Below are 72,089 nucleotides of genomic sequence, written 5' to 3' on the forward strand. Positions count from 1 at the left end.
AATCCCATGGACAGAGGAGCCTGGTGGGCTGCAGTCCATGGGGTCGAGAAGAGTCAGACACGACTGAGCGACTTCACTTTCACTTTTCACTTTCATGCACTGGAGAAGGAAATGGCAATCCACTCCAGTGTTCTTGCCTGGAGAATCCCAGGGACAGGGGAGCCTGGTGGGCTGCCGTCTATGGGGTCGCACAGAGTCAGACATGACTGCAGCAACTTAGCAGCAGCAGCAGCAGTCAAGGCTATGGTTTTTCCAGTGGTCATGTATGGATGTGAGAGTTGGACTGTGAAGAAGGCTGAGCACTGAAGAATTGATGCTTTTGAACTGTGGTGTTGGAGAAGACTCTTGAGGGTCTCTTGGACTGCAAGGAGATCCAACCAGTCCATTCTGAAGGAGATCAGCCCTGGGATTTCTTTGGAAGGAATGATGCTAAAGCTGAAACTCCAGTACTTTGGCCACCTCATGTGAAGAGTTGACTCATTGGAAAAGACTCTGATGCTGGGAGGGATTGGGGGCAGGAGGAGAAGGGGATGACAGAGGATAAGATGGCTGGATGGCATCACTGACTTGATGGACATGAGTCTGAGCGAACTCCGGGAGTTGGTGATAGACAGGGAGGCCTGGCGTGCTGCAATTCACTGGGTCGCAAAGAGTCGGACACGACTGAGCGACTGAACTGAACTGCTCCTTGGAAGGAAAGTTATGACCAACCTAGATAGCATATTCAAAAGCAGAGACATTATTTTGCCAACAAAGGTCCATCTAGTTAAGGTTATGGTTTTTCCAGTGGTCATATATGGATGTGAGGTTTGGACTATTAAAGAAAGCTGAGTGCCAAAGAATTTATGCTTTTGAACTGTGGTGTTGGAGAAGACTCTTGAGAGTCGCTTGGACTCCAGGGAGATTCAACCAGTCCATCCTAAAGGAGATCAGCCCTGGGTGTTCATTGGTAGGACTGATGTTGAAGCTGCAACTCCAATACTTTGCCCAGGTGATGTGAAGAACTGACTCATTGGAAAAGACCCTGATACTGGGAAGATTGAGAGTAGGAGGAGAAGGGGATGACAGAGGATGAGATGGTTGGATGGCATCACTGACTCAATGGACATGGGTTTGGGTGGACAGGGATAGGTGATGGATAGGGAGGCCTGGCATGCTGCAGTTCATGGGGTTGCAAAGAGTTGGACATGACTGAGTGACTGAACTGACCTGAACTGAGTAATAGTTCATTTGTTTTTATTTGTGAGAAGTATTCCAGTGTATAGATATACTAATTTGTTTATTTCTTCATCTGCTGATGGATATCTGTTTTGTTTCCAGTTTGGTGCCATTACAAATAAAGCTGCTATAAGTAAGTCTTTTTTTTAAAAATTGAGATATAATTGACATTCAACATTATACTAATATTAGGCACACAATATGATTCAGTGTTTGCACATATTGTCAAATGATCACCACATTAAGTCCATGCATAGCTGCAGGTCTTTTTTTCTTGTGATGAAAACTTTTAAGACATACCCTTAGCAACTTTCAAATATACGATATCATTTGCTGTAGTCACCATGCTGTACATTACAAACCCATGGTTTATTTTATAACTGTGTAAGTTTGCATCTTTTGATTCTCTTCAACCATTTCTCCCACTCCTCAAACCAAGAACCCATTACTATGAGTTTGAGTTTTTTGTTTTCTTCTTAGATTTCACATATAAGTAAGCACATCTGATATCTGTCTTTCTCCATTTGACTCAGCAGACAGGGTCCACCCAAGTTGTCATAAATGGCAAGCTTTCTTTCTTTTTAATGGCTGAATCATATTCCATTGTCTATATGCATACACACATGTACATATATACACATATATGCATTTTCTTCATCCAGTCTTTCATTAAAAGACACTTATGTTGCTTCAATGTCTTGGCTATAATAAATAATGCTGCAACGAACATGGGGGTGAGTATATTTTTTTCCAGCTAGCATTTTCACTTCCTTCAGATAAACATCCAGAAATAGAACTTCTGGATCATATGGTAGGCCTATTTTTTTAAAAAGGTATATACACTTCAAGAGTATAGCATTATACTTCAACATCTGTATAACTACAAAGTGAGCACCACCACAAATTTCGTTACCATTCATCACCATACAGTTGGCCTCCTTTCCCTCTGGTAACCACTAATCTGATCTCTGTATCTAGGAGTTTGTTTTTACTTTTTAAGATTCCACATACTAGTGAAATCATAAGCATTTTGCCTTTCTCCAACTTACTTAACATAATACCTTCAAGGTCCATCCACGTTGTTGCAAATAGCAGGATTTCATTCTTTTGTATATGTAAGTCACATCTTTATCCATTCACCCACTGATACACACACACACACACACACATGCTGTTTCAATATCTTGACTATTATAATGGTACAATAAACACAGGGGTGAATGTATCTTTTCAAATTAGTGTTTCCATGTTCTTCAGATAAATACCCAGAAATGTAGCAGTTGGGCCATACAGGCGTACTAATTTTTTGAGAAGCCTCCATACTGTCTTCCATAGTGGCTGCACCAAGTTACGTTCCCACTAACAGCGCACAGGAGCGCCCTTTTCTCCACACCCTTGCCACGTACTTGCTATTTCTTATCTTTTTGTTAACAGCTATTCTAACAGGTGTGAGATGATAGTTCACTGTGGTTTTGGTTTGCATCACCCTGATGATTAGTGATATGGGATATCTTTTCAGAAATTCCCTCGTGGTCCAGTGGTTAGGAGTCCATACTTTCACTGCTGAGAGCCTAGGTTCAATCCTGGTTGGGGAATGAAGATCCCTCAAGCCACATAGCTCGGCAAAAAAAAAACAAAAAAAACCCCCAAAATCATCTTTTCATGTACCTGTTATCCATCTGAATGTCTTCTTTGGAAAAACATCCATTCAGATCCACTGCCCATTTTAAAATTACTTTTTTTTTTGCTATTTGGTTGTATGAGTTCTTTATATTATAACCTCTTATCAATATATTATTTGTAAACATTTTCCTCATTATGGAAGTTGCCTTTTTATTTAGTTGATGGTTTCCTTTGCAGTGTAATATAAACATTTAAATCTTCATGCTTTCACTTCTCTTAGGTAAGTATCTAGGAGTGAGAGGTTTCAGTCATAAAGGAAGTGAACATTAAACTTTGTAAGAAATGGCTGAATATTTTTCCAAAGTTGTTCTGCCACTTTATATTTCTCCCAGTAATGTATGAAGATTCTGGTTCTTTTACATCTTTGCGAAGACTTGGTATGTTCAGTCATTCTAATTTTAGCTCTTCTAATAAGTACGTAGTAGTATCTCATTATGATTTTAATTTGTAATGACAAATGATGTTGAGATCTTTTTATGTGCTTTCCATTTATATATTTTCTGATGAAGCATCTACTTAAATATTTATCTATTTAAATTTTTTTATTATCTTATGATTAAAAGTTCTTTATATTTTCTGGATAAAAGTTTTATTAGTTTATGATTTGTAAATATTTTCTCCCAGTCTGTGGCTTTTCCTCTCATTCTCTTAACAGTTATCTTTTACAGAGCAAAGTTTTTTTTAATTTTGACAAAATCCAATTCATTTTTATGTATTGTGCTTTCGGTGTCATAGCTCAGAAATCTTGGCCTAAACAAAGTCACAAAGATTTTCTCCTGTTAATTCAGTAAGTTTTACAGTTTTAAATTTTATATTTAGATCTATGATTGATTTTGAGATTATTTTGTATATGGTGCCAAGCATGGACCAGAGCTCCACTTTTTTGAATATGCAGTCCCACTTTTACTCTTTTGTCACAGCTGATTTAGCTGATTAAGAACCTTTATTATTCATCATAAAGTTGAGTAAATTTACCAGTTCTTTACAAAAATGCTACTACAATTTTAACTGTGACTACAATAAGTTTAGAGACCTGGGAATAATGAACAAGAGTATGTTTCTCCAATTATTTCACTGATACTATCCTGCTGAAGTCACCCAAGTCAGCTCCATGTTGGTTTTTCTAATGGAATTTTAATCATGATCACAATGCAGTCACTCCCTCTCAATGAAACACTGTTTTGACTTGACTTCCAAGATTCTATACACCAGAGGCCAACAAACTTTTTCTGTAAGGGAGCCAGATAGCAATTTTGGGCTTTGGGGATCATAGTTTCTGTTGAAATGACTCAACTATGCCACTGTAGTATGAAAACAGCCAAAGAGAAGATGTAAATGAGTTAAGTTTGGTAGTATTCCAATAAAAGTTTATTTACAAAAAAAGACAGGGGGTCAGATCTGGCCCCTGTGAGCCATAGTTTGATAACTTTTGCTCTACATTCTCTTTGTTTTCATCCTACCTTATTGGAAACTTCTTTGTCTCTTATGCTTGTTGTTTCTTATCTCTTTAACTTTTAACATCCGAGTGCCCCAAAAGACTCAATCATTGACTTTTCTTCTCCTATACATGCGTGCTCAGTTGCTCAGTCAGGTCTGACTCTTTGCAACCCCACGGACTATAGCCTGCCAGGCTCCTCTGTCCGCAAGATTTCCCAGGCAAGAATACTCGAGTGAGTAGCCATTTCCTTCTCCATTTCTTCTTCTATATATATAATCAATTTCTTGGTGATTTTATCCAATATCATGATTATAAATATTTTATCTATATTAATGGCTCCCAAATTTGTATCTCCAGCCCAGACCACTTTCTGAACTACAGATCTTAATCCAAGTCTTATTAACATCTACACTTGGATCATCTTTCAGCTATTTCAATGAACAATGATATGTACGTGCTCAGTAGTGTCGGACACTGCAATCCCATGGACTGTGGCCCACCAGGCTCCTCTGTCCATGGAATTTTCCAGGCAAGAATACTGGAGTGGGTTGCCATTTCTTACTTCAGACCTTCCTGACCCAGTTAACGCATGCCCAAAACGAAACACGTCATCTTTTTTTTCACAAATCTTGTTTTTTTTCAACATTACAATTGATGGCAACAATATCCTTTCACCTGCTCAGGCCAAAACCCTTGGGATTCATGCCTGACTCCTTTCTTTCGCCTCATTTCAATCCATCAGTAAATCTAAGAGCTCTATTAAAATATACCCAGAATTCTGCCACTTCTCACCACCATTACCACTGCTACTCTGGTATAAGCCACTATCATCTCTTACCCAGAATAATATGCGAGAAACTTTTAGCTGGAATCCCTGCATTCATCTTTGCCACCATCATCTATTCTCAGCACAACAGCCAGAATGATGTCTTTAAAACTTAAAATCAGATCATATCGCTCCTCTTCCCAAAACCATCTAATGGCTCTGCATTTTATTCAGAGCAAAAACCAGTCCTTAAAAACGGCCTATATAATCTGGCATCTACACTCCTCTGCCGTATCATTTCTATGACTTTGTCTCCTACTACTCCCCACTTATAATCACTTTGCTCCTGGCTCCTAAAACACAGCAGATGAGAACCTGTCTCAGCAACATTGTATTAGCAGTTTCCTCTGCTTGGAAAGCTCGTCCCTTAGATATCTGCAGGGCTCGATTCTCAGATCTTTCATCTTGGTTCAACTATCACTTCCTTAGTTGGACTTTCCCTGATCTCAGGACTTAAAATTGCAACACTGTTCTTCTAGCTTTCCTCTCTCCCTTTTCTGCCTTATCTTTCTCCATGTTACTTATCACCTTCTAATTTATTTTAAAATTGTGTTTATTATATGTCTCTCACCTACAGAAAGTTAAGTTCTCCCAGGAAGTGAATTAGTGACAGTCTCAAAAGGAAATAATGATGTACTTTTATATATGTTTGTGGAAGATTTATTCATAAAGGGACTGTTAACAAAACTGTATGTGTAAAGGAACTCATATGCATAGTAGCAGATACGATGTTGCTACCCCAGATCTGAAGATGAGAGGGAAGCTCTTATCCAAACAGGAAGGAAAGAACTGTACAGAGGTCGGCCTGAGGGACACGCCGTGAGGCAATCTCTCAGGGACAGAGCCAGGCAAAGAAATACCTGCCGTTGCTCTCTTCCCTCCTCCTGATTTCTGGTCAGGGTCCCCCACTGGCTGAACCAACCATAGGTCAGAGGATACAGGAGCCATTTCAGGTGGTTCATACAGGTTATTCTTCCCAGAGAAGGCTGAAAGCAGCATCAAGAAGGGCTGAGTGTATGTAAAATTATAAACAGATGACGAGGTAGGTATTTTTTTTTTTTTTTTGCTTTGGTTCATGGCTGTATCCTACTTGTGGTTAAGTCTACAATAAATGTGTGTCTAGGTCTTTGCTCAAGAGAGAGGGAATGATCAATTAATGTCAGTTGCTGATGATAGAATGAATAAAACAAGAATTGAGAAGTGACCTTTAGACTTTCCAAGCAGAGGTCAACAGTAACTGGGACAAGAAGGGTTTTAGTGGAGTGGTTGGGATTAAATTCTGACTGAGGTCTGATAAGAGAGAATGGGTATGGCGAAGAGACAGTAAAGATAGAAACTTCTTAGGACAAGGAAGAGCAGAATAGTGGTACTGAAGCTTGAGGGTGGGGTTCAAGAAAACAATTTTTTAAGATGGGAAATATTTTATAATGTTGAATGCTGTTGAGAACAATCCAGTGGACAGAGGGGAAAAAATATTTGGCAAAGGACAGAGGAGAATTGTAGGAGCAAAGTCCCTGAATAGCTAAGAGTGTTAGACTGAGTCCAATAGTAACTTGGGATATGATCAAAGTAGTTTTACATGGTAACAGAAAAAAAAAGGGGCTATTCAATAAATGATGGTGAAGCAAACTGTCACATTAAAAAAAAATATATATATATATATCCTGCTCATATCATAAACAAAAATAAATTCTAGATGGAAGAAAGGCCCAAACATAAAAAGCAAAACATCAGTATTCAGAGGAAAGTGTATACTAGAACATTTTTATGACTTTGGAGTAGAAAAGAATTTCTTAAAAAGCTATAAATGCAAAATTAATAAAGGAAAAGATTTATTTAAAGGAATACACTAAAAATAAAACCCCAAACTACAGGCTTATCATAGAATTCAAATACAAATTACATACTGGAAAAAGGCAGTTGCATCACAGATAACCAACACAGGAAAATAGCAAGAGTATTTAAGGAAGCAGTAAAAAAAGCCAGGTAGCCCAACAGAGCAAGGTGAGCAAAGGATACGAGTTCACATTCATAATGGAAAACTGTAATGACCATAAACATGGCAGGACAATCCACCTCATCAGTAATCCAGAAATGCAAATTAAAACAATGTGATACCTTTTCATATTCATCAGTTTGGCAAAAGTGAGAAAAGTCATACATAACAACAGTGGGGATATGGAGAAAAGGAATCTTACACATGTTATTGGAGTATCAATTGGTAAAGTTACTAAATTCCTAGAAGACTAAAATATGTACATACACTATGCCTAACCGTTCTGCTTCTTGGTATATATTCAGATAAAGTTTTACATTGGTGCAAGAATCCATGTGCCAGCATTTTCAGCAAATTTGTTTGCAATATCAAAAAAAAATGAAACAATGCTATTGCTTATCAAGAGACATGGATAAATAAACTAGCTTATTGTTACAACAGAATAAGACATAAAACTGAAATACCTAGATACTTATCCAACAATATAGATAAATCTCAAAACTTAATGTGTGGTAAAAAGTAAGCTGCAGAATATATGAGGCATAACACTATTCATTTGCATTTTAAAGCCACAGAACAAAAATCCATATTGTTCTGAATACACACACATTTAATAAAAGTATAAAATAAGTATGGGAATGATATCCACCAACTATAAATTATCCCATCTAGGAATACAGAGTTTGTCTTTCATTTTTTAGTTCTATATATATTTTTAAATTTGCTTTTTTTTTTTTAAATTTTATTTTATTTTTAAACTTTACATAATTGTATTAGTTTTGCCAAATTTCAAAATGAATCTGCCACAGGTATACATGTGTTCACCACCCTGAACCCTCCTCCCTCCTCCCTCCCCATACCATCCCTCTAGGTCGTCCCAGTGCACCAGCCCCAAGCATCTAGTATCATGCATCAAACCTGGACTGGCAACTCGTTTCATACATGATATTTTACATGTTTCAATGCCATTCTCCCAAATCTTCCCACCCTCTCCCTCTCCCACAGAGTCCATAAGACTGTTCTATACATCAGTGTCTCTTTTCCTGTCTCGTACACAGGGTTATTGTTACCATCTTTCTAAATTCCATATATATGCGTTAGTATACTGTATTGGTGTTTTTCTTTCTGGCTTACTTCACTGTTTGCTATTATAAACAGGATCTTTTTTCCATTTCACTTCTCATAGGTTACTCCTGATATATAGTAAAGTTAAATTAATTTTGTATTTATCTACTTTCACTTTAGAAAATTCTGCTTAAGAATTGGAATTTTCATTTCTTTGTTGACCTATGGCTTTGTGCTTACAGGGAAATGATTGCTATTCTACCTATTCTTATTACTTTGCATTTTTTTGGACATTGTACTAATGTTAAAATGTGCAACTGCAGGCAAAACGAGGACCAAGTTAAACACAATTAGACTCAAGTCTTTATTTCAATGTTCTGAACCAAATGTTATGCAAGCTCTCTCTCGTATTTCCCTTAGCTTCAAATCTTTAGTGAAGGATTCTTCCTCACACATGCCTGCCAAATCTGATTCTCCTGCCATACACCCTTTCTAACTTCTGCCAAAAGATTGTTTTACAAAGTCCTGCTGGGCCTCTGAGCCTAGATATCTGCAATTAAGAGTTTGTACCATCTTCTTTCAATAGGTTTCAACAGTCAAAGTGAAATGTTAGATGTGGGTAATTCCCTTTGGAAACACAGGAAGTTTTTTTTAACCTAACTAAAAGAGATTTAATTCAATTTGACATCGTACCTGAGAAGTGAGGCACTAAGATATTCATCATTCTCAAAATTTACTCTCTAGAGTACTGAAAATCTTTGTTTCACAATAGGCCAAAATCTCATAAATTGTTTTAACTGATCTAATAAAACTATTAAATAATGTTAAAATTCATTTGAAATATAAATACATGCTATTTAAGGATAGGGTACCAAATCTAAACATTTTATTATGACAGTGAAACCTATAGTTGATATCTTAGTATATTACAAATGAAATTTATGGCAGAGTCTTAAGGCACAAAGACATAATGCACACACACGCACACGTACATATATACACATACACACATATGTAATACATATACATATAAATGATGAATATATTATATACACATGTCTTAAAATGTCTAAGCTACTAGCTTTAATAAACATTTGAATGATCACTTTATTTTACCTGTTAATTATTAATCTCTATTGTTCCTAATGATAACTACATTGCAAAAATAAAGAACTACTTTTTGATGAGATATTTAAATTAACATGAGTGAAGAACAGAACAAGGGAATTCAGATTAAAGAAAAAAGCTAGATAGAAACTTCTAAAAATGTTAAATAATACTGAAACAATTAAAATATATATCAAACTTCTTCAACTTTCCTCAATATATAAAATACAGACGTTTAGAGAAATAATAACAGTAATAATAATAATAGTAAGTCAGAGAATTTACCAGTGATTGTATTATGAAGACTTTCAGCATCTTCTTAAAAGGGCAAATTTCAAATGTGAAGCAACTTTTACTTTTACGTAGGTTTAATTTCCATACACACAATAAGAAATATGTATGAGAGAGAAAAAATTATGTAATGAATCTTCTATATAATTCATTTCATATACTAACTAATCTTCAAATTATTAGGTAACATAAAGGGTAGTCTCTGGTTTACTGTTAAGTATACTATGTCAAAATAATTTCAACAATTTACTTACTAAAATGAAATACTTTTTAAAATATGACATTTATATTCAGTATGACTATACCAATATGTTTTTGCCAACAAACAAAGCATTTTGCATTGAGAATCTTGTAAAAATTAAAAACCCTGTGTCATCAAATGGGAGAACTGACCAGTGAATGAAGAGAACACACTGTTCACTGAGCAAACGGAATGGTAGAGATGTACAGATAAAAGAGAAACAAGAAGAATATTAAATACAATTCTGTAGTTCCTACCATTAGATGGTAGAATGCCAAGCTGTTTTGGGATACTGTCAGTCTTGTCAGGAAAGAAACACGTTGAAGAAAAAAAGCCATTTAGATCTTACTGATTATAATGAAGAGGATGCAGCCACATATTATATTTTCACAATAAGGTCTAGCTGTGGTCTAAGTGCAGCTGATGCTACTAAGCCTATATTATATAGTTTGATCAAGGGCCACTATTTCCTTAAGAAATTAGGATTTCTTTATTCCTTTTATCATACATGATTTTGACGTTTCATTCATCTATCTTCAGAAGACTGATTCAAAGTTTTCTTTTAGGAACACAGAGATATACTCTGTCTCTAAAATGAAACTGTATTATTATTTCTTAGCTACTGAAATAATTTCAGTCTTTTAGGAAACAAAGGCCACCTTCTATGGAGTGTTGGCACAACTGTGACTTTTAGACTCATTTAATCTTTTGGGAGACTAAACATTCATTTAATCTAGTAATTTTAATCTAATAGTTTCCGTTCACATGGGAAAAAAGCCACCAGCCTGCCAAAACACTTCATTCTCAAATAGCTATGATAAAACCAAAATACTCATCAAGGTCAAAGAGAAGTGAATATAACTTCCTAGCCATATATTTCACTTTATGCTGTTTGATTTTCAATGAAAATGAAACATCTTCTTACCTAATGTTCTTTAGAAATACTTAACTATGTTCCACAGTTTTCAGCAATGTCTTTTCAACATGAAAGCTAGTTATGAAACTATAATTCACTCATTTTCAATATGCCATTTTAGAGAAAAATATCTGCATTTCCAGGAGTTTGGTTAGAGTTGTATATTTTAAAATTAAAAATTGACAAAGACTTAATTTTATTTTTTTAGTAAAAGTCATTGCTTCTGAGTTGGTGCATCACAAAATGGCACATTTTCTATAAGAAGGTCTTTCCTAGGGACCAATTCTGAAAGAAAAACAGAGAGAGTATTTAATATCATTAAAATTCAATTCAAATAAACTCTTTTCCCCCTAAAATTTGTAACAGTAAAATATCTACTTTTAAGATAAATCTTCCCAGTGATATTTTATTTCAGTTACCTTCTAAAGTGGTATTCTTTATTTTAAATGGATAGTTTAATAGGATTCTCATTTCAGGTTATACAAAAACATACATGACCAAATTAACACTTTATCATTATTAAATATAATTAAATAACAACATTAGCCTTCAGTTAAATAAATTTTAAATAAAAAAATAACAACAAAACACCTTGTCAGTAGCAGATTGCAGGTTAATGATAATTAAAACTATTAACTGGAAAATTAGTTTATAGTACCAACGATATAAAAAGCAAGACGACGTTTCTAATTTAAAGATTTCAGGGAATCCCCTGCCAGCCCAGGGGTTAGCACTCTGCACTTTCACTGCAGGGTGCCACTTCCCTCCCTGCCTGGTGGAACTAAGATCCCACAGGCAACTGCAAATTTGACAGAACTGTGGCTGTCACCTGGAGGTGTTCTGCGTGGTCATAGTAACAGAAGAGTGCTACTGGAATTTAGCGGGGAGGAGCGAGATATGTGCGGGACAGGCTGTGGAGTGAAGAACTCGCTGTTCAAAATGACAGTAGGGCCTGACTGGGAAACACTGTTCAACAACAACGACGATGATGACAACAAACGCTGAGCCCTAGGTAAGACATCCTGCTGAAGTCAACTGAGGAAAAGCTCGTAAGATACAAAACTTTTAGGAGAAGAACTGAATTAAGTGGAATCAAGTGAACTGTTACAATCAAAGATGCTCACACCAAATTCTATGAAGTAACCTGCTTATATTCTTCAAAAACAACAAGGTCATGAAAGACAAAGACAGACCAAGGAACTGTTCCAGATGAAAGGAAGATTAAAAAACATGATGATTAAATGCCATTTGTGTGATCCTCAACTGGATCTTAGAGCAGAGATCTAGCCAATCCATTTTTTTTTTCTTCTGCTATAAAGGACACTGTTAGGACAAACAGAAAAATTTGAATAAAAGAACTGAATCAACATTAACATACTGACCTTGATAATTATACAGTTGTTATGTAAGAGAACGTCTTTGCAAATTTAGGAAATACACAAAAAAGTATTTTAAAGAAATATACACTGAAGTATTTCTCCAGCTCTAAACTCAAGCAGGCTGTTATGATCTGAAAAATGCTCATCTAGGGGAAAAAACCCCACATTATGTCTGCAATTTACCTTCAGAAACTTCAGGAAAAAAATGAGGGAGAGATGATAAAGCTAATGTGGTAAACTGTTAGAATTTGTAGAATCTGGATAAAGGGAATTAACATATTCTTCAACTTTTCTTGTATCTTTTCTATAAATTTGAATCATTAAAAAACTCTTATAATAAATTCAATTCAAAAGGAAAACTGAAATTCTTATAAAAAGGAGAAGTGAGCTGACTAAAGAAAATACTTTTATGAGCCACATGGTAAATCTGGCTTACTGAAATGAGAACTCGTTAAATAACTATTATTTAACCATTTTTTATATCTCACTTGCTGCTTCCAAATCTTTGCAGGTTTCATCAGAGAGCATATTACAGTTTAGGTTTTAACTTATTAATAACGACAGTAAATTGTTTCACTTATCAAACATATAGGTGCTTATTTTTTCCTGGGTATTACATCAAGAAAGGAAGATACAGAGATGAATATATAATAGTCACCTCAGTACAGCACAGTGACTGCAGTTAATAACATTATATTGCATATTTGAAAGTTGCTTAAGAGAGTCTTAAAAGTCCTCACCATGAGAAAAAAAAAATGTGTTAGTATGTATGGGGACAGATTAACTCAATTTACTGTGGTGATCATTTCAAAATATATATAAATATAGAATCATTATGTTGTATGCCTGAAACTAATGTAATGTTACATGTTAACTATATACCTCAATTAAAAAGAAAAAGGCCTCCTCAGCTTCAAATAGTTCACAAGCTAGTGGAAAAGACAGATTAACCAAAAGTCCAACAAAAAATGGTTTAAGTAAGTAAGAGATTTAATTTTCTCACATATCAGGAAATACAGATTAAGGCGACCCTAGGCTAAGGCAGGGCCTTACCCCCGCCTCCAAGGACCCAGGCTCTCTGCCTTTTCTTCATGTGTGGTGTCTGTCGTCAACGCTGCTGCCACATCACCTCTGCATTCCAGGCAGGAAGGGGGAAGGGGGCAAAAAGCGGAGTGCCGGCTTGGCCTATGCCTTTTTAACGGAAAAACAATAGCTTTATTGGAAGCAACATTCAGCAGACAGCTGCTTGCACTGGCCAGAAAGGTGTTACATGGTCTAAAAAATCATCCCTACCCCCACTGCTCCCTGCCTGTCACACTCTACTCTGAACATAGTTTTTCAGTTAGTAAGAAAGACTAGATACTGGAGCGGCAACAAGCCTACCACCATTTTGGCTGCACAACATGAATATACACCCTTCTTCCCATACACAGAAAGCTACATCTGTTTGCTATCTGACCCCTAAGGTCTCATCCATGTTCAAAACCAGGATCTCCAGATGCTGTGCTATAGCCTTTCCATTAGGTCCAGCTGTGGGTCACACGGTAGCTGTCTACTGGACCACAGTAAAGAACAAACAGAATACAGCAATAGAAACCTGGGATGGAAAACACATGGCAGTTACTGCTCCACAGCAAATCCTAAATCCTTCTGGACAGGAAGAGCAAGAGCTCCTTGCTCATGGCAAAGCAATAAACTCCGGTCAGCCAAACTGCCAATAGCTCATCCTGTTTTCTGGGAGACCCAAAGACCCTCTATTATCCACTGTCCTTCAAGGCTCCTGGTCTGTCCTCTAGGGGATCCAGATGTGGGGATATTAGGGAAAATGCTCTTCTTTGACACTTGGAAGTTTTTACAGTTTACGTCCTGTTGATATGAGTTAAGGGACTGGGATGGCCTTTAAGAGCTGAAGAGACCTAGCTATGCTTGGGGTTTCTGGCAATACAATTTATTCAAAAATTTTATAAGCTACACATCTATTTTCTCCCAGTCATTTCCATGTACAAGTAGCCACAGGCAAACATCCTGACAATTACTAAGCATGAATATTTTCATCCTTTGGCAATGGTCTCTATGTTGTCCCAAACCTCCCTACCCCTTAGTTTAATGGACACGTCTTAACACAATGAAAATCTACAGGCTCAGGTGAATAAATGCACCCTATATCTGATCTTTGTCTGGCAAATGAGAAAGATTAGGGATACTGATCTTATTTCATATTAGAGCTAAGAGGTCCCTTGCTTGTACTGGCTTTAGTTTTAGTGGATAGTAGCAGCTGGCATTTTTTCAGGTCTGCAAGGCTCTAAATTATAGGACCCTCAATCAGTTAGAGTTCAGGATGTGGCGAGAAAGGTCCCTTAGCAAAGCTGTAGTTCTTTCCATCTTTGCTTCACAGACTGACTCGCTTAATCTGCATTAATCCTCTTTTTCAATATTTTGCTGAAAGTAACAAGAAATAACGAGCACATACTGACATTCTGATAACACCCCTATTGCTGTAGCTGCACGCCTAAGAAACAGGAAGTGGCATGTTCACCACTACATAACAAGGGCCACCAGCTTAAGGCCTGGGATGGTCAGGTCCATGCTAACAACACTCTCCCCAACCCCTGCTTTCATTTCATATTTTATGTTGTGTAATCTCAGGTATCTCGCTTCTTGGCAACAACTTCTATTGTTCTTAGTTAAAAGTAACAAAAGCTGACTGGCTAATTAGGCAGAAAAGGCATCATTAACAGTTTATTGGTCTAACTCAAGGGGCTTAATTAATTACTGTGAGGGCTTAAGAATCAGGCAGGCTTGAGGCTAAGCTTTCAGGAACACTGTCCAAAGCAATACCATGAACTGGCCTGATGATGAAAACTGCTACTGCCCACAGGGCACTAGAAAAAACGACCACCATTTCTATGCTCATGGAGCACGATACACTATATTTAGGATGTTGGCAGAAACTCAACTTTAATACATCTGCTCCTGCTACGCCAATGACACTTCTGGAACAGTAACTTGACTCTGCAGCCACTGACGCTAACTCTTGCCAGAAAAATGGGTTCTGTGCCAAGCCTCTTTTCTCAAGCTCATTTAGGAATACGGGTAATATAGTGTGCTACATATCCATGCCTGAGCTGCAAAGGAAACTAAGGAAATGAATATTCTAGATTCTGTTCTGGGAATTTATAACTCATAGAGACGGAAATCCCTGAAATACAACAAGGTTATTTAAAAACTGGTAAATATCCAAAATACAATATATTAAAAGGATCGTACACCATGATCAAAAGGGATTTATTACAGAGAGGCATGGATTTTTCAATACCCACAAATAAATCAATGTGAGAACCACATTAATAAAATGAAGAATAAAAATCATATGATCATGTCCATAGATGCCAAAAAAGCATTTGACAAAATCCAACATCCATTTATGACAAAAACCTCTCAGCAGAGTGAGTAAAGAGGGAATAAACCTCAACATAATAAAGGCCATATATGACAAGCTAACATCATACTCAATGGTGAAAACCCAAAAGCTTTCCCTCCAAAATCCGGAACGAGACAAGGATGCCTACTCACCACTTTCATTCAATACAATTTTGCAAGTCCTAGCCAGAGTAAACAGGCAAGAAAAAGAAGGAAAGGCAACCAAACTGGAAACAAGTAAAACTGTCACTAGTTGAAGATGACATGACATAATATCATAATCCTAAATATTCCACCAAAAAACCGTTAGAAGTAATAAATTTGGTAAAGTTGTGAGATAACAAAAACAATACCAAAAAAACCTGTTGCGTTTCTATATACTAATAATGAACAGAATAAATATCAGAAAGGGAAATTAAGAAAAACATTCTATTTACATACATATGGATAAAATATCTAGGAATAAATTTAACCAAGGAGGCGAAAGACTATTAACCTGAAAACTATAAGGCACTGATGAAACAAACTGAACACAAATAAATGGAAAGACACTGTGTTTTCATGGATTGGAAGAATTAATATTGTTATTAAAATGTCCACACTACCAAAACCAATCTACATATTTTATGCCATTCCTATCAAAATTTCAATGGCATTTTCCAGAGAAACAGAACAAACAATCCTAAAATCTGAGACACAAAGACTCTAAATAGCCAAAACAAATCTTTAGAAAGAAGAACAAGACTGGTGACATCACACTTCTTGTTTCAGACTTTACTACAAATCAATCACAATCAAAACAGTATGGTATTGGCATAAAAACAGACATATAGATCAATGGAGCAGAACAGAGGGTCTAGCAATAAATCCACACATATGCGGTCAGTTCATTTACACCAGAGGAGTAAGGAATATGCAACGGGGAAAGAGGAGTCTCTTCAGTGCACAGGGCTGGGGGAGCTGGACAGTCACACACAGAAGCATGAAACCAGTCACTTCCCCTCGTTCATCTTTATACCACTTCAGAATGCGTTCTTCACTCAGAACTTCAGCTTCATAAAAAAGCACCACTGTTTTCTTGAAGGTGTTCATGAAATGAATGTTGTCATAGCTAGAGTAACTTTTTAAAACAGAGATTAAAGAATCAAATTTGTTCTATCTTGAACCCATAGGCATAAAGTAGAAAAAAGAGATCCATATATAACTTAACAGAAAGGAGGCCATTATTAAGGCAATATAGCATTATATTCTATAATCGTGTAAGAGTCAAAAGTTTTCAATCCTGGGGGAAAATTAAATATACAGAAAGCCAAAAGAAAAAAAAAAATTTAAACTAATATTATCATACTTAAAACTAGGCTTCTGAAATATAGTTATCAAATTTAGTTATCTGAAATTATCTAAAATTTTATTCATATAATAAAGATAACATTTTGCTATAATTGCTCTAGTACACAGAAACTCTAAAGATTACTATTAAGATTAAAGCTAATGACTATAAATTTTCAATGTAGGATTAACCATGTTTATTGTCCTTAGAAACATTACTTAGATCAAATAATTTCTGATGATGCTCATAAACTAAAAATAACTTTGAAAGCTGTATAGGAATTAAGAGTACTAGACATTCAGATTTACTGTTGCTGTTTAGTTGTTAAGTTGTATCCAAATCTTTTGTGACTCTATGGACTGTAGCCCTCCAGGCTCCTCTGTCCATGGGATTTCTCAGGCAATAATACTGGCGTAGGCTGCCATTTCCTTCTCCAAAGAATCTTCCTAACCCAGGGATCAAACATCTGCACTGGCAGACGGATTCTTTACCACTGAACTACCAGGGAAGCCCATTCAGATTTATAAAGCTGTAGTAATCAAGACATTATGGTAGCGATACAAGGACAGAAAAGCAAACTAACTCAAGAAATTATGAAGTCAGGGAACAGATGCACAAATATGTATTATTTGATTTTATGTTAAAGGTGACCCTATAGTGCAGGGGGGGGAAGAGTGGTCTTTTCAATAAATAATGCTGGATCAACTGAATATTCAGATATTAAAAAAATACATCTTGGTTCCTATCTTATTCCATATAAAAAAATCAACTGTAGTTGATACAACCAATGAAAAATATCAAACGATAAAGCTTTTGGAAGAAAGCTGATCACTTCGTGACCTTGCTTGAGATGGAAGAAAACACAGGATGAACACTTCATGACCTTTCTTAGATGGACAAAATTTTCTGAAACAAGACTCAGAAAAGTATTAACCATAAAAGAAGAAAGAGATTAAACTGGACTACATTAAAATTAAGAACTTCTCATCAAAAGATAAAAACAGCAAAACAAGGGGCTCCCCTGGCGGTCAGTGTTAAAAGCTTCATGCTGCTGACGCAGGGCATGCAGGTTCTATCCCTGGTCGGGGAGTTAAGATCCCACGTGCCATGTGGTGTGGCCAAAAGATAAAAAAGAGAACAAAAATGAAAAATAATTACAAAATGAAAAAGCTAAAAGTAGATTCTTGTAGTGTATATATATATACCCAACAAAGGATTTATATTCAGAACATATAAAGAATTCCTTCAAATCAATAATAAAGAGGCTGGTAACCTCTTAGAAAAATGAACAAACGACCTCAACAGCCACTACATAAAAGAGAATATCCAAATGACAAGTAAACACCTGAAAAAGTGCTAGTACTTTGTTAATTACCAGAGAAATGCTAATTAAAGCCATAATGTGGTACCATTATACACCATCAGAAATGCTAAAATTAAGAGATGCCTAGTATCAAGAGCTGGTGAGGATATAAAGCAACTTTAGTTCTCAGACACGGCTCCTGGAAATGTAAATTAGTCTAATTACTTTGGAAAGCTGGTCAGCAGTACCTATTAAAGCTGAATAAACATATACCATATGACACGGACATTTCACTCATATAATATTCATTGAAATGCTGCTATATCCAATAATAAAGATGAATGGCACAAAGAGAGAGAAAGAAGCCAGAGATTAGAGAAATCCTATATGATTCCAATTTATTATATTGGGTTAAAAACCAATACTGTTGAAAGTCAAGACCGTGGTTATACTTGCGGGGAAGGGCTGACTGGAGGGGCATGAGGGGTCTTTGGGGATAGCAGTAGCATTATATAACTTGATGCGGAGATTGGTTACATAGGTATTTTAGTTTGTGAAAATTCACTGAGCTGTACTATTATAAACTGTGTACTTTTCTGTTTTAATGTTGTTTGTATCTTTGTTATTGTCCCCTCAAATACTTCAAGGAATGAAAACCAAGTATTATATAAAATGAGATTCTACTGAAGCCCCACCAGGAGTCGGAGGTATAATAGAGGATCCTCAACTATACTCCCATTTTGTGTAATCCCAATTCTCCTAAATTAAAATAACTTGAATCACATAAGAAAAGATAAAGAAACAGATTTAGTCTAGGTAGGTGACAAATTATACTATGAAAATTAAGAATGCCAAATAAATTATTACAAAAACAGTCCTACAGGCAAACCTCTTATATATTGCAGGTTTGGTACCAGACCACTACAAATAAAGTATCTTAATAAAGCAAATCACACAAATTTTTTGGTTTCCTGAACCATGTAAGAGTTATGCTTATACTATACTAATAGTCTACTGAATGTCTGATAGCATTATGTCTAAATACCTTAATTTAAAAAGACTTTATTATACTAACCATATTCTGAGTCTTCAGCAAGTTGTATTAGTAAGATCAAAGAGCACTGATCATGGATCACTATAACAAATACAGTTAATAAGGAAAAAGTTTGAAATACTCCAAGAATTGCCGAAATGTTACACCAGGACACAAGTGAACAAATGTTGGAAAAATGGCACCAGTAGACTTGCTTGACTTGCCTGCCTGACAGTTTGTAATAATGCATTCTCTGGGAAGTACAATAAATTGAAGTATGCCTGTACTGTCTTTGTAACTGAAGTTTTGCAATACAACCAGTGATTAAGATTAAAAAGAAAAAACAACAAAAGAAAAAGAAAAATGTCTAGTAAAGCCAAGTTTCATAATTCAGCACTTACAGCCTTACAGATGTGTACAATATATACCACACTGGCAAAATCAGTTTTACTAATTAGAATTAAAAGCACTGTAATTGCTCAGTAGTTTAAAATACATTGCAAGCAACATTCTTTTTTAATATTACTTACTCAGCGTATTGTGGTCTGTGTGAATACCTTGTATAACAGATGTTCTGAGTATCAATTCAACATCAGAACCTATTTTTATTAGCTGTTAAGAAAACAAACAAAAAGAATAAGTCCTTTGCGTACTTTTTCAATGGTTCACATTAGTGTACTGTTTTTGAAAACTTACTACTACAATTTCTTTTTAGGTGATACTTGCTTTTAACCTTTTTTTTTTTTTTTTTTTTTTGGCTATGCTTTGCAGCTTGTGAAATCTTAGTTCCCCATCAGGGATCAAACTCACATCCTCAAAAGTGGAAGTGTGGAGCCTAACCATCGGACTGACGGGGAATTTCCTTGCCTTTAACTTTCTGTAACCATTCCAAGCTTATAGAAAGCTTAGACATGCATATACTTTTACCTTTTATCTATCTATTACATATTTTGATCCAGAACAGATTTGGAATATTTTTTGTTGTAACATATATTTTAAAATATGTTTAAAATGTGCAGTTTTCTTGTTATCTTTTGAGTGCATCTGAATCCTTCTTATACTATAGAGTTGAACATTCTGAACACTAGTAAAAGCATTGCATTAGGAGTCAGAATACTTGGACTCCAACTCTGGCTCTGTCATTGAGTGTGAGTGTGTGGCCGTGGGTTAATATCGACTCTCTTTAAGTTTCAGACCTCATCATCACAAAATGAAGAACCTGGACTAAAACAGTTCTTCTCAGAGCCGTGTATCCTTGGGAGGATCTTGAGACTCTTTCAGGGGAGTCATAAAGTCAAAATTATTTTCATAATACTAGAGCCATTTGTATTGTTTGAGCTGTGAGCAGTAGAGCTTTTTCTTTGGAAAACCATTTCTACTTGAATGAACCATTGACAGACAAACTCTGATTATTCAGATTTGGGTAACTGGCAGATGTTTCTTTGAAGATGAGTGATATGAGTACCTTACTTGAAGAAAACAACTGACAGTCATTTGCTGACAATGACAAAATTTGAGCTTTTAAGCAAAAATCACAATTCTGGAGAACTTGTATCTGTCATTTGAAGCCTGACAAATTCCCAATACTTCAAGATTTTTCTGATGAGAGGGATATTAACAGATGCAATTTAAAAATATTACATACTGAACTATGTCAGTATTTGGAAGGTCCGCATTACTTGGTAAACCTATGTTTTTCAAATCATTAGCGCATGACATTACAAAGCCATGCATGGGTAAAAGATCCACTCAACGGGAAAAATGTTAAAATCTATTGGTCTACTAAATGAAGACATGAGGGCGTATGAAAGAATATCCTAGAAAGAAGCAACAGCATAAGTGGCCTCAGACAAGAAAGTTCTTGGTAAATTAAAGCACCCTCAAAGAAGGCACTAAGCTGGACGAGTAAGAAGTGCATGGTGAGTTGAGGTGGGAAGTTAACAGGAGTCAGATGATGCAGTGCTAAAGGTCATGGCAGGCAGAGACTTTAGATTTTACTTTGAATGGGATGAGGAGCCATGGGAATTGTGAACAGAATAGCCATGGGATATGCCTTTTTAAAAGGCTCATTGTCTTTAAATTATCGAGACTAGGCTGCAGGGAGTTAGAGCAGAAGCAAGGACAGCTGCTAGGAGGCTGTTGTAAAAATCCAGTGAGAAAACTAGGAAATAATAATGGGAAGATAAGAAATGGTCAAATTCTGGGTATGTTTTGAAATCAATAGGATTTGCTGTCAGATTGGAGGTAGATGTGAGAGAAGGAAAGTAGTCACAAAAGAGAACACCAAGGTTTTTGGTCTGAACATAAAAAGGAGGGAGCTGCCATTCACTGACATGGAGAATGCTCTAGGGGGCAAAGCCTCACCTCCGGACAGACCTGAGAAGGTGCTTAGTGTAGAGAAAGAAAAACAATGAGCCTTCTCACTCACTGGAGGTGCATAAACTGAGCTGAGGTTTAGGTTTAAGGCTGGAAACAAAGCTAGATGAGAAACAAGGGATTAGGGGAGAAGACAGGAGATAAACAGGATGTGGTTATGTATGAGACCTCGAACTGCCGCCCCCTGCCCCCACCCCAAGGAAGTAAACACACACACCCACCATTGGTCTAACAGATAACAGAGTTTCACACTGCAACTAACCTTTAAAGAAATTTACCACTTGGTTAGGTATGGTATCAAAGAATATTCACAACTATTTGAAAAGGATAATATATACACCTACCATCTTCCAACTATGTACCTATATAAGGCTGAATTTTCTTTGTATAATTCAATCTAAAAAACACATTGCACCAGGTTGAATAAGGAAGCAGATATGAGAATTTAGCTGACCCCTATTAAGCCAGACATTACAGAGATTTGCAAAAACATAAAATAATGCCTTAGAAAGCATCACTATGAACAAAGCTAGTGGAGGTGATGGAATGCCAGTTGAGCTATTTTAAATCCTAGAAGATGATGCTGTGAAAGTGCTGCACTCAATATGCCAGCAAATCAGGAAAACTCAGCAGTGGCCACAGGACTGGAAAAGGCCCGTTTTCATTCCAATCCCAAAGAAAGGCAATGCCAAAGAATACTCAAACTACCGCACAACTGCACTCATCTCATGCGCAAGTAATGCTCAAAATTCTCCAAGCCAGGCTTCAGCAATATGTGAACCGTGAACTTCCTGATGTTCAAGCTGGTTTTAGAAAAGGCAGAAGAACCAGAGATCAAATTGTCAACATCCGCTGGATCATGGAAAAAGCAAGAAGTTCCAGAAAAACATCTATTTCTGCTTTATTGACTATGCCAAAGCCTTTAACTGTGTGGATCACAATAAACTGTGGAAAATTCTGAAAGAGATGGGAATACCAGACCACCCGACCTGCCTCTTGAGAAACTTATATGCAAGTCAGGAAGCAACAGTTAGAACTGGATGTGGAACAACAGACTAGTTCCAAATAGGAAAAGGAGTACATCAAGGCTGTATATTGTCACCGTGTTTATTTAACTTCTGTGCAGAGTACATCATGAGAAACGCTGGGCTGGAAGAAGCACAAGCTGGAATCAAGATTGCCGGGAGAAAGATCAATAACCTCAGATATGCAGATGACACCACCCTTATGGCAGAAAGTGAAGAGGAACTAAAAAGCTTCTTAATGAAAGTGAAAGAGGAGAGTGAAAAAGTTGGCTTAAAGTCCAACATTCAGAAAACTAAGACCACGGCATCTGGTCCTATCACTTCATGGGAAATAGATGGGGAAACAGTGGAAACAGTGTCAGACTTTATTTTTTTGGGCTCCAAAATCACTACAGATGGTGATTGCAGCCATGAAGTTAAAAGACGTCTACTCCTTGGAAGAAAAGTTATGACCAATCTAGATAGCATATTCAAAAGCAGAGACATTACTTTGCCAACAAAGGTCCATCTAGTCAAGGCTATGGTTTTTCCAGTGGTCATGTATGGATGTGAGAGTTGGACTGTGGAGAAAGCTGAGCACCGAAGAATTGATGCTTTTGAACTGTGGTGTTGGAGAAGACTCTTGAGAGTCCCTTGGACTGCAAGGAGATCCAACCAATCCATTCTAAAGGAGATCAGTCCTGGGTATTCTTTGGAAGGACTGATGCTAAAGCTGAAACTCCAATATTTTGGCCACCTCACGCAAAGAGTTGACTCATTGGAAAAGACTCTGATGCTAGGAGGGATTGGGGGCAGGAGGAGAAGGGGACGACAGAGGACGAGATGGCTGGATGGCATCACCGACTCGATGGACAAGAGTTTGGGTGAACTCCAGGAGTTGGTGATGGACAGGGAGGCCTGGCGTGCTGTGATTCATGGGGTAGCAAAGAGTCGGACACGACTGAGCGACTGAACTGAATTGAAAATAATGCCATTCTTCTCATTATATTTTTCTGAAAATAGTTATTTTTCATGAAGACTGTATATGTTAGCATGTAATAAACTTATCAAAATTGATTTAATTATTTAATTAATATATTTAAAAAATTTGTGTTTTAAATTCTATTATGGTAAATATTGATAGGTATAACATACATACAACACTTTTTGGAGTATTCAGTTTTTTAGAAGGTAAAGTGGTCTTGAGACCACAATGTCTAAGAACTGCTGGTGGAGAGGCCACCTAGGATTCCTTTCGGTGCTAAGACTTCATCACAATATATGACAATGTAATTAATTACCTACAAATTACAAATTAATATGTGAAAGTACAAAATATATACATATATGTACACATATATGTGTGTGTGTATATATATATATACACACATAACAAGTATCTAATTTCAAGAGTGTTTAATGTTAGTGCTGTATATGTGAAATTAATCTGGAGATTATAGTTCACTTTTCCAGTTTAGTTGATATAAACAGACTGCAATTAAATATTTTGAAAATCATGATTTCAAAATTGAGAAACACAGGCATATCTCAAGAGATATTGTGGGTTCAGTTCCAGACCACCACAATAAAACAAATATCACAATAATGTGAGTCACATGAATTTTCTGGTTTCCAACTGTCTATAAAAGTTATATTTACAATATACACTAGTCTATTAAGTGTGCAACAGCATTATGTGTAAAAGATAATCATGGGGACTTCCCTGGTGGTCCAGTGGTTAAGAATCCACCCTCCAGGGCAGGGGATGTGGGTTCAGTCCCTAGGGAACTAGGATCACACATGCCCTGGGGCAACTGAGCCTGTGCTCTGCAAAAGAAGATCCCACAAATAAAACCTGACGCAGCTAAATAAACAAAACAATATTCATACCTTACTTAAAAAACACTTTATTATTAAAAAATGCTAACCAGCATCTGACAATGCAGGGTTGCCCCAAACCTTCAATTTGTATAAAACACAGACTCTGTGAAGTGCAATAGAGCAAAGCACAATAAAATGAGGTACACATGTACCATATTGTTAATAATCAGTTTTCTGAATAGCAAAATAGTACAAACCTTGGCATCCATCTTTAAACTTCTTTTCAAGTCATGACTTGATTATAACGCCGTTTTAGCTGTTTCCATAGGTAAAATTCCATAGTCCCTATTTGTCCTATCATAAGATTAGGTTAAATCTCTCCTGTTTTATGTTGAAGGGAAAGAAATCCTTAGGCTATCTCATTTTGCTAATTATTGTATTACAGATATTTACTACTTCCAAAATAGCATTTTCTCTACTAAGTATAAAAGTATTTGCATAAAATTTTTTGTTTCAATATGTGGAAATTCTATTAAACATAGAATTTCTCTAAATTGTACTTTCCTCTTTACTAAATCAATTCTTAGAATCTTAATTAACCCAGTAAATAATTTTTCATTTTCTTCCTAAGGGTCCTTTCCGCTACATTTATACAAAGTTAGGTCCAGGAACACTTAGGAAGCAGTGTTCCTTCCTAAGACAGAGAAAATGTATGTATGCATTTGACTTTATACAGGAAAAGAATCAGTGTGCACTTTTTCAATGAACAAGCATTGGGAACGCTAGGGAGCTCATAGAATAGTGTTAGTGGACTATCTTCCACTAGGGAAGTGACTAAAATGCAAATACAGAAGGTAAAGCAAGAACAGTTCATAAACTCTGGCTATTCAACTTCCACAGCCAAGATATGATTAAAAAAAATTCTGTCCAGCTGAGCTAAGTGAGAAGTTTTCTCTGTGTAACTTAAGAGAGAGTTATCATACTCACTCTCCTTAGTCTGTCACTTGCCTTAGACAAAGAGAGCATCTCTGTGAGTTTCTAGGTTGGCTCAGCTGTTCTTTCTTTGATCATGGTTACACTTATGTTCCTTTCATTAGGCAACTTGCTATCTTATAGATGTAGGCACATGACCCTTGAGGAGGTGAGCCATATCAAACAAGTGAAGGTCACTTAGTTGTGATGGCTTTAACTATCAACTAATGGTTTGTATTTCATAAAGTCTCTCAATTTTTATCATTTCCTCTAGTTGCTAAAATTTGAGTTTTATTGTAATTGAAACATTTAATACTGTACCTCTTCTATTTTCTTAGGAGAAGTTTCAGTTTTATTACATTTGAATTCTTCATTTATCTTTATTCGGGCTGCTAGAAAAAGGAAAAAATATGCATATAGTTATCTGCTTTTCTAATTTATAATTTCTGTCCCAATAATTTACATCATATCAGATCAGTTGCTCAGTCGTGTCCGACTCTTTGCGACCCCATGAATCGCAGCACGCCAGGCCTCCCTGTCCCTCACCAACTCCCGGAGTTCACTCAGACTCACATCCATCGAGTCAGTGATGCCATCCAGCCATCTCATCCTCTGTCGTCCCCTTCTCCTCCTGCCCCCAACCCTCCCAGCATCAGAGTCTCTTCCAATGAGCCAACTCTTCGCATGAGGTAGCCAAAGTACTGGAGTTTCAGCTTTAGCATCATTCCCTCCAAAGAAATCCCAGGGCTGATCTCCTTCAGAATGGACTGGTTGGATCTCCTTGCAGTCCAAGGGACTCTCAAGAGTCTTCTCCAACACCACAGTTCAAAAGCATCAATTCTTTGGTGCTCAGCCTTCTTCACAGTCCAACTCTCACATGCATACATGACCACAGGAAAAACCGTAGCCTTGACTAGACGAACCTTTGTTGGCAAAGTAATGTCTCTGCTTTTGAATATGCTATCTAGGTTGGTCATAACTTTCCTTCCAAGGAGTAAGCGTCTTTTAATTTCATGGCTGCAGTCACCATCTGTGGTGATTTTGGAGCCCAGAAAAATAAAGTCTGACACTGTTTCCACTGTTTCCCCATCTATTTCCCATGAAGTGGTGGGACCGGATGCCATGATCTTCGTTTTCTGAATGTTGAGCTTTAAGCCAACTTTTTCACTCTCCACTTTCACTTTCATCAAGAGGCTTTTGAGTTCCTCTTCACTTTCTGCCATAAGGGTGGTGTCATCTGCATATCTGAGGTTATTGATATTTCTCCCGGCAATCTTGATTCCAGCTTGTGTTTCTTCCAGCCCGGCGTTTCTCATGATGTACTCTGCACAGAAGTTAAATAAACACGGTGACAATATACAGCCTTGACGAACTCCTTTTCCTATTTGGAACCAGTCTGTTGTTCCATGGCCAGTTCTAACTGTTGCTTCCTGACCTGCATACAGATTTTTCAAGAGGCAGGTCAGGTGGTCTGGTATTCCCATCTCTTTCAGGATTTTCCACAGTTTATTGTGATCCACACAGTCAAAGGCTTTGGCATAGTCAATAAAGCAGAAATAGATGTTTTTCTGGAACTCTCTTGCTTTTTCTATGATCCAGCGGATGTTGGCAATTTGATCTCTGGTTCCTCTGCCTTTTCTAAAACCAGCTTGAACATCAGGAAGTTCACGGTTCACATATTGCTGAAGCCTGGCTTGGAGAATTTTGAGCATTACTTTACTAGCGTGTGAGATGAGTGCAATTGTGCGGTAGTTTGAGTATTCTTTGGCATTGCCTTTCTTTGGGATTGGAATGAAAACTGACCTTTTCCAGTCCTGTGGCCACTGCTGAGTTTTCCAAATTTGCTGACATATTGAGTGCAGCACTTTCACAGCATCATCTTTCAGGATTTGAAATAGCTCAACTGGAATTCCATCACCTCCTCTAGCTTTGTTCATAGTGATGCTTTCTAAGGCCCACTTGACTTCACATTCCAGGATGTCTGGCTCTAGGTCAGTGATCACACCATCGTGATTATCTGGGTCGTGAAGATCTTTTTTGTACAGTTCTTCTGTGTATTCTTGCCATCTCTTCTTAATATCTTCTGCTTCTGTTAGGTCCATACCATTTCTGTCCTTTATCGAGCTCATCTTTGCATGAAATATTCCTTTGGTATCTCTGATTTTCTTGAAGAGATCCCTAGTCTTTCCCATTCTGTTGTTTTCCTCTATTTCTTTGCATTGATAGCTGAAGAAGACTTTCTTATGTCTTCTTGCTATTCTTTGGAACTCTGCATTCAGATGTTTATATCTTTCCTTTTCTCCTTTGCTTTTCGCTTCTCTTCTTTTCACAGCTATTTGTAAGGCCTCCCCAGACAGCCATTTCGCTTTTTTGCATTTCTTTTCTCTGGGAATGGTCTTGATCCCTGTCTCCTGTACAATGTCAAGAACCTCATTCCATAGTTCATCAGGCACTCTATCTATCAGATCTAGGCCCTTAAATCTATTTCTCAAGTCCACTGTATAATCATAAGGGATTTGATTTAGGTCATACCTGAATGGTCTAGTGGTTTTCCCTACTTTCTTCAATTTAAGTCTGAATTTGGCAACAAGGACTTCATGGTCTGAGCCACAGTCAGCTCCTGGTCTTGTTTTTGCTGACTGTATAGAGCTTCTCCATCTTTGGCTGCAAAGAATAAAATCAATCTGATTTCGGTGTTGACCATCTGGTGATGTCCATGTATAGAGTCTTCTCTTGTGTTGTTGGAAGAGGATGTTTGTTATGACCAGTGCATTTTCTTGGCAAAACTCTATTAGTCTTTGCCCTTCTTCATTCTGTATTCCAAGGCCAAATTTGCCTGTTACTCCAGGTGTTTCTTGACTTCCTACTTTTGCATTCCAGTCGCCTATAATGAAAAGGACATCTTTTTTGGGTGTTAGTTCTAAAAGGTAGAACCGCTCAACTTCAGCTTCTTCAGCGTTACTGGTTGGGGCAAAGACTTGGATTACTGGGATATTGAATGGTTTGCCTTGGAAACGAACAGAGATCATTCTGTCGTTTTTGAGATTGCATCCAAGTACTGCATTTTGGACTCTCTTGTTGACCATGATAGCCACTCCACTTCTTCTGAGGGATTCCTGCCTGCAGTAGTAGAGATAATGGTCATCTGAGTTAAATTCACCCATCCCAGTCCATTTCAGTTTGCTGATTCCTAGAATGTCGACGTTCACTCTTGCTATCTCTTGTTTGACCACTTCCAATTTGCCTTGATTCATGGACCTGACATTCCAGGTTCCTATGCAATATTGCTCTTTACAGCATCGGACCTCGCTTCTATCACCAGTCACATCCACAGCTGGGTATTGTTTTTGCTTTGGCTCCATCCCTTCATTCTTTCTGGAGTTATTTCTCCACTGATCTCCAGTAGCATATTGGGCACCTACTGACCTGGGGAGTTTCTCTTTCAGTATCGTATCATGCTATATACATATATATCTATTATTTCTCTAGCAGAAAAAAATAAATTTGCCTTGTGTAAAACAAAGTAAAAAATAAGAAATTTATTTTAAAAGTCTTTTGGAGAGCTTTTTACAGGCTGGAAAATTTGTAATTAAACCTAATATATATTTTCAGCATTCTAATAGTTTTGTTTCTTGCTTTTTATTTCTAATTTCATTTGACCCTCTAGCTGTGAGATCCTAATAAATTCAAATTAATACTTTGCTTTTGTAAATATAAGGATCTGAATTAAAATGCTTTTAAGATGGCAAACTCAATACATATAAGCATGTTTAACTATCCCTCCTCCAAAACACTTAAAATGAAGATATGGCAGCAAAGAGGATATGTAAATAATTTTGAGTGCCTTGGCTGACAAGTAAAGCGATGGACAAATGAAAATTTGTTTATATAATCCAGTGATTTGGCATCACTACAGCAGAATAACTTAATATAACTGATAAACTGCCTGATAGTGCTGCTGTGAGCATTTAATAGTAAATAGGCATTGTTAGCTATTCTTATAATTATTTCACTTAAAAACATTTAAAGGCACAAAAATATGCTATGGTGATGGAGATGAGCCATAGAACGTTCCTTCTATGTTCAATACATGTCAACATGTAATGTGGTTAAGAGTTCAGGCTGTGGAGCCAGAATGCTGAGGCTAAATCCCAGCTCCACCTATCCTTTCACATTACTGTCAGTTTTCTCATCTGCAAAACTAGAAATTGTAACTACCTAACAGGTCTGTGATAAGAATTAAATAAGGAATTTGTGTAACATACATATAATATGAAGCATATACTTTAATATTCAAGAAATGTTTTTGGTAAATTACAAAAACTTGAATTCATACGGACAGTGGGGACACTTTACCTAGATGCCCTCTTTTTTTTCCCTTTTTTTAGTGGAGGTTGAATTTTTAAAAACAAATTTTACTGGAGTACAGTTAATTTACAATGTAGTGTTAGTTTCTGCTGTACAGCAAAATGAATCAGTTATACATATACATATAAGCTGGAATCAAGATTGTTTGGAGAAATATCAATAACCTCAGATATGCAGATGACACCACCCTTATGGCAGAAAGTGAAGAAAACTAAAGAGCCTCTTGATGAAAGTGAAAGAGTAAAGTGAAAAGTTGGCTTAAAGCTCAACATTCAGAAAACTAAGATCATGGCTTCCGGTCCCATCACTTCATGGCAAACAGATGGGGAAACAGTGGAAACAGTGTCAGACTTTATTTTTCTGGGCTCCAAAATCACTGCAGATGGTGATTACAGCCATGAAATTAAAAGACGCTTACTCCTTGGAAGGAAAATTATGACCAACCTAGACAGCATATTAAAAAGCAGAGATATTACTTTGCCAACAAAAGTCCATCTAGTCAAGGCTATGGTTTTTCCAGTGGTCATGTATGGATGTGAGAGTTGGACCATAAAGAAAGCTGAGAGCCGAAGAATTGATGCTTTTGATCTGTGGGGTTTGAGAAGACTCTTCAGAGTCCTTTGGACTGCAAGGAGATCCAACCAGTCCATCCTAAAGGAGATCAGTCCTGGGTGTTCATTGGAAGGACTGATGTTGAAGCTGAAACTCCAATACTTTGGCCACCTGATGCAAAGAGCTGACTCATTTGAAAAGACCCTGATGTTGGGAAAGATTGAGGGCAGGAGGAAAAGGGGACAACAGAGGATGAGATGGTTGGATGGCATCACTGACTCGATGGACATGGGTTTGGTTAGACTCCGGGAGTTGGTGATGGACAGGGAGGCCTGGCGTGCTGTGGTTCATGGGGTCGCACAGAGTCAGACACGACTGAGTGACTGAACTGAACTGACCCTTTTTTAGATTCTTTCCCCATACAGGTGTTGAGTAAAGTTCTTTGTGTTGTATTAGTTATCCCATGCCTTATTATTTATCTATTTTATATAGTGTACATATGTCAGTAACAATCTCCCAACTTATATACTCTCCCTCCTAAGGTATCCTCTTAAAGAGCTTTAGACACTGAGTATGACGGAGCCTGGTGGGCAGCCGTCTATGGGGTCGCACAGAGTCAGACACAACTGAAGTGACTTAGCAGCAGCGTGACCAACACAGAACTTAAACTTTAGAGCTCTGAGTTCCAGAAAAGACAGGAACCACTTTAAACAGTGAAATACTGAATCTGGAACCATTTGTGATAGATTCCCTTTCATAGTTTCATAGCTGCTGCCACTTCTAGAAAGACACAGGCATTAACAATATGGTAGTATCTGGTCCTAGAGAATGCGAAAATTTGATTATATAATAGAGAAATGAGTTTCATGGCTTGAATGTCAGGCAAGCAATGGAGCACAGTGAAATTCTGATCCTTTTTTTCCTTATTCTTTATGAAAACATGATCTTTTACAATTTTTCTTTAAGTAAATACTTCTCAAAGTAGTGTAATATAAACTCATTAAAACAAACAAACAAACATTAAGAGAGAGACAGTGAAGGTCATTGCCCAAGGGAGGTCTTAACCACACAGGGTCTCTTGGACTACTAGCAGCCAACTGAAAGATGGACTTGCTTCAGAGTGGCAAAGTATAAACTTACCTTCTAACGCTCGAGCATCATTTTTAAAAACCTGTTGTCTGGTCCTGTGCAATGTTTTAAAGAGCTGTAAAACCTGGAAAGAAAATCAGAATTCAGACCTCAAAAGAAAAGTTTTTCACATTTTACATAATTATAAGGATTAAACAGCATTTATTTCTTAGATTATTTTTCAAAGTAGCTGGTGAAAACAAGAGTTGGTCAAAATAACTCCCTTGATTATTTATCTTTAGATTAAAAAAAATTAGCCTTACTTATTTACAAAAATAAAACAAAATTCTTTGAAACAAAATAATATCAGAATGGTTAAAAAGTTAATGATCCCCTTGCCAAAATTAGTTTGCTAAGGTAACCAACTTTGCTAATCTGGTATGTATTTATTCTCATTTTTCTTAACATAGACCTTCATCTGCTCTTAAAGTCATATACACATGCATACAAACTCATGAATATACTACATCTTAAAAGAGCCCAGAAGGAAAGTGCTTCAGATAATTTCAGTTCAGTTCAGTTCAGTCATTCAGTCGTGTCTGACTCTTTGCGACCCCATGAATCGCAGCACGCCAGGCCTCCCTGTCCATCACCAACTCCTGGAGTTCACTCAAACTCACATCCATCGAGTCAGTGACGCCATCCAGCCATCTCATCCTCTGTCGTCTCGTTCTCCTCCTGCCCCCAATCCCTCCCAGCATCAGAGTCTGTTCCAATGAGTCAACTCTTCGCATGAGGTGGCCAAAGTCCTGGAGTTTCAGCTTTAGCATCATTCCTTCCAAAGAAATCCCAGGGCTGATCTCCTTCAGAATGGACTGGCTGGATCTCCTTGCAGTCCAAGGGACTCTCAAGAGTCTTCTCCAACACCACAGTTCAAAAGCATCAATTCTTCGGCTCTCAGCTTTCTCCACAATCCAACTCTCACATCCATACATGACCACAGGAAAAACCATAGCCTTGACTAGACAGACCTTTGTTGGCAAAGTAATGTCTCTGCTTTTGAATATACTATCTAGGTTGGTCATAACTATTCTTCCAAGGAGTAAGCGTCTTTTAATTTCATGGCTGCAATCACCATCTGCAATGATTTTGGAGCCCACCAAAATAAAGGCTGACACTGTTTCCACTGTTTCCCCATCTGTTTCCCAGATAACTTAGGAAAGTTTAATTGTGATTTCTCAAAAAAGAAGTATAATGCTGAGACTTCTGAATATTTAAGACTGTGCTTAACAACAACAACGAAAGCGTGTTCAATATTGTCCCCCCAATACTGTTCTCTCTTCTGTCCCCTCAATTTCAGTTATGGAAAATAATGAATTTCTGAAGCCAGAAATCTCTAGGTTATTCTTTAAATCTACCTTACTCCTCACGGAGAAACCATAGGGATTTCTGTCTAATCTTTTGGATATTCTCCATCACCCAAAACAATTTAAATTCAGATCTCTCCCTATCTTGTGCTTAGACTACTGACAAAGATTTGCCACTCTGCCACCATTCCCTCCTTTCCCCCAGTCCATTCACCAGATAACAATACTGAAACTTGACTGAGTGTATCCTATGTGCTAGGCACTATTCAAGCATTTTACATATATGAGAAAACTTATAGCATCATAGGCAGACACCAAAAGAGAAACAGGAAACAGAAAACATAAAAATAAAACAAAGATTAACCAAAGAACTTTCTCAGAAACATACGTTATTGCAAACATGGAATAACAACAAAAAGAAGTTATAGTAAATTTAAGAAGGAATGTTCAGAAAATGCCCCAAAGCTCTTGGATATCGAATGAATGACAGCAAGGATTAAGTTCAGAAAAACTGCCCAGAAAGTAGAATGGGTAGTTGAGGAAAGGATAATAAAACTAAAGGAGTAGTCTAGATGGCCCAATAGTTACAGTCACAGGATCTCCAACAAGAAAGAAGAGAGAACACAGATTCCACCAAGTGCTCAACACAAACCCATGCTGCAGCATATCATGATGTAAGTTCAGCACAATGCTAATAAAAACATCTTGGAGGAAAAAAACAGTTCACATATAAAAAAAAAGAAAATTAGAAAGCCGCCTGATTTCTAAACAGCATCACTGTGAGAAGACAATGGTATAAAATCTTCAAGTTACACATCCAAGCTATCACCTAATTGCAATTACAAATTGGTATTTTCAGAAATGCAAAGTCTATTATTTGCTATATGCCCTTTCTTGGAAAGCTATAGAAGACGACTGTACTCCACCAAAACAAGGGGCTCTCTCTCTCTCACACACACACACACGCACGCACACACACACACACGCACGCACACACACAATGGGAACGAGGGAGCCAGGTGATCCAACACAAGAGAGACAGGATGGTAAAGGACAAATACAGGTCAGCATTTGTGCACCCAGCAAAGAAAGCAACTATTCTGGACTAGAGCAAAAGGCTGCATTGCTCCAGAAAAGATGATGCTAGGAAAAAAAATGAAGCTAGTAGATACCAGTTTTGCTCATAGTTTGGGAATAGATAAGTAGGAAAACCAATAATAAAAACAAAGCAGTTATTAACTTCAAGAAACACTAAGACTTAGGGAAAAAAGTCAACATAATCATATATTTATATTAGAAGGCTCAGCGCTGGCCAAATTTTGTATACTCATAATAATATCAAATATGAAAACAGATTCACCAAAATTCGTATACTGAGAGAAACAGGGTATTAGGGGGAACTTAGTCCTCAAACTCACTGCAGACGGTGATGGCAGCTATGAAACTAAAAGACGCTTCTCCTTCGAAAAGAAGCTATAGCAAACCTAGACAAAGCAGAGACATCACTTTGACAACAAAGGTCCACGTAGTCAAAGTTATGGTTTTTCCAGCAGACATGTATGGATGTGAGAGTGGGACCATAAATAAGGCTGAGCGCTGAAGAACTGATGCTTTAGAATTGTGGTGCTAGACTCTCAAGGAGAGTCCAAGCAAAGAGATCAAATCAATCTTAAGGGAAGTCAACCCTGTAATTAAGTAATTGTTTGAACTCTCCCTACCTGCCAGACTTCTGTATGAAGTTACTGTTGCATCCATCATGCCTGGAGAGTACAGGCTACATTCTGGCTATTAAGTGCTACTACAAGCTATTATGGACACTCAGAAAGTTTTTTTGAAAGAATAACCCTTTACAATTCTGTTTCTATCAGTCCTGTGATATATATTAAAATGTACTAGGAACCGAGTTCAGTAGTACAAGAGGAACTCTTGGTGGCTCCCTGTTATTGACCAACCATTAGAAGCACTGGTTTTTGTTTTTTTTTTTTTTTTCTCACTATACTATAGCAAGTCAATTTCCCTTTTCCATGTTTACGTCTCAACCGGCCATACTGATAATACTTAAGGTTGGTTAGGGATGGCTGGTCCCAGAGAATTGTACGCTGGCCAGGAATGCGCACAAACTTGTGATCTCGATCCTGAAGGGGGCATCACCTCCCAAGCTCGTTCAGAGCACTCAGGAATCTCAGGTCTCTGCTTAGTCTCGTTAAGTGCTACTTTTGGCAAGTGTTTTTGCCGGGATTCGATTTCCTTGGTTACCTGCGCACCTTTTGGTTATTTGACGAAATCTTTTACCTCATCGGATGGTTTCAGCGTAAGACTTTGGGGTCTTGTACAATTCCCAAGGATGCGAAATGGGTCCCTCACAGAAACGCTCGGTGTGGAAAGGGAAAGGGGGCAGGACCCAAGTCACCGGCGTGCATCACGGATAAACCTTTTGTACTTGGTAGACGAAGAAGTAGGACCACCTGTACCGCCCTCCCTCCTCCGCACCTGCACAAACCCTGGATTGCCCTCCACGGTTGGTTACAGGCTTCTCACGTGTAAAGGCCACATCCTCAGCGGAGGGTCCTGAACCTCAGTTACAGAGAGTCCAGACTATGTTCGCAAGGCCGCTCTCTTACCCTCCCCGCTGGCATCACATTCTACCCCTCCTCCGACCCAGTCACCTTGGCCGCCTGACCCATGGCTCTCGCCTCCGGTTGCGGCCACTTCTCCAGCGGTCGAGTCGCCCCGCCTCCCGGCAACCAATCACTGCTCACCATCCGCCCGTCCCCGCCCCGTAGCATTGTTCCTAACTCACCGCAACCAATCACCACAAAGCATCTCCTTCGTAGCCCCGCCCCCCGCGAAGGAACAGGCTAGGGGAGGGTAAGACGGTAGCCTCTGGGAAAACCGCGTGGAGCCGCCGAGCTCTTTTACAGCAGAGACAAGAACGGAAATAAAATGGACGCCATGTTAGTTAGGGGCAGAGGCACTTCCGGCCGTTTCTGAAGAATCCTCTGGTGGTAGTGTGTGGGTTGATAAATAGCTTCGGCACCTTTATGTCCTTACCTCTTGTTTGGGGGTTGGGGTTATCTATTAAGGAACCATTATTTTAACGTTTCTGAGTTGCAGATTTTGTTTTTGCAAAAGTGCACAAATAAGAGCCAAGCCCTAACAACTATTGCAGGTGTTGATGGGAACGCCGACTTCCAAAAGCACTGTTCACACTTTATCCCACTTCATTCCTCTAGAGGGTGAGGCTGAGTTACTTCTCTAGATCACACGTTGCCTACTCAACATGCCCTATTCGGTTTTGCTGGTCAAGAGGTTGGAAATAGTTTATTAGCAGCATCACGATCATAAAACTTTTAACTGCATTTAACTTATGACTTTGCAAGCATCAAGGAAAAAAAATCTCAACCTTGCTCCTATTGCATAATCATTGTCTTCCCTACTCCCTGCAGTTAAACTTTAAGGTAAAATTAACTTTTTCAGCTTAACCTTTAGGTAAAATTGGCTTTTTATTAGAAATGAAGATTTGGACCAATGGATCTTTAAGACCCCTTTCCTTCTCTGTGATTTATGTCATTTTACAGAATATTGCAAGTCATCATGAGAATAGCAAGATAATATTATTTTTTGAAAATGAAAATGCACTGGAGTTGCAAAAGTGTTTAACCATAAGCAATTAAGCCAAATATACTGGATACTGTCTTTTATTCAGGAAACAATAAATTAGATGATCTTCTGATTCTGTATAGTAGTGCCTTTTGATTGCTAATGAGTGATTCAAAGATGCTTATTTTCATTTTCAGTCTAGGATCACAGCCCAGTTTCCTGAAATTCATAATTTATTGTTATAATTTCTGGCTAACTAGGGTCCTGTATTCAGTTAATCAAAACTTACGTGCCAGAATTTGAAAGTACAGTTTTCATAGTGCCCAAATCAATTCATTTCAAGCTTCTCTTCAGTAAATCTGTATGGTTCCTTGAACTGTTCCATAAATGAGGTGACTATTCTGCTTGTTCTGGGAATACGTCCTGGTTTGCTGGCATCTCAAAGAGTAGGACCCAGAACTGAATAAGAAATTCCAATATGTTCATTACATGAAGTCATAGAACTATGTGGTAGGCAGGATAATGGCCTCCAAAAGATGTCCCTCTTTAAATCCTAGGAACTTCTGAATATATTATTACCATGCATGACAAAATGGACTTTGAAGATGTGATTAAGTATTTTCACAACTTATTGACCAGAGATATATTATGACACCTTTTGTTACCCGAACATTACTGACTGGAGTGTTTCAGTATTCACTTACATAATAAATCGCTGGCTACAGGCATTAAGTTAGTTTCTGCAAAAATCCCCAGTCGATAATGTGCTAAGATGGGAAGTTTATCCTGGGTTGTCTGATGGGCACAACGTAATAATCACAAGGATACCTGTAAGTGGAAGCAGGAAGCAGAGTCAGGGAGAGGTTTGCAGATGCTCCCTTGTGGTCTTGGAAGATGGAGGAAGTGGAAGATGGATGCAGGTGGCCTCTAGAAGCCAGAAAAGGCAAGAAAACCATACTTCCCTAGAGACTTTAGAAGGAATGCAGCCCTGTGGACACCAAGATTTTAAGCCCAGTGAAACCCAATTTGGACCTCTGACTTCCAGAATGTCACTGGCTTGTGGCCCCTTCCATCTTCAATGCCAACAGCAGAGCATCTTCAATCTTTGACTCTCACACATGCTTCCATCATCAACTCTCCTTGTCTGAGTCTCACTCTCCTGTATCCTTCTTTTATTTAAAGGCGTCCCTGTGATTATATTTGGCCCATCTGGATAACTGAGGAATCTCCCCACCTGAATACCTTTAATTTAATTGTATCTGCACATCCCCTCTACCATGTAAAGTAACATTTTCACAGGCTCCAGGGATTAAAACATGGAAATCATGTGCCTACCATACCAGTTTGGGTGAAGCTTATCAATAAGGATGAAATGGAAGGAAATGAAGTAGGAGAAGCAGCGATGGGCCTGATCACTTAAGAGCTTATTAGCCAAGTTAAGGACTTTATATTTAATTCTATGGTGAAATGCCTTACCGGCAGGAGACTAACATCATGATTTATATTATATAAAAATCATTTTGGGTAGTATATAGTAAATGGACTATAGTAGAAGCAAATAGGCAAACCAGGAGGCTCTTGAAGTACTCCAGGCAAGATATGGTAGTGACCCGGAGAGAAGGGGTGAGAAGGGGAGGTGAGAAGTGATTAGATTCACCTGTGTTGAAAATCCACACAGAAGAGTTGATGAGTTCAAGGATTTTGGCTTGAGCAATCTGGTGAATGGTGCTACAGTAGAGGCAGAAGGCTGCTGGAATAAGTTTTTAGATTGTTGTGGAGGGAATAAAAATAAATTTGAAGTGCTTGGTAGACATCCTACTGAAGGTAGTGAGTAGGCAGAAATATGCTTCATACACCAATCTGGAATTAAGAGGTTGGGAGATAAATACTAGACAGTCATTACTCTGTAGATGATAAAGCCTCTGATTTAGTGAAAGATGACCATAATATTTATTATGCCAACCCATACAAACTCTTTTCAATGTTTAATTTTGACAATTTCAGTCATAAAATTGCAGGAATGATAGAATGTACAAACACCTTTCACTCAGTTTTCCCTAATGTTAACATTTTACAACAGTTGCTTTATCCTCTTCTACTTATCTGTATCTTGACATTTTTGAGGATGTCTTTACTGTGTGACCCCTGAAGAAGGGAATGGCAACCCACTCCAGTATTCTTGCCTGGAGAATTCCACAGACAGAGGAGCCTTGGGGAATACAGCCCACGGGGTTGAAAAGAATTGGACACGACTAAGCAACTTCAGTACTCTTGCCTGGAAAATCCCATGGACGGAGGACCCTGGAAGGCTGCAGTCCATGAGGTCGCTAAGAGTCAGACATGACTGAGCGACTTCACTTTGACTTTTCACTTTCATGCATCGGAGAAGGAAATGGCAACCTACTCCAGTATTCTTACCTGGAGAATCCCAGGGACGGGGGAGCCTGGTGGGCTGCCGTCTCTGGGGTCGCACAGAGTCAGACACGACTGAAGCGACTTAGCAGCAGCAGCAGCAGCAGCAAGCAACTAACACTTTGACTTTACTGTTTGAACAGTGAATTGCACACACCATATCCCTCTACTCCTAAACACTTCAGTAGGTGTCTTTCTGACAGAAAAAAAAGACATTCTCTGGCATCAGTGGTTCTCAAAGTGTAGTTCCCAGGCTAGAAGCAACTGTATCACCTGGAAACTGTTAGAAACCTACTAATAAATTGCAGGGCTCCACCCCAGATCAACTGATTTTGATAATTTTGCTGGATGTTTGTGGGGAAATAAACAAGATTTTCAAAACTGTTTCCTAATTTGTACACATTATTTAGATTTCACAAATTGTTCCAGGAATATCTTTGATACCAAAAATACCAAATGAGACACTTTTGTGATTAAAGAGGGCCACCATCAATAATTTCACCAGGGCAAAGTGGTAAAGGTGTAATTTTTCATAATATGGACACTTGAAAATTAGGTGTTAGCTAGAGAAGAGGGCCAGGAATGGAATCCACACTGAGAGGCCTGGAATAGAGGGTTCACCATGAAGGAAAAATAGCATCCAGAGAGGTAGGAGAGTAAAGGCTGTTGCTGAAAAGAAGGAATGGTCACAGAGGCAAATGTTGCCAAGAGGTCAAGTATAATGGCAAATGGAATTGCCTATAGGATGTTGTATGAAACCAAATGGGAAAAGGAGTACGTCAAGGCTATATATTGTCACCCTGCTTATTTAACTTATATGGAGAGTACATCATGCAAAATGCTAGGCTGGATGAAGCACAAACTGGAATCAAGATTGCCGGAAGAAATACCAATAACTTCAGATATGCAGATGACACCACCCTTATAGCAGAAAGCGAAGAACTAAAGAGCCTGTTGATAAAAGTGAAAGAGGAGAATGAAAAAGTTGGCTTAAAACTCAACATTCAAAAAACTAAGATCATGACATCCGGTCCCATCACTTCATGGCAAATAGATGGGGAAATAACAGAAACAGTGACTGACTTTATTTTTGGGGGCTCCAAAATCACTGCAGCTGTGAAATCAAAAGACCCTTGATCCTTGGAAGAAAAGCGATGACCAACCTAGACAGCATATTAAAAAGTAGAGAGATTACTGTGCCAACAAAGGTCCATTTAGTCAAAGCTATGGTTTTTCCAGTAGTCATCTATGGATGTGAGAGTTGGACTCTAAAGAAAGCTGAATGCTGAAGAATTGATGCTTTTGAACTGTGGTATTGGAGAAGACTCTTGAGAATCCCTTGGACTGCAAGGAGTTCCAACTAGTCCATCCTAAAGGAATTCAGTCCTGAATATTCATTGGAAGAGCTGATACTGAAGCTGAAACTCCAATACTTCGGCCACCTGATGCAAAGAATTTACTTCATTGGAAAAGACCCTGATGCTGGAAAAGATTGAAGGCAGGAGGAGAAGGGAACAACAGAGGATGAGATGGTTGGATGACATCACCAACTCTATGGACATGAGTTTGAGGAAGCTCTGGGAGTTGGTGATGGACAGGGAGGCCTGGCATGCTGCAGTCCATGGGGTCACAAAGAGTCAGACATGACCGAGTGAATGAACTGAATCAGATCAGATCAGTCACTCAGTCGTGTCCGACTCTTTGCAACCCCATGAATCGCAGCACGCCAGGCCTCCCTGTCCCTCACCAACTCCCGGAGTTCACTCAGACTCACGTCCATCGAGTCAGTGATGCCATCCAGCCATCTCATCTTGTGTCGTCCCCTTCTCCTCCTGCCCCCAATCCCTCCCAGCATCAGAGTCTCTTCCAATGAGTCAACTCTTCACATGAGGTGGCCAAAGTACTGGAGTTTCAGCTTTAGCATCATTCCTTCCAAAGAAATTCCAGGGCTGATCTCCTTCAGAATGGACTGGTTGGATCTCCTTGCAGTCCAAGGGACTCTCAAGAGTCTTCTCCAACACCACAGTTCAAAAGCATCAATTCTTCAGTGCTCAGACTTCTTCACAGTCCAACTCTCACATCCATACATGACCACAGGAAAAACCATAGCCTTGACTAGACGGACCTTTGTTGGCAAAGTAATGTCTCTGCTTTTCAATATGCTATCTAGGTTGGTCATAACTTTCCTTCCAAGGAGTAAGCGTCTTTTAATTTCATGGCTGCAGTCACCATCTGTAGTGATTTTGGAGCCCAGAAAAATAAAGTCTGACACTGTTTCCGCTGTTTCCCCATCTATTTCCCATGAAGTGGTGGGACTGGATGCCATGATCTTCATTTTCTGAATGTTGAGCTTTAAGCCAACTTTTTCACTCTCCACTTTCACTTTCATCAAGAGGCTTTTGAGTTCCTCTTCACTTTCTGCCATAAGGGTGATGTCATCTGCATATCTGAGGTTCTTGATATTTCTCCCGGCAATCTTGATTCTAGTTTGTGTTTCTTCCAGCCCAGCGTTTCTCATGATGTACTCTGCATAGAAGTTAAATAAACAGGGTGACAATATACAGCCTTGACGTACTCCTTTTCCTATTTGGAACCAGTCTGTTGTTCCATGTCCAGTTCTAACTTTTGCTTCCTGACCTGCATACAAATTTCTCAAGAGGCAGATCAGGTGGTCTGGTATTCCCATCTCTTTCAGAATTTTCCACAGTTTATTGTGATCCACACAGTCAAAGGTTTTCGCATAGTCAATAAAGCAGAAATAGATGTTTTTCTGGAACTCTCTTGCTTTTTCTATGATCCAGCGGATGTTGGCAATTTGATCTCTGGTTCCTCTGCCTTTTCTAAAACCAGCTTGAACATCAGGAAATTCATGGTTCACATATTGCTGAAGCCTGGCTTGGAGAATTTTGAGCATTACTTTACTAGCGTGTGAGATGAGTGCAATTGTGCGGTAGTTTGGGCATTCTTTGGCTTTGCCTTTCTTTGGGATTGGAATGAAAACTGACCTTTTCCAGTCCTGTGGCCACTGCTGAGTTTTCCAAATTTGCTGGCATATTGAGTGCAGCACTTTCACAGCATCATCTTTCAGGAATTGGTATAGCTCAACTGGAATTCCATCACCTCCACTAGCTTTGTTCGTAGTGATACTTTCTAAGGCCCATTTGACTTCACATTCCAGGATGTTTGGCTCTAGGTCAGTGATCACACCATTGTGATTATCTGGGTCGTGAGGATCTTTTTTGTACAGTTCTTCTGTGTATTCTTGCCATCTCTTCTTAATATCTTCTGCTTCTGTTAGGTCCATACCATTTCTGTCCTTTATCGAGCTCATCTTTGCATGAAATGTTCCTTTGGTATCTCTGATTTTCTTGAAGAGATCCCTAGTCTTTCCCATTCTGTTGTTTTCCTCTATTTCTGTGCATTGATCGCTGAGAAGGCTTTCTTAGGATGTTTTAAGTGGAGTTCCTTAGTGATCTTGATAAAAGGCAAATAATTTCAATAAAGAACTATAGACACAATATATAGAAAACTCTTCTTAAAAGGAGCAAAGATATGGAGGGGGATGTGGGGGTTTGGAAAGGTGTTGTTCCTTTACGGTGGGGCATCTTACATTATGTTGATTACTGCTGGGAATAATTCTTTGCAGAACAGCCCACGGAGGTTTGGCTTCCCTAGTGGCTCAATCTGTAAAGAACCTGACTGCAATGCAGGAGAGCCGGGTTCCATCTCTGGGTGGGGAAGATCCCCTGGAGAAGGTATTGACAACCTACTCAAGTATTCTTATCTGGAGAATCCCATGGAGCCTGGTGGGCTAAGTCCATGGGGTCACAAGAGTCGGACAAGACTTCGTGACTAAACCACCACCACCAGCACCACCACCACCACCTAGGGAGGTTTACAAACTACTGATGCCTCCAGAATTTGATTTAACTGATCTGGGGTGTGGCGAAGTTCAGAGATTTTTTTACATGCTACCCAGGTAACTGTAACGTGCAGTCAAGGTTGTGAACCACTGCTAGAAAAAGAAAATTAATGCAGGGGGCTTACTTGCTGGAGCTAAGACCTATGTAGCTGAGAAACCAAGTATCACGGTGTCTCTGCCAGCAAAAACGGCCAGCACTGCTTAGGTTTCAAATCTTTTCAGTTACAGTATCCAAATTTTCCTAAAAGCGTCCATAAGACAAGCGAGGGGCTTACTGCAGTAACTACGCTCCTCGAGAGACAAGAAAGGAAGAAAGAAAAACGACCTTGGTGCCGACTGCTGGGTCCTGTCATCGAGAATCTCTCTTTGGCTGGGTCTCGCTCCCGGGCTCCCTTAGAGCTCCCGCGCGCAAGGCAGCACCCGAGCGCAAGTAGCCAGTGCGCATGCGCACGAGTTGCTGGGTCGGGCTGGTGGCGTGTCCCTGCGCAAGCTTGTCCGCTCGCTCCCGCCCTCGGCCCGCGCCCCCGGCTCCTCCCTCCTCCCGACCTTCTCCCCGGCCGGACGCACGGGAGGCAGGCAGAGATGGCAGATGAGATCGCCAAGGCTCAGGTCGCCCGGCCTGGCGGCGACACGATCTTCGGGAAGATCATTCGCAAGGAAATCCCAGCCAAAATCATTTATGAGGATGACCAGGTAGGCTCCGGGCGCCGCGTCGCTCGTGGGCTGAGACGGGGCAGGCGACTGTGGACACGCGGGTTTCCCGCGGAGGGGAGGGATGGGAAGGGTCGGCGGGCGCCGGGGAGAAGGGAAGACACGGGGCCCTCTCCTGCGGCCTCGGCCTCGGGCCCCCAGCCAGCGGGCAGGGCCGCGGTCGCTCCGAGGTGGCCGGCCGGCGCGTGCCGGCGCTCCGGTTACGCGTTATCAGCCCGGGGCGCGGGCCAGGCCGCCGGGCTCTCGCGGGCCCGCACCGCGGGGTCTGGGCGCGCGCGTGCGCGCGCGTGTGCTTTTGTGGTGTGTGTGTGTGTGTGTGTGTGTGTGTGTGTGGTGTGGGTGTGGTGTGGTGTGTGTGTGTGTGTGTGTGTGTGGTGTGTGTGTTTGTGTGTGTGTGTGTGTGTGTGTGTGTGTGTGTGTGTGTGTTGGGGGGGGCGCTCCGGGTCCTCGGCATGGGCGCCTGCAGGCTCCCGGGGTACCTCGTACTTCAACTGTTTAAGGAATCCGACAATCTCGCCAGCGCTCTGCCTGACAGGGAGAAACCCGATCGCACCGACTCGGGCCCAATCTCCGCGATCTCCCGCTCACAGCCGACCTGCCCGGGCGTTTCCGGGCGCCTCTCCCCGCCGCATTGCGCTAGAGGCCGGGGGCGCACGGCCTGGGGGTGGCGCAGACGCCCTGGGCCTCCGCGAGGGACGCTCACCGACGGCCACCCCTTGACCCCCACTCTGCTTCCCCCGCTCTTCTCGGGCCTCGAACTCCCAAGAGTGAACCTGCTTCTGGGATTTGCTTTCCTTTAGCCCCTCCCAGGAAGGAATACTGATCAGTATTCCTTCAGTATTTTACAGGAAGTAGTTTTATGCCAAAAGATTAAGAGTGTCGTTTTTCTTGACCTCACTGTAGGTTGAAATGGTTTTAGAAAGGCCGAGTTCATTTGACTTTGAGACATCTTGTGTAAAATATTTAGTGGGAGGTTATATTTTGGATCTCAGATAAAGCTGGACAGGATGGCTGATTTAGATAAAAGTTTTGTAACTTCTTAATAAATTCACTATGAAATATAGACTATAAGGAAACACCTAAGTTTTAATTCCTCGAGGTGAATTTATTTACCCTTTTTATCTGTTAGGGAAATTCTTTTGTTTTAGAAAATGTGTATTTCTTTAAAAATAGTTTTGCTGCTGCTGCTGCTGCTGCTGCTAGGTCGCTTCAGTCGTGTCCGACTCTGTGCGACCCCATAGACGGCAGCCCACCAGGCTCCCCCGTCCCTGGGATTCTCCAGGCAAGAACACGAGTGGGTTGCCATTTCCTTCTCCAATGCATGAAAGTGAAGTCTCTCAGTCGTGTCTGACTCTTAGCGACCCCATGGACTGCAGCCTACCAGGCTCCTCGGTCCATGGGATTTTCCAGGCAAGAGTACTGGAGTGGACATTGCCTTCTCCAAAAATACTTTTAGTTGCCTTTAATAAGTGATCGTTGAAATACTGACTTTTGAACCATCTGAGTTCCAACAGTATAACAGCAGGAAGCAGTCATGATACAGCATATTTGTACAGAGCACCAAGTATAATTACCCGGAGACAGTTAGCAGGAAAAGGTTCTATTAAGAAGCTTCTGCCTTCACTAGAGAACAAGATTCAAAACTATTCAAGGGGTATGTAATTAGTTAGTTTAAATGTTACCTATCCTCTTCATTTCTACAAAATAGATATATTTCCTAAGTAGTTGAGTAAAGTGAGAAGAAATCAATGTTAGATAATCAGCAAATTTCTCATTATAAAAGTGATCACTGCCATAAAGGAAAAAACCAGGAAATTGCACAACTAGGGCTCCTAACCTCTGGAAGAGGGGCACTAGAATCAAAAGATTTCCTTTGAGTGGTGCTGGGAAAGTTGGACTCCTGCTGCTGCTGCTGCTAAGTCACTTCAGTCGTGTCCGACTCTGTGGGAAAGTTGGACAGCTGCATGTAAACCAATGAAGGTGACCACACCCCCTCACACCATAGTCAAAAAAAAAACTTAAAATATCTTAAATACTTAAACCTAAGACATGATGTCATAAAACTCCTAGAAGAGAACATAGGTAAAACATTCTCTGACATAAATCATACCAATGTTTTCTTAGGTCAGTCTCCCAAGGCAATAGAAATAAAAATAATAAGCAGGTACAGTGGTTTAAGACTTTGCACTCACAATGTAGAAAGACTGGGTTTGATCCCTAATCGGGGAATGGGCTTCCCTGATGGCTCAGATGGTAAAGAATCTGCTTGCATTGCAGGAAACCTGGGTTTGATCCCTGAGTTGGGAAGATCCTCTGGAGAAGGGCATGGAAACCCACTGCAGTATTCTTGCCTGGAGAATCCTCATGGACAGAGGGGCCTGGTGGGCTATAGTCCATGGGGCCCGTGGGGTCACAGAGTCAGACACAACTGAGTGACTAAGCACACACAAAACAGATCCCACGTGCTGCAACTAAGAGTTTGCATGCCACAACTAAAGATCCTGCATGCAGCAGCAGAGACCCAGCACAGCCATATAAACAAATAATAAACAAACAAATGGAACCTAATCAGATTTACAAGCTTTTGCATAGCAGAGGAACCATAAAAAAGACAACCTATGACTGGGAGAAGATATTTGCAAACTATGCAACTGACAAGGGCTTAATTTCCAAAATATACGAATAGCTCATTGAGCTTCCCTGGTGGCTCAGATGGTAAAGCATCTGCCTGCAATGCGGGAGACGCGGGTTCGATCCCTGGGTTGGTAAGATCTCCTGGAGAAGGAAATGGCAACCCACTCCAGTACTCTTGCCTGGAGAATCCCATGGACGGAGGAGCTTGGTAGGCTACAGTCCATGGGGTCGTGAAGAGTTGGACAGGACTGAGTGAGCACAGCCATTTAAATAAATAATAAAAAAATAAACAAATGGAACCTAATCAAATTTACAAGCTTTTGCATAGCAAAGGAACCATAAAAAAGACAACCTATGACTGGGAGAAGATATTTGCAAACTATGCAACTGACAAGGGTTTAATTTCCAAAATATACGAATAGCTCATACAACTCAACAACAGAAAATACCCCAATCAAAAAATGGCAGAAGACCTTAATGGACATTTCTCCAAAGACATACAGATGGCCAGTAGGCACATGAAACGATGCTCAACATCATTAATTATTTAAAAAATGCGAATAAAAACTGTAATGAATCAGAATGACTGTCATTAAAAAGTCTGTGAAAAATGCTGGAGAAGGTATGGGGAAAAGGGAACTGTCTTAGACTGTTAGTGGGAATGTAAGTTAGTATGGCAATATGGAAAACAGTATGGAGGTTTCTCAGAAAACTAAAAATGGAATTACCATATGATCCAGCAATCCCACTCCTGGGCATATACCTAGACAAAACCATATTTCAAAAAGATAAATACACCCCTGTGTTCATAGAAAAATTATTCACAGTAGCCAAGATAGGGAAACAACCTAAATGTCCATCAACAGATGAATGGATAAAGAAGATGTGGTATACGTATATACAATGGAATTCTATTCATCCATAAAAGAGTGAAATAATGCCATTTGTAGCAACATGGATGCAACTAGAAATTATCATATTAAGTGAATTAAGTCAGAAAGAGAAAGACAAATACCATATGATGTCGCTTATATGTGAAGTCTAAAATATGACACAAATGAACCTAATCTACAAAACAGAAATAAGACTCACAGACATAGAGATCCAGACTTATGGTTGCCAAGGAGGAGAGGGGAGAGAGGGGGTGGAATGGGAGTTTGGGATTTGTAGATGCAAACTATTACATTTAGAATGGATAAACGAGGTCCTACTCTGTATAGCACAGAGAACTATATCCAGTATCCTGGGATAAACTATAATGGAAAAGAATATTAAGAAAAGAATGTGTATGTGTATAGCTGAATCATTTTGCCATCCAGCAGAGACTGGCACAACACTATAAATCAACTGTGAAAGTGAAAGCCCCTCAGTCCTGTCCGACTCTTTGTGACCCCATGGACTATATGTCCATGGACTACTCCAGGCCAGAATACTAGAGTGGGTAGCCATTCCCTTCTCCAAAGGATCTTCCCAACCCAGGAATTGAACCCAGGTCTCCTGCATTGCCACTCCAGTGTTCTTGCCTGGAGAATCCCAGGGACGGCGGAGCCTGGTGGGCTGCCGTCTATGGGGTCACACAGAGTCGGATACGACTGAAGCGACTTAACAGCAGCAGCAGCAGCTCCCGCATTGCAGGCGGATTTTTGTCAGCTGAGCCACAAGGGAAGCCCAAGAATACTGGAGTGAGTAGCCCATTTCTTCTCCAGCAGATCTTCCTGACTCAGGAATTGAACTGGGGTCTCCTGCGTTGCAGGTGGATTCTTTACCAACTAAGCTATCAGGAAACCCCCCCCAAAACTATACTTCAGTAAAAAATATGAAATTCAAAATTAAAAAAAAAATTCCTTTAGAAATGATGTGTATGCTAGTAGCTGAGGAATGAATAGTAGTTTAAGTTAGACAAAGTTGGGGTTGTGGAAAAAGAGGATTTTTGCAATAGAGGGAAAATCAGTTGAGAAAGCCCTGAGGGTGGAGAGAGGTGGACAGTGTGACTTGAGCAGAAGAGTTGCATGAGAATATATTGGAATAGTAGACAATGACTAGCATGCCTAATTGCTTCTCAACCTTTGGATCTTGGTTAAAATGTAGCTAGCTCAGAATGGTTGCCCTTGACCACCCAATCAAAATTAGGTTTTTCTGTGATAATCATTTACTGCACTTGTTACTTTTCCTTTGTAACTTGTAGGATCTTTGTTGTATTTTATAACATGTTGAATCTTTGGTTAAGTATACTTTAATGTGTTTAAAGTCAGTCTTCCCATTAGACTGTCAGTTCCATGAAAAGATCCATGAAAAGTATTGTGTCCACTTGTGATCTCCTACCACTGGGGAACCCCAGTGTTTCTCCCATGGGGTTAGTGTGAAAGTGATAAATTTAGGCTGTAAGACTATATATGGAAATTTTGACTTGTTTCCCCCTTTTTTCCAGTGTCTTGCTTTCCATGACATTTCCCCTCAAGCACCAACACATTTTCTGGTGATACCCAAGAAATATATATCCCAGATTTCTGCAGCAGAAGATGATGATGAAAGTGTAAGTACATTTACTAACATCATTAATTTTTTTTTGCTTTTTAGATTTGGAGACTAAATATCGCCCTTAAGGTTATGTCACATTTTTGTTTTCCTAAGGGCATACTGAGGAAAAATGGAAAATCATTAGGGCTTCAATGCAATGTATAAATAGTGTGATTTTTTAAGTGAGATGTAATTGACATATAACATTATATTAGATTTAGGTATACAACATATTGATTTATGTATATACAACAAAATCATCACAGCAAGTCTTGTTAACATCCATCACCACAAATTCTTAAACAAAAAGGATTCTAAGCAAGGATTAGTTGGTGAGACGCATTTTTCCTTAATAAGAAATAGTGTATCATATAGGAGAGAGTTCATTGGCTCTTGTATTAATGCCATTAAAGGAAAGAAAATTAATTTGATATTACCAGGATGTACAGGCCTCAATTAAAATTTTTCTTAGTGCTCTTTGTGGTAGATCATATACTTGTTCATAACTGCTCACTCTTCTATGTAGGGGTGCATTATACTTCCTGCGTCATTGATGTTGGGCCTGGTCATATGACTTAATTTGACCAGTGAGTACAAGCAGAAGTGATATATGTCTTCTGAAAAGAAGTTAATACCTGGTCTGCCATGTTCTCTCTAATCTCTGCCACTGTGATCATATAGAGACTGTTCCATCAACTTGGGTTTCAAAGTGAAAAAGATCTGGAATATAGAGCCTGGTTGACTTGTGATAAACATGGAGTGAACACAATAAATGTATTTTTGATGTAAACCAGGTTTTTGGGTGGTTTGTTACCACAGCATAACCAAATCTGTCCCAACTGATAATGCCCCCATAACAAGCAAGCAAGGTGTCTGCTTTACTAAGAAAACTTAAATACCACTTGGAGTATGATCTTAAAATTGTTTTAATTGAGAAGATTTATGTCTGTAATTTGTTTATTGAAATTAGTAATTAATAAATACCTAATAGGATTATATTAGGATTTAAAAATGTTTCCAAATACTTGCCCAAAGTCTGTTTCAATTTAGTAGCTTTAAAATTTTTCAACTTGGTAGTTTGTTACATGATGACAAGAAACTATAAAGCTATAAATTACTAGTGCTTAAGAAACTTTTTTTTTTTTTTCCAGCTTCTTGGGCATTTGATGATTGTTGGCAAGAAATGTGCTGCTGATCTGGGCCTGAAGAAGGGCTATCGAATGGTGGTGAATGAAGGTTCAGATGGGGGCCAGTCTGTCTATCATGTTCATCTCCATGTTCTTGGAGGTCGGCAGATGAACTGGCCTCCTGGTTAAGTGTGCTATAGGGATAATTTTGCCTTTTCTATGATCAGGTTTGCAAGTTCCAATATGCTAAATAATTTTTTTTTTTTGGCCTGTGTATGGAGGTATTGCAAAAATGATTTAAAAAACCCATACGTAATAAAAGACATTGTTGCATGGCCTGAATTCTGTATTTGACTTACTTTTAAAAATATGTTTGTTGGAATGTTTGAAGGTAGAGTTCATACCTGGGAAGGTTTTATTTTTTCTCCCCAAGGAGGACTCAGCATTATGTCTGTGGTTATAATGGTGTGACTGATGTTTGAAGACAAGTTTAAAAATTTCATAAATTTAGCTTCATCTTTGAAATATGCTTTTTAGAGTAAAAGATCAGTCCAGGAGAAGATTTTGTAATCCAATTTTTTTTTTTTTTTCTTCCTAAGAACAAAGGAAGCGATGTGATTGCCCTAGAAAGTGACAGTTGTAGCACTAGGAATGCCTGGTGTCGGCTCACGTGCGTTATAAGCTTTCCCTGGACATTGGAGAGAATTCGGAAGGGATGCAAGTAGGTTTCTCACAGAAACTTTGATGGTCATATGAAGGCATACAGTAGTGTTTGCTTATTACCCTAACACTGAGTATTTATTATAAAGACCTTGAAAATATATTATTTAGAATTAATTCTCCAAACTGAAAACTCATTGTTTTGAATGTGTACGTGCACACTAGCAAAAATATTTTTAAGTTTTGCATGAATCTGGCTATGTAGAATTGAGGTAGGTAAATCTCAGGGTCTGAGATCTTATGCAGACTGACCCTTATTTTTGGTCTTGCCACGTACCCTAGCCTTTCTGGGGTTGTACAGGGCAGATGGCGTTGCTTCTCTGCTTTCCTTCACATAGGCACTTTCCAGTTTCTAAAATTTATTTAATATTCCATATCTGCTTTTGTCTCTTTGCTCATTTTCTTTCTAAGTTCCTTCCATTTTTAATCCCCAAGACCATATTAGTAGATTTTGACACATTTTATTGCAAATTTTTTCTTCCAAATTTTTTAATTTATTGGTGATGTAAAAAAATTTGGGGGTAGATTAGAGATACTGGCTGTATATCTTACAAGGGAATTTATTTTCTGTCATTTTTACTTTGTTTATGGTATTTAAAATATAAAGTTAATGTATCAAATTTTAATTTAGTTCACATTTTTAAAAGCCTTTCCCACTCTAGGAGGATTTATTAAAAAAGAAAAAATTTCCCCTGATACTGTATAGCTTTATGTATTTTTATGACTTATTTTATGAGGGAAGGTCTGGGGCAGGGGAGGAGTTTTGGAGGGATTTGTGCTACTGTAAAAAATGTAATAACGATGGGACTTCCCTGGTGGCCCAGTGGTTAAAAATCCACCTGCTAGTGCAGGGGACACAGGTTCAATCCCTGGTCTGGGAAGATCCCACATGCAATGGAACAACTAAACTGGTGTACCACAGCTACCAAAGCCCAAGTGCCTGTAAACCATGCTCTGCAACAAGAGAAGCCACCACAATGAGAAACCTGCATACTGCAACTAGAGAGTAGGCTCCCCCCACCACACCGGAACTAGAGAAAACCCACATACTATAGATACCCAGTGCAGCCCCCCAAATAAATAAAAATACAAAACTTTAAAATGTAATAATGCCCCAAATCTTTCAAGCTAGGCTTCAACAGTACATGAATCAAGAACTTCCAAATGTACAAGCTAGATTTTGAAAAGGAAGAGGAACCAGAGGTCAAATTGCCAACACCTGTTGAATCATAGAAACAGCAAGAGAATTTCAGAAAACATCTGCTTCATTGAGTACACAAAAGCCTTTGATAGTGTGAATCACAACAAACTGGAAACCTTAAGGAGATGGGAATCAGTTCAGTTCAGTTCAGTCGCTCAGTTGTGTCAAACTCTCCGACTCCATGAATCACAGCACGCCAGGCCTCCCTGTCCATCACCAGCTCCCGGAGTTTACTCAAACTCATGTCCATCGAGTTGGTGATGCCCTCCAGCCATCTCATCCTCTGTCCTCCCCTTCTCCTCCTGCCCCCAATCCCTCCTAGCATCAGAGTCTTTTCCAATGAGTCAACTCTTTGCATGAGGTGGCCAAAGTATTGGAGTTTCAGCTTCAGCATCAGTCCTTCCAATGAACACCCAGGGCTGATCTTTAGGATGCACTGCTTGGATCTTGCAGTCCGAGGGACTGTCAAGAGCCTTCTCCAAAACCACAGTTCAAAAGCATCAATTCTTCAGTGCTTAGACTTCTTCACAGTCCAACTGTCACATCCATACATGACCACTGGAAAAACCATAGCCTTGACTAGGCGGACCTTTGTTGGCAAAGTAGTATCTCTGCTTTTCAATATGCTATCTAGGTGAGTCATAACTTTCCTTCCAAGGAGAAAGAGTCTTTGAATTTCATGGCTGTAATCACCATCTGCAGTGATTTTGGAGCCCCAAAAAATAAAGTCAGCCACTGATTCCACTGTTTCCCCATCTATTTCATATGAAGTGATGGGACCAGATGCCATGATCTTCGTTTTCTGAATGTTGAGCTTTAAGCCAACTTTTTCACTCTCCTCTTTCACTTTAATCAAGAGGCTTTTTAGTTCCTCTTCACTTTCTGCCATAAGGGTGGTTCATCTGCATATCTGAGGTTATTGATATTTCTCCCAGCAATCTTGATTCCAACTTGTGCTTCTTGCAGCCCAGCATTTCTCATGATGTACTCTGCATACAAGTTAAATAAGCAGGGTGACAATATACAGCCTTGACATACTCCTTTTCCTATTTGGAACCAGTCTGTTGTTCCATGGCCAGTTCTAACTGTTGCTTCCTGACCTGCATACAGATTTCTCAAGAGGCAGATCAGGTGGTCTGGTATTCCCATCTCTTTCAGAATTTTCCACAGTTTATTGTGATCCACACAAAGGCTTTGGCACAGTCAATAAAGCAGAAATAGATGTTTTTCTGGAACTCTTGCTTTTTCAATCATCCAGTGGATGTTGGTAATTTGCTCTCTGGTTCCTCTGCCTTTTCTAACCAGCTTGAAAAACTGGAAGTTCACGGTTCACGTATTGCTGAAGCCTGGCTTGGAGAATTTTGAGCATTACTTTACTAGCGTGTGAGATGAGTGCAATTGTGTGGTCTTTTGAGCATTCTTTGGCATTGCCTTTCTTTGGGACTGGAATGAAAACTGACCTTTTCCAGTCCTGTGGCCTCTGCTAAGTTTTCCAATTTTGCTGGCATATTGAGTGCAGCACTTTCACAGCATCATCTTTCAGGATTTGAAATAGCTCAACCGGAATTCCATCACCTCCACTAGCTTTGTTCATAGTGATGCTTTCTAAGGCCCACTTGACTTCACACTCCAGGATGTCTGGCTCTAGGTCAGTGATCACACCATCATGATTATCTGGGTCGTGAAGCTCTCTTTTGTACAGTTCTGTGTATTCTTGCCACCTCTTCTTAATATCTTATGCTTCTGTTAGGTCCATACCATTTCTGTCCTTTATTGAGCCCATCTTTGCATGAAATGTTCCCTTGGTATCTCTAATTTTCTTAAAGAGATCTCTAGTCTTTCCTATTCTGTTGTTTTCCTCTATTTCTTTGCATTGATCACTGAGGAAGGCTTTCGTATCTCTTCTTGCTATTCTTTGGAACTCTGCATTCAGATGCTTATATCTTTCCTTTTCTCCTTTGCTTTTCGCTTCTCTTCACAGCTACTTGTAAGGCCTCCTCAGACAGCCATTTTGCTCTTTTGCATTTCTTTTCCATGGGGATGGTCTTGATCCCTGTCTCCTGTACAATGTCACGAACCTATGTCCATAGTTCATCAGGCACTCTGTCTATCAGATCTAGTCCCTTAAATCTATTTCTCACGTCCACTGTATAATCATAAGGGATTTGATTTAGGTCATACTTGAATGGTCTAGTGGTTTTCCCTACTTTCTTCAATTTAAGTCTGAATTTGGCAATAAGGAGTTCATGATCTGAGCCACAGTCCACTCCCGGTCTTGTTTTTGCTGACTGTGTAGAGCTTCTCCATCTTTGGCTGCAAAGAATATAATCAATCTGATTTCGGTGTTGACCATCTGGTGATGTCCATGTGTAGAGTCTTCTCTTGTGTTGTTGGTAGAGGGTGTTTGCTATGACCAGTGTGTTCTCTTGGCAAAACTATTAGCCTTTGCCCTGCTTCATTCTGTACTCCAAGGCCAAATTTGCCTGTTACCCCAGGTGTTGCTTGACTTCCTACTTTTGCATTCCAGTCCCCTATAATGAAAAGGACATCTTTTTTGGGTGTTAGTTCTAAAAGGTCTTGTAGGTCTTCATAGAACCATTCAACTTCAGCTTCTTCAGCGTTACTGGTTGGGGCATAGGCTTGGATTACCATGATATTGAATGGTTTGCCTTGGAAACAAACAGAGATCCTTCTGTCGTTTTTGAGAGTGCACCCAAGTACTGCATTTCAGACTCTTTTGTTGACTATGATGGCTACTCCATTTCGTCTAAAGGATTCCTACCCACAGTAGTTGATATAATGATCATCTGAGTTAAATTCACCCATTCCAGTCCATTTTAGTTCGCTGATTCCTAGAATGTCGACGTTCACTCTTGCCATCTCCTGTTTGACCACTTCCAATTTGCCTTGATTCATGGACCTGACATTCCAGGTTCCTATGCAATATTGCTCTTCACAGCATCGGACCTTACTTCTATCACCAGTTACATCCACAACTGGGTATTGTTTTTGCTTTGGCTCGATCCCTTCATTCTTTCTGGAGTTATTTCTCCACTGATCTCCAGTAGTATATTGGGCACCTACTGACCTGGGGAGTTTCTCTTTCAGTATCCTATCATTTTGCCTTTTCATACTGTTCATGGGGTTCTCAAGGCAAAAATACTGAAGTGGTTTGCCATTCCCTTCTCCAGTGGACCACCTTCTGTCAGATCTCTCCACCATGACCCTCCTGTCTTGGGTGGCCCCACATGGCATGGCTTAGTTTCATTGAATTAGACAAGGCTGTGGTCCTAGCGTGAATAGATTGACTAGTTTTCTGTGATATGGTTTCAGTGTGTATGCCCTCTGAAGCCCTCTTGCAACACCTACCATCTTACTTGGGTTTCTCTTACCTTGGACATGGGGTATCTCTTCACGGCTGCTCCAGCAAAGCGCAGGTGCTGCTCCTTACCTTGGACAAGGGGTATCTCCTCATGGTCGCCCCTTCTGACCCTGAACATGGAGTAGCTCCCCCGGTCCTCCTGCGCCTACGCAGCCACCGCTCCCTGGATGTGGTGTTGCTCCTCCAGACCACATTACCTGCCTCCTGAGAAACCTGTATGCATGTCAAGAAGCAACAGTTAGATCCGGACATGGAACAATGGACTGGTCCCAAATTGGAAAAGGAGTACGTCAAGGCTGTGTACTGTCACGCTGCTTATTTAACTTCTGTGCAGAGTACATCATGTGAAATGCCAGGCTGGATGAAGCACAAGCTGGAATCAAGATTGCTGGGAGAAGTATCAACAACCTCAGATATGCAAATGATAACTACCCTATGGTAGAAAGTGAAGAGGAACTAAAGAGCCTCTTGATGAAAGTGAAAGAGGAGTGAAAAAGCTGGCTTAACACTCAACTTTCAAAAAACTAAGATCATGGCATCTGGTCTCATCACTTCATGGCAAATGGGAAAAAGTGGAAGCAGTGACAAATTTTCTCTTCTTGGGGTCCAAAATCACTGCATATGGTGACTGCAGCCATGAAATTAGAAGACGCTTCTTGGAAGAAAGGCTATGACAAATCTAGACAGTTATTAAAAAGCAGAGACATCACTTTGTTGACAAAGGTCTGTATAGTCAAAGCTATGGTCTTTCCAGTTGTCATGTATGGATATGAAGAGTTGGACCATAAGGAAGGCTGAGCACCTAAGAATTGTTGCTTTAGAATTGTGGTGCTGGACTCTCAGCAAAGATCAAACCAGTCAATCTTAAGGAAAGTCAACCCTGAATATTCATTGTAAGGACTGATGCTGAAGCTCCAATACTTTGGCTACCGAAGTGAAGAGATGGCTCATCAGAAAAGGCCCTGATGCTGGGAAAGACTGAAGGCAGGAGGAGGAGATGACAGAGGATGAGATGGTTGGATGACATCACTGATTCAATGGACATGAACTTGGGTGAATTCTGGGAGATGGTGAGGGACAGGGAGACCTGGCATGCTACAGTCCACGGAGTCACAGAGTCGGACAGGTTTTAGCAACTGAACACCACCACCGACGAGATATGCACTATGCTCTATGTATTAAATATATTATTGATAAAAACCAAACTGTGTACATCTTATTCCATCCTGCAGCATTTACTCAGAAGTTATATGAGTAATGTGAAAGTGTTAATTATTCAGTTGTATCTGACTCTTTGTGACCCCATGGACTGCAGCCCACCAGGCTCTTCTGTCCATGATATTCTTCAGGAAAGAATACTGAAGTGGGTTGCCGTTCCCTTCTTCAGGGGATCTTCCTGATCCAGGGATCAAACCTGGATCTCCTGCATTGTAGGTGGATTCTTGAACTTCTGAGCCACCGGGGAAGCCCAAACGTGTAATGGATACTTGTAATCTCTGATGTTCACCATGTGAACTCCCTTTGAATTTAAGGGATTCCTTATCTCCCAAGTGAAAAGACATCTAGTATTCTAGCTCCTCTGCCAGCTAGGATGCAAGCCTTTCACTTAGGCTCTGCCAATCAGATGGATTCACCTGAGATTTTGAATTTGAAACTAATGACACAAAGAAACAAAGACGGTGGAGATTGCTTTCTGGTGTCGGTGGCAGCAGCATCCAGTTGGCAGACACAACAGTGTTTGCGCTGCCAACTGTTAGATCCAGTATTAGATACCAGGAGTGACGGCAGAGCAAGCTGCACTCCTGTGTTCAGTGGCAGCAGTAGCAGGGCCCCAGCAGACTACCTTTCTGGCTCTGTTTCTGGCTGTGGTATTATCTGCACAGGCTCTCTTGATTCTTGCCTGTTTTACCAGTAATCTGTGGGCTAGACATTAAAAATTGATACATGTATTTAAATGCTGGAGAAGTTTTTACCATGAATGGTTGCAGGCAATAGATACTCAAGGAAGGGTGGGGTGAGGTTGGTGGAGACTTGAGATTAGTTACTTGGCCAATTTTCAGATGAAGACATGGAGAATCCAGGTACCATTAACAAAATGGATTTTCATAGCCCATGGTAACTAGTACTAAAGTAGCTAAAACATTCCATGGATCACCTGTACTAAATATGTCAAATGAGGGCAAGACTGGACTTCATGTGCCACCGCCACAGGAAGATATGAAGGGTGAGCAGAATTCAGGATTGTGGAGGTGTTGTGTTTGTTTCTAATACTGCTGAACATCTGAGACAGAAAGAATGGCCTTCTATGGGGCCACCATCATCCTGATACCAAAGCCAAAGATACCACTAAAAAAGAAAATGAAAGGCAAATATCACTGATGAACACAGACATAACAATAATCAACAAAATACTAGAAAACTGAATCCAACAATACATTAAAAGATCATATGCCATGATCAAGTGAGATTTAGTTTTATTTCAGAGATGCAAGGATTCTTAAATATCTGCAAATCAATGAGTATGACATACCACATTGACTGAAGAATAAAAACCATGTGATTTCACTGCAGCACTATTTACAACAGCCAAGGCGTGGAAGCAACCTAAATGTCCACTGACAGAGGAATGGATGAAGATGTGGTGCACACACGCAGTGGAGTATCACTCAGCCATAAAAAGAACGGAATAATGCCATTTGCAAGCTCATGGATGGACCTAGAGATTATCATACTAAGTGAAGTAAGTCAAAGACAAATATCCTATGATATCATTCATAGGTGGAATCTAATTTAAAAAAACATACAAATGAACTTATTTACAAAACAGAAATAGACTTACAGATATCAAAAATAAACTTAGGGTTACCAAATGGGAAACACAGTGGGGATGAATGAAGCAGGAGGTTGGGATGAACATACACACGCTACTACATGTAAGAGAGAGAACCAACAAGGACCTACTGGGAATACTGGGAACTTCACTCAGTATTCTGTGATAACCTGTATGAGAAAAGACTCTGAAAAGAATGAATATATGTATATGTATAACTGAATACTATATGTCCAAAACTAACACAACACTGTAAATTAATTACACTCCAATAAAATTAAAATTAAAAAGACATCCCGTCACTCTTCTTTCCCTTATTTCCTCTTTATATGATGTATCTGCTCTTCTGTGAACAGCATCAGCAGCGTCTAAAAATAAAACAGTCCAAAGGCCATCACCAGCTATGAGACTGATAAGAATGTTACTCTTGAGAGCAAGAGTTTATCCTTTTAAGATTGTATTTTATCACAGCACCTTATATTTGGCCACACAGCACAGGTTCGATTCAGGAGAGCATTAAGGTTTTTGGTGGACTGCATTTAGTCATTCAATAAAACTTTAATGGAGCACATTTTTGTTATTAAAATAAATTATGTTCTACTTTAAAAGGTCTTTCTCAGAACTTTTGTTAATGCTGTGAATTTAAAAAAATATGCTACATTATTAGTAAATAGGAGTTGCATTTTTTTCTAAAGTTCATGAAATGTCTCATTCAAATACTTGTTTGCTACTAACTATGGTTAGGCAGAAGACAAAGGATGATTTTTTTTTCTGTTGGAAATAATCATATTCTGCATGTAGGATATATTCTGCAGTTTATTATTTCATCAAATACGTTATAAATGTTTCAGAGAAAGAAGATGGTTATCAGAGAAAGCTCATGTTTGCTAAATGGAGGACATAACCCTTCTCAACATCAAGCCAGTGTGTCAAGATTCATTTACGAGGTGTATTTATGATTCTATAATAGCTTTTGTTATTTACTCTATTGAAAGCCTAATGAATAGCATTTCTCTTTGGAAGATAGGAAATACTTTGCATTAAGTTCCCTAGAGGATTCCAAACAACTAACACCCCTTTTCCTTGCCCAAGTTTTGGGCAAATTGAGAAAACAAAACAAAAGAGTAAATATAGAGGCCAACATTTTTATCACATCTTCATTATTGTTAGAGAGGAGGTTGGGGGATGTGGCTGTAGGTCTGTAACCATGTGGCTCTAGGTCTGTAACCATGTGTCCCTGCTAATACTTAACCCGCAATTAAGGAGATTAACCTGAAGAGGGGTAAAGGGATTGGGTGGGTTGGCAGGGGCTGTGAGCCTCTTGAGGGCAGTTGGCTTGTAAGAGGAAGAACAGCAGAGCTGAGAACTTGCGTTAGTGGTTATTCTTTACAGATTTACCAATCAGAGAAATCACTCCAGCCTAAGCCCTCCTCACGGAAGCCAGGAGTCGAAGAAAGGAATTCCATTCCTATATTCCTCGGCTTTTTGTTTTTCTAACCCACTGACTGAATTATTCAGCCTGTGATCAACCATAGGCTGTTCACAGTTTTGTCGCCCTTTCATAAACTGCTCTTCCCAAACGAACCACTTCTCTTTGGGGCACTATTCTGGGTTTGTTGGTGGGAGTGTAGATTTTGATCCCAGAAGGCTAGGAAATGGGTAAGAAAATACACTAATCAGTCAACACTAAAGATAATTCATTTCAAAGGCTGAAAATAATTTTATATTTCCATGCCAAACTATGTCCAGTTATATCGCCAACATAGCACATCAGAGGTTCTGCATAAGACTGAATAAAAATAGTAAGGTATTCTAATAATAAAAACTCTAACAAAAATGGAACTATATATAATGTGAATATTAGCCTTTTCTTGTTATCAAAATCTCAGAGAGAAATGAAAGTCTAATAAATTTAAGCCCAGAGACAATTTGAATAAAGGATTTAAAATCCAAAATCAAATCTCTTGGTCTTGTGACTTAAAAGTCCAAAGTTTAAAATTATTAAAGTTTCTTTTTCTACTGGTTTTAGTGAGGGACTAGATGCTTGAGCAGGACTGGGGTTCCTTCTATAGCTATAGTTTCAGCAAGCTCTCATGGAAGGAGTATATTTTCTTCAGAATTTCAGAAATAATCCCTGTTCAGAGCCAAATTTCTCCTGAATCTCCCACTTTAGAAAGTTTAAAGTGTCCATAGGCCCCATCATAACCTAAATTTTAAAAAGATATCTCCACTCCAAAAGCAGGAAATAGGGGAAAGCCAGATACACTGCTTTAGTGCCAATGAACTCAGGGGGTAGGGAGTAGATGAGCCCTGGGGTACAAAGCTCCAAGCAGGAGAAAATCCACTGCCAAGAAAACCCACAATCAGTTGCCCCTCACCTCTCAAAACAAACCTGCTCATCAGGTCTTTCTCTTTTGCCTCTGTATTAATCATTATCCAGAGGAACAGAGCCAATAGAATATATGTAGATAAAGAGATTAAGAGGAGATTTTATATAAGAATTGACTCACCATGGTTATGGAGGCCGAGAAGTCCCACGATCTGTCATTTGCCAGCTGAAGAACCACTGAGGTTGGCTGTATGATTCAGTCTGCATGCAAAGGCCTAAGAAACGAGGGGGAGACTGGTATAAATCCCAATTTCGAAGGCTGGAGAACCAGGAGCTCTGATAGCCTAACACTCAAAGGCAGGAAAAGACAGAAGTCCGAGCTCCTGTAGACAGAGAGGGGAAAGATAGAGGAAGAGAGTAAGAGAGGAGGAGAGAGGATTCTCCTTGAAAAATGATATGATAAAATGATACCCCACATTCCTGAGCAAGGGTCTTCTTTCCTAAGTCTTCTGATTCAAATGCTAGTCTCTCCCAGAAAGACCCTCACAGATGCACCCTGAAATAATGTTTTTATCAGCTCTTTGGTCATCCCTTTCCTCAATCAAGTTGACACACAAAATTAACTATCATAGCCTAATTAACTATTAACTTGGTTGTAATTCTCCAACTCTGAAGTTTCTAAGCAACTGCTTGAGGTCTGTTAGTCCCCTTATTTGTCTCATCCTCTTAAAAGCCCAGGACTTCATATGAGGGCCCCTGGACCATGGGCTGCTGGTAACGGTGTAACAACCAGTTAGGGGTTGATAGGGGGAAGCCCTGATCAGTAGGGTTTGCTGATTTTCATGGTGTAAAATCAGGGCCAGCTTTAAGCTGCCAACTGAGATGTGCAGTAGCATAAAATTTAGAGCTTCCACCTAGTTATAAATAATCTCGAGAATATAGATAATTGCAAACTGTAGTATAATAATTAGGAAGTGATGACTTTTGAGTATATATTGTTTACAAAAATCTTTTAAAAATATAGACTCACAGAAGTTGCAAAATAGCAGAGGAGGGTTCTGTGTACCCGTTACCCATTTCCCCCAAGGTAATACCTTACATAACTATCAACTATTATGAAACCAGGAAATTGAGATTGTATTACCTTTGCTTTTAAAAAATTGTAAAACTTTTAATTGCTGTAAAATACACATAACAGAAAACTTACTATTTTAACCATTTTCAGTGGATAGTTCAGTAAGTTTTAAGTTTATTCACATTATTGTGTAACCAGTCCCCAGAATTTTTCCCTTGCAACACTGAAACACTATACCCATTAAACAAATCCCCATTCCTCTTACCCCTTGAGCCCTGGCAAACCACCATTCTGCTGGATGGTTTTTCAACTGCTCTGTGTATGTCACATAAGTAGAAAAGATAGAATTTGTCTTTTTTGTGTCTGTCTTACTTCACTGGCATAATGTCCTCAAGGTTCATTCATGATGTAGGATGTGTCAGAACTTCCTTCCTTTTAAGGCTGAATACTATCCCATTGCATGTATATACCATGCTTTATTTATCCATAAACTATTGATAGCTACATGGGTTGTTTCTACTTTTGGCTATTGTAAATAATGCTGTTACAAACATGAGTGTTGCCTTTGTTTTTAATATAACTTATTTAATTGTAAGTTTGTATAATTTAATTTTTAACAATGGCTGTGTTTAAAAACTAGTTTGCAAAATTACTGACAATTTAACAGTTGGCTATTGAGAACCACTGTACCAGCTCCAGCACACCAGTGGATCTGAGTCACTTCAGGCATGGGAATGGGCAGTATTTGTTCCAAGACAACAGCAGAGGAGAAATAGAACCAGAGCGCTAATGTGTCCCATTTGGGGCTGCCTCCTGTTTTAGGCTGAAGCCACCATACCCTGCACTGGCCAGTTTAAAGCACTCCCCCTATAGAGGATTTCTCATAATTTTCCTTCTCTACATTCTTGGGGTTGATCTTTGGAGAGGGGGCCAGTGTCCCTGACAGTTCAGCATCTTGTCCTTGTACCTTTTGCAAGGATGTTTCTGATAGTCAACAACAGAATTCCTGTCTCCTTTTATAGAAGGATGATTTGTTAAATACTGGGCTCTATGCTTGTTAGCAAGGACAGATAAGAAAGCAATCCTCAGTGATCAATGCAAAGAAATAGAGGAAAACAACAGAATGGGAAAGACTAGAGATCTCTTCAAGAAAATTAGGGAAACCAAGAGAAGATTTCATGCAAAGTTGGGTACAATAAAGGAAAGAAACAGTATGGACCTAACAGAAGCAGAAGATATTAAGAAGTGGCAAGAATACATGGAAGAACTATACAAAAAAGATCTTAATGACCCAGATAACCACAATGGTGTGATCGCTCACCTAGAGCTAGACGTCCTGGAACGTGAAGTCAAGTGGGCCTTAGGAAGCATCACTATGAACAAAATTAGTGGAGGTGATGGAATTCCAGTTGAGCTATTTCAAGTCCTAAAAGATGATGCTGTGAAAGTGCTGCACTCAATATGCCAGCAAATTTCAAAAACTCAGCAGTGGCCACAGGACTGGAAAAGGTCAGTCTTCATTCCAATCCCAAAGAAAGGCAAGGCCAAAGAATGCTCAAACTACCACACAATTGCACTCATCTCACATGCTAGCAAAGTAATGCTCAAAATTCTCCAATCCAGGCTTCAACAGTATGTGAACTGAGAACTTCCAGATGTTCAAGCTGGAATTAGAAAAGGCAGAGGAACCAGAGATCAAATTGGCAACATCTGCTGGATCATCAACAAAGCAAAAAAGTTCCAGAAAAACATCTACTTCTCCTTTATTCACTACACCAAAGCCTTTCACTGTATGGATCACAACAAACTGTGGAAAATTCTTAAAGAGATGGGAATACCAGACCACCTGACCTGCCTCCTGAGAAATCTGTATGCAGGTCAAGAAGCAACAGTTAGAACTGGACATGGAACAACAGAATGGTTCCAAATTGGGAAAGGAGTACGTAAAGGCTGTATATTGTCACCCTGCTTATTTAATTTCTATGCAGAGTACATCATGAGAAATTCCAGGCTGGATGAAGCTCAATCTGGAATCAAGATTGCTGGGAGAAATATCAACAACCTCAGATATGCAAATGATAACTACCCTAATGGTAGAAAGTGAAGAGGAACTAAAGAGGAACTCTTGATGAGTGAAAAAGCTGGCTTAAAACTCAACATTCAGAAAACTAAGATCATGGCATCTGGTCCCATCACTTCATGGCAAATACATCGGGAAACAATGGAAACAGTGACAGACTTTATTTTCTTGGACACCAAAATCACTGCAGCCATGAAATTAAAAAAGATCCTTGTTCCTTGGAAGAAAAGGTATGAAAAACCTAGACAGTATATTAAAAAGCAGAGATATTACTTAGCTGACAAAGGTCTGTCTAGTCAAAGCTATGGCTTTTATAGTAGTCATGTATGGATGTGAGAGTTGGACCACAAAGAAAGCTGAGTGCTGAATAATTGATGCTTTTGAACTGTTGTGTTCAAAAGACTCTTGAGAGTCCGTTGGACTGCAAGGAGATCCAACCAGTCAATCCTAAAGGAAATCAGTCCTGAATATTCATTGGAAGGACTGATGCTGAAGCTGAAACTCCAATACTTCAGCCACCTGATGCAAAGAACTGACTCATTGGAAAAGACCCTGATACTGGGAAAGACTGAAGGCAGGAGGAAAAGGGGACAAGAGAGGATGAGATGGTTGGATGGCATCACCGACTCTGTGGACATGACTTTGAGCAAGCTCCAGGAGCTGGTGATAGACAGGAAAGCCTGGCGTGCTGCAGTCCATGGGGTTGCAAAGGGTTGTTTATGACTGTGTGACTGAACTGATGCTTGTTGTTTAGTTGCTAAGCCATGCCAGACTCTTTGTGACCCCATGGACTGTAGCATCACTAGACTCTTCTGTCCATGGGATTTCCAGGCAAGAATACTGGAGTGTGTTGCCATGCCCCACTCCAGGGGCTCTTAACGACCCAGGAATTAAACCCAGGTCTCCTGCATTTGCAGGCAGATTTTTTTTTTTTTTAACCACTGAGACACTAGGGAAGCCCTATGCTTTCTGGAGCTCTTATCTTGGAGAAGGTGTGTCTATGCCTCAAGAGGACATCTTTCTTGTTATATCAATGGCATTGCAGGTTATAGACATCTTTTCACTTGTCAACAGTGATTTTCACCTTATGGATAAAGCCAGTCTTTAGATGGAGGGAATCATCCCCGGAGGCTTTGTGAACTCCTTTAGTTTCCCCGAATACCTAATGAGGTTAGAGAATTTCTGCTTGCGCTGCAAACTGGAAGACTGGGCCTTAATAATTAATAAAGATATAACTCAAGTAGAGCAAAGAAGGCTTTATTTTATTCACAGTTTGTAGCAGAGTGTCAATTTTCCAGAGTGTAATTTTTTTCCAAGTGCAGTATATGGTTAGAAGCTCTAGCAGGCCACTTATATAGAACAAGTACACTTTTGGTGAGTGCTGTTCATAAACCATAGTCATGTACTTTGGGGCCTCATTAAATTTCATGTGTGTGTTAGTCGCTCAGTCGTGTTTGACTTTTTGTGACCACATGGGTGTAGCCTGCCAGGCTCCTCACTACCAGATCTGATAGGAAGCTGTAATTAACCTCTATTTTTCTTTAGAGAAGAGGCTAGAAATGTAGGATCTTGTGAGGTTCAAGTGAGAGACCAAATAGAGGAGAAAGCCTCAGGAAGGAAGGGGTGCAGCACTAGCTGTTCACCTGGGTGCCCCACAATGTCGGGGAGACGCGCAGCCCAGGTCAGGGGCTCACCCGAGGCTGCCCCTCTGGCCAGCTGGTCACCTTTACGTTCTTCCTCCTCTTCCTCAGAGGCTAAGTGGCAGCTTTGGGACTCTTCTCTTCCCCACTATGTATTGCTTATCACTAGGTACTTTAGCCAATGAATTTAGTAAAAGTTATCATTGTGTGTATTCCTGTGTTTCTTTTTGCTGATTACACAGCACACATACACCCCCCTCAATGACAGCTGACCATTCGGGTGATGTTTTTACTAGTGAGTTTTAAGTTCTTTATATATTCTAAATACAAGTCCCTTATCAGATATATGGTTTACAAATATTTTTTCCCCATTCTGAGTGAGGTGTTTTCACTCCAATATTACCTTTTATCAATCTTTTCATTACTGCCAATCCAATAGGCAGAAAAAGTGTCTCACTGACTGATTTGTATCACACTTTGTCCAGGTTGAACACATTTTTATATACTTACTAGGTATTACGAGTGCTTCTAATGTATGTTGCCTGGCTCTATATTTTGCCAAGTTTTGTTGGTTTGCTCCTTTTTTTTTTTTATCTAATAAAATGTCAACAAAACTTTCTGTTCTGGCCTTCTTCCTGGCTGATACACCTTCCTAAGGACCTGGAAGGCTAAGTTCAGTTTCCTAGAGCGTGGCACTGCAGGGAGGGCTGGTCCTCAGCCTGGCTTTAGGTCTACGGGCTTCCCACGTCTTTCCCTTTTCCCCTGAGACAGTGAACAGGGTGTCTATACCCTGGCTCTCATAACCACACTCCTTCCATCTCCCTACAAGGATCCCTCCACCCTCATCCCCAGCGAACTGGGAGCCAGGTACCAGTAGACAGTAACAGACTCTGGTGGGCTCATCCCTGTGGCCCTGTGGACACATTGCTCCATGCCGTGCAGAAAGGCGAACCAAATGAAGGTTCAGAGTTCACGCAGGGCCCCTTGTCGCAGAGGTCTTGCAGGGATCCAGTGGTTAATAATTTTGTAACACAAAATGCTATGCTAAAATAAATGTTTTTTAATACTAACTTTTAGGTGGGAAACACATCACAGTTTGCATACAGTTAACTTGCAGAGAACCTTTCATAACCCAGTTATACGTGTGGAACCCTGCTCTGTCAAGTCCATGTTAATTTGATCCTTGCCCTCACATTTGTTAATATGTGGCTGTCGCTGTAAATTCTCATATGAGCACAGTCAGTCTGAAAATATATAAACTATCTTGATCTTGAGAAGCTTGCTGGTGAAATCAAGCTAAATTTAGAATGCAGTTTTCAAATACAATTAACCACAAGATTGAAGATTACAAATCTAAATGATGGTCATTGTTCATTCCAATGCAACAGAAAATCAAACCAAAACAAAACAAAACACAAAAATATAAACAAACCTCCTAATCAACAAAAACCAGGCTGGAAGTGAATAGCTGGTTAGCATCAAGCCATATTAGTCCCTTGGGAAATCTCATGTCTAGATTTTAGGAATAGGGTTGAAGTAAATAGGTCAGATTAATGGGGCGGGGGGAAGAGCTTTGAGAAAGTTCAAAAGGTTACTGTTGGCCTTTATATGGGACTTAATGCTAATTAACTTACCTGAAAACAAGTCTGCTTAGTAAATAATAAATAATTATGGTTTACTGTTTTCATAACTTAGTCTGCATCATTTTTCCGACAGTGGTAAAAATTGAAAATAGTACACAGAAAACAGGTAAGATGCAGTCATAATACTTTTTGTTTATTTGATTTTGATAGGTGTTTCTTAATTAAGATAGTCTGGTAAACAGTTTTTCTTCAGGGCTGTAAACCGTACATCTTGGTGTAAGTGAAGTAAATGCTGCATTGTACCTGAACTCAGATTCAGAATCTCACAGTAAGTGTGGGCCCTACTTATTTGTCTCAGGGTCTTCGAGGTGTCTTATGCGCCATGAGATTCTTGATCTCCCTCAGAGGACTGTATAAGGAGCAACAGAAAACACTTACATGAAAACACTTGGGAAAGTACAGAGAGCTAGTACTCATCTCATGGGTTTGCTGTGAAGATTAAACAAATTAGTATTTATTTGGTGCCTGATGTGTAGTCATTGTGCAGCTCACGTTAATTATTTTTATTCTCCTTACGTCTTACATTTAAACCCATACTTTGCTTTGTACACCATCAAAAAACATTTCACCGTGGGAAAATCAGATCAGTTGAACATTGAATTCAGCTTTGTAAGTGGATGACTTAAAAGCCATCTGATGTTGGCAAATCACTTTTCCTCTAAGTTATCTGTATTTTATCTTTTTGCATATAGTAATACTATACTCAGAAAATGTGAGTATTTAGTGTGGATTTCTGATTAAAAGAGAAGCTTCTGTTTTTTAATTTGTGCTCTGCCTACTTCTCTGACGAAAGACATCTATTTTCGCTGATTTCGAGTTCTGAGCACCATCCCCTCATGCACTTCTCAGTGTTCCCACAGTAGGGCAGAGCAGCACCATAAAATGAACACTAGTCAGGCTGAGCCGTTAGAATGCATGACAGCTGGCCCTCACCTTACTGGATTCTGCAGGCTCATATGAGACCCTGCAAATGCTTTGTCTGAAGCTGTGCTTATTAAATTCACAGGTCCTTCTGAAAAATGCTTATACCCTCTGAGCATTCTGTGTGTGTATATATGTTCAATAGAATCAGAGGACTGCAATTTACTGTTTAGTATGTAGAACTGCCTTTCATGTTGTCTGATGCAATCCTCCATGGAAGGTAACAGAAACCCGGCCTCATGCTTGGGAGAGCCACTGTCTTCGCTGTTGTGACTGAGAGCATTCGTTTGAGAAACTATCAACTTGCTACTTCTAGAGCAATCTGTAGGTAGGTTTCTGTGGAAACACTGATAAATTAAAAAATAAAAAGTAACTATATAAATGAACATATATGGGCAAAATTTTTCAATGACAAGCTATAAACCAAATCATGAAACTTTTATTTTTTTTCAATCCTGCTTGGCAATGCTTTCAGAAAAGTTCCTATGAAAGATAGCGTTTTATTCGCTACCCTGTTCTCCAAAAAGCCTAGGACCTTCACTGACACCAACAGTATTTTACTACTATTTAATTAAAAGCCACCCCTAATGGCTTGCTAGTCCCTGTTGTGAGCAAGTTTTACCATGTGTATCCTGGTGTGTATCTGTGTGATTACGTGTTTAGGGCCTGTCTGGCAGACTTGCATACAAGTCAACAAGTGTTTGTTAAACACCATGTACTGAATACACTGCTCATACAGGGGTTTCAAACAAGCAAAGAATGTAGGCTTTAAAAATGTCCAGATTGGGGTTGAGAGATAAGACACAGGAGGTAAGACTTGTAGGTGTTAAACAGTTATTAGCATTCTACATTTTTTACCATTGAAAGTGGATAAGCACTAAGATTTTTTCAGTTCAAAAATTTTGATTCTATGATTTATAGGACAAATAAAAAGAATATATAAGCAGGTCCTAACTTTTATGGCAAAGCACTAGCATTACCGTGGAAAATTAACAGTACCAATAAAGATTCAAGGTTGATTTTTCTGGCCCCTCAAACTCTTACTAACTATAAATTAAGATGTAAAAGAAAGAATTCTCATATTTCTCATTCCATTTGGAAAAAAATAACCAGAGTTTTTCCATTTTCTGTGGGCTTTTTACTATATTCTCAACAAAAAGTACTTAGGATAAAAACTGAGCCATGTAAACCCTTCCCAATGCCTTTTTAAAGTATACTATCTTAAAAGCTAGCTTTTAAGTTAATCAACAAGTTTTTGGGGGGCGATACTGTGTACAAGGCACAGGGAATGCAAAGACAAATATGAAATAGGTTTTACTGTTCTATATTGACTTTATTATATTTATTGTGATTTCTAAGGAAAAGTACTAATTGTGGAATACACTCTGCCTACTATTCTCTCTCTTGGGATAACAAAAACATAGGAAATGATTCTCTTGTGTGTCCACATAAGAGAGCCACAATATCTGTGGCTTCTTAGAAGTCAGAGGTTATTCTCAGACTGTAATTTCAATATTGGCACACTCCTCCACGCTAATGACTTCCAAATCCACATCCCTAGCTTTGAACACATCTGAATTCCAGTAAAAAAAATTCAACCACTCAGTGGAAATACATTTGGATATCCTTGCTCACCTCAGCTGAACTTACCTATAAGTACCATTATCATCTGCCCCCAGCCCCAGTCCCCAACGGACTTCTCTGATGCTGAGTACGACCGTAGTTGTGCTCACCTAAGGTTGAAACTTTGGAGTTATCTTAGACTCCTTCTTCTTCCGTATAGCTCATGATCTGTCATTAAAGACTGTCAATTCTTACTTCACAACTTCTCTCGTATCAGACTCCTTTTGACTTCTGGAGTCCCCACTCTAAGTTTAAGCTCCTATCATCTGTCTTATCCCCTCACTTCCACTCTGTCCTTTAATCTCGTTAGCCATCCTTTTCATAGCAATCTTTTGAGAGCACTACTTAGACTTCTAAAGGTACCTCTAGTTCAAAGATACTATAATTCCATTATTCAAGAACATTTAGAATTTCCCTGTTATTTAGAAGATCAAGCGCCAATTGGCATTCAAGGATTTCCAGTCTGGTTCCAACACATATTTCTAATACTGTCCTCCACTATGTCCACATCAGGACTCTCTGCAACATGTCTGACAGCACATTCGTGCCCTAGAACTCTTCCCCATTTTGCTTATCTGTTGTTTTTTTCTCTGTATTCACATATTAATCATCTGTCCAAGCAGATCCCTGGTATCATTTTTGTTTTTGTTTTTTTTTCAGTTGAATCTTCCTTAACTGCTCTGTTTGCAGCGATCTTTCCCCATGGCAGAATCAATAGCAATGCCTGTGCTCATATATGGCTTTTTTTGTGTGTATGATGTTTATAGTTCTCCTATTTAAATGGAGACTTTCCATCGCTTGTTATACCCTCTGTTGCACATAAAGCAGCTCTCAGCATGTATTTGTTGATCAGCCAACTGAATGAATGATTTAATAAATGGAAAATGAATGAAGACTTAGGCTAAACTGACTTGAACTCAAAGTCTTGCATATGATTTTGACCACTTAAAACTTCATGCTTGGGGCTAGTGCACTGGGACGACCCAGAGGGATGGTATGGGGAGGGAGGAGGGAGGAGGGTTCAGGATGGGGAACACATGTATACCTGTGGTGGATTCATTTTGATATTTGGCAAAACTAATACAATTATATAAAGTTTAAAAATAAAATAAAATTAAAAAAAAAAAACACCAAACTTCAAGAATGGCTTTATGTTTTCCCCAAATGCTTTGACTGGACTGTAATCAAGTCAGGAAGAAGACATCATCTGTTCTTCTGAAGGAAATTAAAGGTTTGGGGAGTCAGTCAGGAAATTTCTGCTGGACTGCCCATAGAACACTTGTAGTCATAGATCTCTCTGAGCCTCAAGTCTCTGAAGAATCAACAAAGAATACAAAACATTCACAGAGAAATAAAGAGTTCAAGATTTGCCTTTGCCCTGCCCAGAAAATTGAAAACCAAAATTTAATATCCTTGATCTTCTTCCCAGGCTTCTGGGAAATGCCTCTACCATGAAGGCACCAAACCTCCCTCCACATTATGTCAAGAAATTTTTACAAAAATCCACTGACCTGTGTTAAATATTCATCACTAGAGCTGTCAGCTTCAGTATGGAACACCTTGTCATTAGGGCATGCCATGTCCAAGGGCATGGTGTGATGAGAATTACTTTAGGGTACAAGGCTAAGAGTTTATCTGCCTGGATTAGCACACCGTAACAGTCCACAGAGTACATGAATGTTTACTGAATAACTTCATAAGGGTAATGGGATTGAAAGGGAAATTGATCAACTTACTTCGTTTCTTCTTTATTGAGATTATTATCATTTAGGCTTGTACATTTGTATAGAGTAAGCATGATGAAATATTAAAAAGTTATTTTATTCTATTTTATTTTTAGATTGTTTTATTGTACTGAGCTTCCAAAACTGAAATAAAGAATCTGAATGAAGAAAATAGAATGAAGATCTTCATTCTATTACTAATCAGTTATCTGTGTACATGGTTAGGATATTTCCCCTTGGCCAACTTTTCATAAGCATCACTGTTTTGATCTGTGAGGTTGCTGATCGAATAAATTGACTTGTAGGAGTTCTAATTATGCTGCCTTTCTATACAGCGGGAGAAAGGGGATTTCCTTTCCCCTTCACACATTTCTTGTTTGGGAAGGAAAGGAGCCCTTATTGACACTTTGACAATGAATTAGTATGAGGCTGGGCTTCCACAATAAACAAAGAATAAATACATGATTTATATGTTCTCAACAGCAGGTATTCTGATCCTGTAAAATTTGCTTGTTTTTCCTTTTCTTAGGAAATTCACTGAAGATCACTGTATCTGAAACTCTGCTTTTGCTGCTTCTTTAAAGCCCAAGAAAAAGCATTGTGTTAGCTCAGTCTCCTCCTCCAAAAAAAATCTTCCTGAAGAACTGTACTACATTTCCTAGTCTTGAAGGATTTCCAGGGTGCTATGATTTCTGATGAGTCTTTGTCAGTTTGAAACAGATGACCGCTTAATATCAGCACCATCATGGTGCCAGAAGCACATGAAAAAATTAGCAAAATTAATAAACGATTGACACAAAGTATGGGATGCTAAAGATGATCATTTTGACAAGGAATCGTCCATTCATTCATTCCACAAATAATTCCTTTGCACTTACTTTGTGCCAAGTACCATTAGAGCAACTGGGGATACAATGGTGAATAAAGTAAGAAAATTCCTTGCCTTCATGTATCTATGCTGTACCATGCAAGTTAGATTATAGGCAGGCAGAAAGGGAATAAATAACATAACTGCACATTGTTTTATGTGTTATTGAGCTGACTGTGGCTCAGATCATGAACTCCTTATTGCCAAATTCAGACTTAAATTGAAGAAAGTAGGGAAAACCACTAGACCATTCAGGTGTGAACTAAATCAAATCCCTTATGATTATACAGAGGAAGTGAGAAACAGATTTAAGGGACCAGATCTGACAGACAGAGTGCCTGATGAACTATGGAATG

At 39.3% G+C, this 72,089-nt stretch overlaps 2 protein-coding genes and 1 long non-coding RNA gene across 5 annotated transcripts in view; 1 reads left to right on the forward strand and 2 right to left on the reverse strand.

The window, feature by feature from the left end:
- Positions 1–10,927: 10,927 nt before the first annotated feature.
- Positions 10,928–35,554, reverse strand: LYRM7 (LYR motif containing 7). Of its 3 annotated transcripts, none has more exons than XM_055548286.1 (5): positions 35,441–35,554; positions 31,480–31,552; positions 25,741–25,808; positions 19,777–19,858; positions 10,928–11,066 (listed from the first exon to the last, which is right to left on the reverse strand). In XM_055548286.1, exons 1-5 carry the CDS (start codon positions 35,534–35,536, stop codon positions 10,996–10,998), a joined length of 390 nt encoding a protein of 129 aa, XP_055404261.1. In that variant the 5' UTR covers positions 35,537–35,554; the 3' UTR covers positions 10,928–10,995. The 3 variants fall into 3 exon arrangements, with proteins under 3 accessions (XP_055404261.1, XP_055404252.1, XP_055404272.1); XM_055548277.1 differs by having other exon boundaries at positions 25,741–25,811; XM_055548297.1 differs by lacking the exon at positions 10,928–11,066 and adding an exon at positions 16,340–16,700 and having other exon boundaries at positions 25,741–25,811.
- A 7,582-nt stretch (positions 35,555–43,136) lies between these two features.
- Positions 43,137–50,034, forward strand: HINT1 (histidine triad nucleotide binding protein 1). The gene is made up of 3 exons (XM_055548309.1): positions 43,137–43,401; positions 48,482–48,586; positions 49,722–50,034. Exons 1-3 carry the CDS (start codon positions 43,291–43,293, stop codon positions 49,884–49,886), a joined length of 381 nt encoding a protein of 126 aa, XP_055404284.1. The 5' UTR covers positions 43,137–43,290; the 3' UTR covers positions 49,887–50,034.
- Positions 50,035–55,057: 5,023 nt separating this feature from the next.
- Positions 55,058–72,089, reverse strand: part of LOC129642104 (uncharacterized) — a 24,754-nt gene continuing 7,722 nt past the window's right edge. The window contains exons 2-3 of the long non-coding RNA XR_008709536.1: positions 60,341–60,434; positions 55,058–55,213 (exon numbers count right to left, since the gene is read on the reverse strand). This is a non-coding gene — a long non-coding RNA (uncharacterized LOC129642104). The remainder of the gene's footprint in view (positions 55,214–60,340; positions 60,435–72,089) is intronic.

Source organism: Bubalus kerabau, chromosome 1 (assembly GCF_029407905.1).
Source record: "Bubalus kerabau isolate K-KA32 ecotype Philippines breed swamp buffalo chromosome 1, PCC_UOA_SB_1v2, whole genome shotgun sequence".
Taxonomy (NCBI): domain Eukaryota; kingdom Metazoa; phylum Chordata; class Mammalia; order Artiodactyla; family Bovidae; genus Bubalus; species Bubalus kerabau.

Coding starts and splice junctions, on each gene's coding strand:
- LYRM7 (XM_055548277.1), bottom strand. CDS start 35,536: ATGGTGAGCAGTGATTGGTTGCCGGGAGGCGGGGCGACTCGACCGCTG. Junction 31,553..35,440: donor CCATGGGTCAGGCGGCCAAG/GTGACTGGGTCG, acceptor TTTTCTTTCCAG/GTTTTACAGCTCTTTAAAAC. Junction 25,812..31,479: donor TGATGCTCGAGCGTTAGAAG/GTAAGTTTATAC, acceptor TCCTTTTTCTAG/CAGCCCGAATAAAGATAAAT.
- HINT1 (XM_055548309.1), top strand. CDS start 43,291: ATGGCAGATGAGATCGCCAAGGCTCAGGTCGCCCGGCCTGGCGGCGAC. Junction 43,402..48,481: donor TCATTTATGAGGATGACCAG/GTAGGCTCCGGG, acceptor CCTTTTTTCCAG/TGTCTTGCTTTCCATGACAT. Junction 48,587..49,721: donor CAGAAGATGATGATGAAAGT/GTAAGTACATTT, acceptor TTTTTTTTCCAG/CTTCTTGGGCATTTGATGAT.